Source organism: Coloeus monedula (genome assembly GCF_965178545.1).
Source record: "Coloeus monedula genome assembly, chromosome: 33".
Lineage (NCBI taxonomy): Eukaryota > Metazoa > Chordata > Aves > Passeriformes > Corvidae > Coloeus > Coloeus monedula.
In genome coordinates this window covers 875,225-934,842 of record NC_138813.1, presented here as the reverse complement: position 1 = coordinate 934,842, position 59,618 = coordinate 875,225, and the positions used below count along the sequence as shown (strand labels likewise).

Genomic DNA, 59,618 nt, shown 5'->3' with positions numbered 1-59,618 from the left:
TGCAGAACGGAGCGCGGCGGGTGGGGGCGGTTGGTGGGCAGCGAGTCCCGGACAGTGGGCGAGATCCGGCTCCACAGCTGCCAGGCCCCGCTAAGGCTTAATGCCGCCTCCTCGGCAACAGGAAAGGCCTTCAGCCTCGTCCATGCCCAGAGGGGCAGCGCTGGCCTGGCTGCACAGCTCGTTTTCCCCACAGGTCACAGGAGATGAGATCACAACGCTTGCAAACACCGAGTGCGAGCCACAGCTCTGGGTGCTCACCATGAACCTCAGCTCTGCGAGCGCTGTCTGCCCCAGGCTCCAGGGGATGCAGTGGGAGCCCGGCTGGGCTCTGCCCTGGGACCATCCTCCAGGGACAGCTGCACACAGGGAGCATTTGGTTGCCACAAAGAGCCAGGCCATGGCTGCAGGGAGCTGCTCTGGGTGCAGCCTGCACTGCTGTGTGCTGCGCTCTGGGGCTGATGCTCCCCGCAGAGGGGACTGCACTGGGGTGCCAGAGGAGACAAAGAAGCTCCAGCTTAAGCCTCACTGGGCTGGGTGGCTGGGCTGGGAAGAGTGGTGAGGGTCAAGGGCATTCACAGAGCTCATCCTGCTCTGTGAAGAACGAGGAAAAGGGAGTGGGAAGCCAGCAGTGAGCAGAGCTGAGGCCTGGAGAGCAGCTCTGAATGACACCCAAATCTCACCAGACCTCTGAGACATTGCTGTTCTTCAGCCAGTGACAACATGAGTCCCTAAACCTGGGGCTCACTCTTCCTCGTGGCCAGGGGCATCAAGGAACGCTACAGTGCAATGGGGACTGTGGTGAGCTGGGAACTCACTGGGGGAAAGAGGGAGCACTTGTGGAGCAAAAGGCAGGTGGGGGAGAGAACTGTTCAGAGAAGGGCTGAGCTTCAGCTTGAGCAAGCTGAAAAATGTCATTGAGGGTCTTCCCAGACTGATTTCATTTCAGAAGTTACTGAACAAGTTTGTTATTGGGGGGTGTCATATTTTCCCCTGCAGGTGCACGCTCTGCAAACTTGAGCTGCACTGCCGAGCTGCTCAAGCACGTCTCTGCTGCAGGTCACGGCGTTTCTTCTTTGGCTTCTCGTGGTCCCGGGGCTGAGCCGCAGCAGAGCCCTGGCGGAGCCCAGAGCAGCCTTGGCATCCACAGAGCCCGGCTGCAAGGAGAGAGAGCAGAAAGCGCCTGTCAGCTGAAGGCTCCCGTCCCCCTTGTCCCAGCCGCCCACGGTGCCCAGGCCGTGCTGGCCATGCTCAGAGCGCTGCCCAAAGCTGCCCAGCATTGCTGCCTCTGGCAGGAGAGCAGGAGGGCAGGACACGTGCCCAGCCTGCAGCCGGCCGTGGCACAGCCACCTCCTCAGCAGCTGCCCAGAGCGGGATGCTGCTGCGCTCGCTGCCGTCTCCCAAAAGCCCTTATCCCAGCCGTGCCAAGAGGACGGGCACCCACCTCACGCCTCCCGCCGCCAGAAGAAAAGCTGCTCCCAAACGCTGTCCTCAGCCTTCTCCAAGGGCACGTCCCACCCACGCCGCAGCTGCTCCCAAGCACTTCCCCATCCAGACCAGACACCACCTAGAACGCTTCCCTTGGAAAAACAAACCATAAATCAATGAAAAGAGATTACAGACTGTTGGGGTTTTAGTTTGGTCTTAGGGGTTTTTTTTGGTTTTTTTTTTTTTTTCTGTTAAAGGAATTTTCTCCCATATGCATGTTGCTAGGGGACAAATAGCTGTACTTAAGAAAGACAAAAAGGGAGTGGGGCGGGCCTGGCTACTTTCTTGTCTACACCTGGGTGTGGGGGCAGTTCGCTCTGAGCGTCCGGAGAGAGAGGCTGCAGAGAAAGGAGCTGCTGCTTCTTTCTTTTTTGGCCGTTCTTCTCTTCCTGCTGGAAACAACGCCGGGACCCCAAAAGCCGCTTTCCCTGCCCTGCTGGAGGCCGAGCTGTGGCTGCCCTGCCCCGCTGCTGCTGCTTCGAGCTTTTGCTACGCTGTAGCCCTGCTCACCCTGCCTGCCTGGGCATCCGTGGGGTTCTCCCATCTGGATACATCTCGCCTGCCACCCGGGATTTGCGTTCGTCCCTGCCGCTCTAGCCTGCCGCTCTAGCCTGCCGCTCCTGCCTGCCGTTCCCAGCCTGCTGCTCCTGAGAGTCCGGGATCGGCTGCCCAGGGGTTTGTGAAGCCTTTGTTCCATCCCTTCCCGGGATCCCAGGGCACCGGTGCCGCGTGTTTCCTGAGCTCGCTCCGGAGCGCCCCCTGCAGCCGCGGGGGAACCATCGCACCTGCCCTGCTCACCGGGAGCCGCCAGCGCCCCTGCCGGCTGCGAGCGGAACTGCACCCGAGGGGAAATAGCCTGACAGCCGAGAAGGCTGGCACTGGGTTTGTGTGTGCTGTTACTGTCATAGTTGTTGTTGTTTTGTTTGACTGGTTATATACATATACATATATATATATATATATATATATAGTAAAGAACTGTTATTCCTATTTCCCACATCTCTGCCTAAAGGCCCTTGATTTCAAAATATAATAACTTGGAGGGAAAAAGGGTTATATCTGCCACTTCAAGGGGGGCTTCTGCCTTCCTTAGCAGACACCTGTCTTTCAAAACCGAGACAGATCTTGGTGCCCAACGTGGGGCCTGAGGGCATTAAGAGAGAGAGGTGAAAAAAAGGAATAACAGTTCTTGGAACTTTATTTTGTGTGCCAGATATAGGAACCTTGTTAGGCTGCACTATGTGGTCTAGTTTACCCTGGTTCGGGTGGCATGTGGCCGTAGCTATATTCTTCCCCTTTGCAGCTCCTTACTTGAATATGGGTCCTCTGACTAAGGCTACCATTGCTGTTATCCAGCTTGCATTATGGGTCGAGAAGGTGAGGAATTCATGGGTTTTTAGCTTCCTCCGGAATGTGGGCACATGGATAAACGGCTATCACACACTGAGCACATGTTTTTGGGGTTATGTTAACAATGGTACCTTCTGTGAGGAAATGACGCCAGGGGAAGTTTTCCCCCAACCCCTCAACCAGTTCTTCGGGCCCACCCCATCAATTTTCGAAGGGTTTAAATTCCCTCTGAATATTAACCATCTGCTGCTGATAGGCCTACTCTATTTAGCACTCAAGGATAAGTTGAGATTGGCTTGGATATCTACCCGGACACCAGCCCCAGAGACTAGAGATCCTGCCCCAGAACCTGACATGGCCCCAGAGAGTAGAGTTCCTACCCCAGAGCCTGATCCTGCCCCAGAACCTGACATGGCCCCAGACACAAGAGATCCTACCGCAGAGCCCTATCCTGCCCCAGAACCTGGCACGGCCCCAGACACTAGAGATCCTACCCCAGAGACTGACGCAGCCCCAGACACTAGAGACCCCGCCCCACAGACTGATACCGCCCAACAGTCCACCTCAGAAATGGACTACCCAAACTGGGTGGGGGTACTGGCAAAAGGGATGCAAGAGATGTGCCAAGAGATGGGTCAGGTGCGCCAGGGGATATGCCAGGAGATGGGCCAGGTGCGCCAGGAGATGTGCCAGGAGATGGGCCAGGTGCGCAAGGAGATGTGCCAGGAGATGGGCCAGGTGCGCCAGGAGATATGCCAATTGCTAAGGGAATACACCTCCTCAGCTAGTGAAAAGCCCTCTCCCTGCCCCAAAGAGGGTGAGTCCGATGGTGCAGCAGTAGAACCCACGGATGTTACAACCGTCCAGGCTTCAGCTGAACCACAAGGACAACCACAGCCAGCAGCAGTCGCCCCTGTGCAAAGGAGGAAGTGTAAGACCAAATCAGTACGACCAGTTAATGATGATGGGCAACCAGGGCCCTCACAACCAGCAGGAGAGCCAGAGCCAGAAATCATCACTGAGTCCCTGTCGCACGACAGTCTCTGTGCTATGCGAAACGACATTGCGCGAAGGGGGCGTGAGCCTTATACCACCTGGCTGCTTCGGGTTTGGGACCTTATGGGCACAAGTGTGCAACTGGATAGTGGTGAGGCAAGGTATCTGGGATCATTGACCCAGGACCCAGGTGTGGACCAGGTATTTGTGAGGGAGCCAGGGCCCCTTTCTCTCTGGGAGCGGCTCTTAATGAGTGTGAGAGAAAGGTTCATTCACAAAGAAAGAATGCAGGAGTATCATCATAGAATGCAGTGGAAGACACTCGAGCAAGGGATTCAACAGCTAAGAGAGGTGGCAATATTAGAGGTACTCTTTGGGAGGGATGGACAGCATGATAATGACCCCGATAAGGTCAGGTGCACAGGACAGATGATGTGGAACCTGGCAAGGCTAGGGCCATCGCAATACACCACCTTCATTGCAACGATTGATGCTGACAATACCCGAGAAACCGTGGGCTCTGTTGCCAGCAAGCTCAGGCATTATGACAGCATGATCAATGGCCCGCTGAAAGCTCATGTCTCTGCTGTGGTCCAGGACCTCAAAGAGGAGATGAAGGAGATGAGGAAGGAAATGAGGGAGGAGATGAGGGAGGAGATGAGGGAGGAGATGAGGAGGGTCAGTGTGGCACCAGTGCAAGTCACAGGCCCCCAAGTCAGAGCCCGTCGTCCCCCTGCTAGAGAGAGAGGGTACACCCCACGAGCTGAGCTGTGGTTTTTCCTGTGTGAGCATGGGGAAGACATGAGGAGGTGGGATGGGAAACCCACCTCTGTCCTGGCAGCGCGGGTGCGTGAACTCAAGGAGGGAGGCACTAACTGAGGGGGTTCCGCTAAGGTGAAGGTAGCCTCAGCCTCCCGCGATCGAGCTGCCAGGTATTTCAGAAGGGAGGATGATATGTCGGATCCCCTTGAAGGTACCTCGAGCATGTACACCCAGGGAAAGAATGATAACCAGGGCTAGAGGGGCCCTGCCTCTAGCCAGGAAGAGGCACGGGAGAACCGAGTTTTCTGGACGGTGTGGATCCGATGGCCTGGCACATCAGAGCCACAAAAATATGATGCATTGGTTGATACTGGGGCACAGTGTACTTTAATGCCATCGGGACATGTGGGGGCAGAACCTGTATCCATCGCTGGGGTGACCGGGGGATCACAGCAGTTGACCCTTTTGGAAGCTGAGGTGAGCCTGACTGGGAAGGAGTGGCAAAAGCATCCGATTGTGACCGGCCCAGAGGCCCCGTGTATTCTGGGCATAGACTTCCTCCAGAATGGCTATTACAAAGACCCAAAAGGACTCAGGTGGGCATTTGGTATTGCTGCTGTGGAGGCAGAGGGCATTAGGCAATTGAACACCCTGCCTGGACTATCTGAGAATCCTTCTGCAGTTGGGCTCCTGAAAGTGGAAGAGCAACGAGTGCCAATTGCCACCTCGACAGTGCACCGCCGGCAGTATCGGACAAATCGAGATGCTGTGATCCCCATCCACAAGATGATCCGCGAGCTGGAGAGCCAAGGGGTGGTCAGCAAGACCCACTCACCCTTCAACAGCCCCATCTGGCCTGTGCGCAAGTCTGATGGGGAATGGAGACTGACTGTGGACTATCGTGCCCTGAATGAAGTGACTCCACCGCTGAGTGCTGCCGTGCCGGACATGTTGGAGCTCCAGTACGAGCTGGAGTCCAAAGCAGCAAAGTGGTACGCCACTATTGACATTGCCAATGCATTCTTCTCCATTCCTCTGGCAGCAGAGTGCAGGCCTCAGTTTGCCTTCACATGGAGGGGCGTGCAGTACACCTGGAACCGACTGCCCCAGGGGTGGAAGCACAGTCCCACCATCTGTCATGGACTGATCCAGACTGCACTAGAAAAGGGTGGGGCTCCAGAACATCTGCAGTACATTGATGACATCATTGTGTGGGGGAACACCGCGACCGAAGTGTTTGAGAAAGGAGAGAGAATAATTCAAATTCTCCTGCAAGCTGGTTTTGCCATCAAGAAGAGCAAGGTCAAGGGACCTGCCCGAGAGATCCAGTTCCTGGGAGTAAAGTGGCAAGATGGACGGCGTCAGATTCCCACTGAGGTCATCAATAAGATCACAGCAATGTCTCCACCGACCAACAAGAAGGAAACACAAGCTTTCCTAGGCGCTATAGGTTTCTGGAGGATGCACATTCCCGAGTACAGCCAGATCGTGAGTCCTCTCTACCTGGTTACCCGCAAGAAGAACGATTTCCACTGGGGCCCTGAACAGCAGCAAGCCTTTGCCCAGATCAAGCAGGAAATTGCTCACGCCGTAGCCCTTGGCCCAGTCAGGACAGGACCAGAGGTGAAGAACGTGCTCTACTCTGCAGCCGGGAACAATGGTCTGTCCTGGAGCCTCTGGCAGAAGGTGCCTGGTGAGACTCGGGGCCGACCACTGGGATTCTGGAGCCGAAGCTACAGAGGGTCTGAAGCCAACTACACTCCCACAGAGAAGGAAATCCTGGCAGCTTATGAAGGAGTCCAGGCTGCCTCAGAAGTAATTGGCACAGAGGCACAACTCCTCCTGGCACCCCGACTACCGGTGCTGGGGTGGATGTTCAGAGGAAAGGTTCCCCCCACGCATCACGCCACCGACGCTACTTGGAGCAAATGGATTGCCCTCATCACGCAGCGCGCCCGAATTGGAAACCCAAGTCGCCCTGGGATCTTGGAAATAATTACGAACTGGCCGGAAGGTGAGACTTTTGGGTTATCTTCTGAAGAAGAAGAGGAGCAGGTGACACGTGCTGAAGAAGCCCCACCATATAACGAGCTACCAGAGAGTGAAAGACAATACGCCCTCTTCACTGATGCTTCCTGCCGAATTGTAGGCGCTAGCCAGAAATGGAAAGCCGCTGTATGGAGCCCCACACGACGAGTTGCACAGGCTACTGAAGGAGAAGGTGGATCGAGCCAATTTGCTGAGCTCAAAGCTGTCCAATTAGCTCTGGACATAGCTGAAAGAGAGAAGTGGCCAAAGCTCTACCTCTACACTGATTCATGGATGGTAGCCAATGCTCTGTGGGGTTGGCTGGAAAGGTGGAATAAGGCAAACTGGCAGCGCAGAGGAAAACCAATCTGGGCTGCTGAAGAGTGGAAAGACATTGCCACTCGGGTAGAGAAGCTATCCGTGAAGGTCCGTCATGTAGATGCTCACATTCCCAAGAGCCGGGCTAATGAAGAACATCGTAACAACAAACAGGTAGATCAGGCTGCGAAAATAGAGGTGTCCCAGATAGACTTAGATTGGCAACATAAAGGAGAACTGTTCCTAGCTCAATGGGCCCATGATGCCTCAGGTCATAAGGGCAGAGATGCCACCTATAAGTGGGCACGAGACCGAGGGGTGGATCTAACCATGGACAGTATCTCCCAGGTTATCCATGATTGTGAGACATGCGCTGCGATCAAGCAGGCCAAGCGGGTGAAGCCTCTGTGGTACGGTGGGCGATGGTTCAAATACAAGTATGGGGAGGCCTGGCAGATTGATTACATCACACTGCCTCAAACCCGCCAAGGCAAGCGCTATGTGCTCACAATGGTAGAAGCCACCACTGGATGGCTGGAGACCTACCCTGTGCCTCACGCTACTGCCCGGAACACCATCCTGGGCCTGGAAAAGCAAGTCCTTTGGAGGCATGGCACCCCTGAGAGAATCGAGTCTGACAATGGGACTCATTTCAAGAACAGCCTTATAAACACCTGGGCTAGAGAACATGGCATAGAGTGGGTGTACCACATCCCTTACCATGCACCAGCAGCTGGGAAGGTTGAGCGGTGTAATGGATTGCTTAAAACCACTTTGAAGGCACTGGGTGGGGGGACTTTAAAAAACTGGGAGATGCATTTAGCAAGAGCCACCTGGTTAGTTAACACCCGAGGCTCCACCAGCCGAGCAGGCCCTGCCCAATCCGAACCCCTACAAACAACAGACGGAGATAAGGTTCCAGTGGTGCACATGAGAGGTATGCTTGAAAAAACTGTTTGGGTAAAGTCTGCCTTGAGCAAAGACAAACCCATCCGTGGGGTCGTTTTTGCTCAGGGACCAGGTTGCACCTGGTGGGTGATGCAAAAGGATGGAGAGACCCGATGCTTACCTCAAGGGGACATTGTTTTAGGGTGAACTACCCATGGCTCTGTACTTGTATCACTATCAGCATGTATATTTGTATATAATTTGGGTAATGCATAGATTTATATGGTTAAGAAAAAAGTTAAGTTTCATGTAACATGTTAGTATGGGAAAAAATTCGGGGTGGATAATGTTGGGGTTTTAGTTTAGTCTTAGGGGGGTTTTTTTTGTTTTTTTTTTTCTGTTAAAGGAATTTTCTCCCATATGCATGTTGCTAGGGGACAAATAGCTGTACTTAAGAAAGACAAAAAGGGAGTGGGGCAGGCCTGGCTACTTTCTTGTCTACACCTGGGTGTGGGGGCAGTTCGCTCTGAGCGTCCGGAGAGAGAGGCTGCAGAGAAAGGAGCTGCTGCTTCTTTCTTTTTTGGCCGTTCTTCTCTTCCTGCTGGAAACAACGCCGGGACCCCAAAAGCCGCTTTCCCTGCCCTGCTGGAGGCCGAGCTGTGGCTGCCCTGCCCCGCTGCTGCTGCTTCGAGCTTTTGCTACGCTGTAGCCCTGCTCACCCTGCCTGCCTGGGCATCCGTGGGGTTCTCCCATCTGGATACATCTCGCCTGCCACCCGGGATTTGCGTTCGTCCCTGCCGCTCTAGCCTGCCGCTCTAGCCTGCCGCTCCTGCCTGCCGTTCCCAGCCTGCTGCTCCTGAGAGTCCGGGATCGGCTGCCCAGGGGTTTGTGAAGCTCCTTTGTTCCTTCCCTTCCCGGGATCCCAGGGCACCGGTGCCGCGTGTTTCCCGAGCTCGCTCCGGAGCGCCCCCTGCAGCCGCGGGGGAACCATCGCACCTGCCCTGCTCACCGGGAGCCGCCAGCGCCCCTGCCGGCTGCGAGCGGAACTGCACCCGAGGGGAAATAGCCTGACAGCCAAGAAGGCTGGGACTGGGTTTGTGTGTGCTGTTACTGTCATAGTTGTTGTTGTTTTGTTTGACTGGTTATATACATATACATATATATATATATATATATATATATATAGTAAAGGACTGTTATTCCTATTTCCCACATCTCTGCCTAAAGGCCCTTGATTTCAAAATATAATAACTTGGAGGGAAAAAGGGTTATATCTGCCACTTCAAGGGGGGCTTCTGCCTTCCTTAGCAGACACCTGTCTTTCAAAACCGAGACACAGACAAAAAGGGGAAACAAGGAAAAAGGTAAAAAATCTTCTCTCTGCTGGGGCCTTGAGGAAGGCCCAAGCCCACCATGCGAGGGAAAAACCCACCCACGGGCCAGGGCAGCCCACGCTTTCTCCCTTCCCCCTGCACTGCCCCCAAAAGTCATGCTGAGCCCAAAGCCAACAAGGGCAGTGGAGCAGCCCAAGCCCTTCCTTGCCTGCAGAGCAAAGCAGCCCATGCACAGCTTCTGGTGTCCAACCTCTGCTCCCACCATGGGGCTTTGTTTGTGTCGCGCTGGCTGCCCCAGCCCCAGCCCAAGCGCGGGCCACGGTGGGTGCTGGGGGCTGTTGGCAGGGCCAGGAGCAGACTCCCAGTTCAAAACCAGCCCAGCCTATCCCCCCAGCCCTGCCAAAAAGCAGCTTGGCAGCCGACTGAAGAGTTGGTTGCATCCACCCCAGCAAAGGGGGGAACCTTTGCTTCCCGGCCAGGCTGTGCAATGCCCAAATCTGGGAGCATCCCCCTGGGTGTGGACTCATCTGCAAATTCGCTGTGGAGCCTGGCTTTGGAGAAGGTGCCACAATTGAAGTCCATCATCTTCATCTTGCCAGGTGGAGGAAGAGCTTGTCATCCTTGATGTCACCCTCCATGTCTCCAGCAGCAGCAGCCGCACCTGGCACAGCTTCTCCAGGGCCTCCTTCTTCCCTGGGGCTGGAGCAGGCTGTCAGTGCTCTGCCCAGGGCCCCGGCTGTCGCTGAAGCAGGACAAGCAAAAGCAGCTGGCATGGGGGCCACCAGTGCTGGGAAGAGCAGCTCAGCTCCAGCAGCAGGGCTGTGCGTGCCCAGCTGAGGAGCCCTGCGCAGCGATTCAGGCAGGACAAAAACTGCCTTTCTTTGCTGCTTCTTGCCAAGGCACGTGTGCAGCTGGAACTTACCGGCTCCCTGGCTCAAAGCGTGCGTGTGGCTCTCTCCCTTCTCCTATGGCACGTGAATATCCTGCATCCAAGGATCACAGGACAGGTCTTCTAATGAGGGCCTTTCCGAGGAGAGCACGGATAAACACCATCGGATGAGATTCTGGCACTCTGCGCAGAGAAAGCAGAAAGCACCAGTCAGTTGCAGAAGGCTCCTGTCCGCTTTGCCCCACTCTTGCCATGGCCAGGCCATGCTGCGTGTGCTCAGGGCTGTGGCTAAACTTTGCCATCAATTCTTTCTTTTGGAGGAGAGCAGGACATTGCCACCTCCTCAGCAGCTGCCAGTGTGGGATGCTCCTGAGCCCACTGCTGTCTCCCAGCACTGCTATTCCCCCCGTGCTGCAGAGACGAGGATCCACCTGGAGAGAGCCGTCGTGGGAGCGAGAGCCGGCCCCAGGTGCTGTTCCAGCCCCTCCTGAAAGGGTGCTCCCCGCAGACCATCTGGTGCAGCACGATGCCCAGGGACCAGACGGTCGCTGCCTCGCCGTGGTACCAGCCCAGGTGCGTCCATTCCGGGGGGCTGTAGGACGGTGTTCCTATGGAATAGAGATGGAGTTCTTCAGGGGGACGCTGCCTGCTCCCAGAGCCTCGCCCCAGCATCCCCGGGCATGCGGGGGCCGCACCAGCGGCACACAGCGTGACCCGCTGCCCTCTCGCCAGCACCTGGGGCTTGTGTACAGACTGGGGGTTGGAAAAGAAGCCGCTGGCGTCCCAAGAGGGCAGCGGAAGCCCTGGCAAGGCCCGAGCATTCCATGCAAAGGAAAAACCCACTTGGTGCTGGGGAAAAACCACGCTTTCATCCTCCCTGCCTGCACTGCCCCAGAAACCATTCTTAAGCCAAGGCAAGCACGGGCAGCACAGCAGTCCGAGCCCTGTCTCGCCTGCACACCAAACGGGCTGGAGCACAGGTTCTGGCCCGCCCTCTCTGCTACCCCCACCCACGGGTGTTTCTGTGGCGCTGGCTGCCCCAGCCCCAGCACCAGTCCTGGGCAGAGTGGCTGGCAAAGGCTGCCAGCAGGGCTGGAAGATGGCCCCTCAGCCAGCGCCGCTCAAAAGCAGCAAGGCTGAAGACTCCGGCTGCCATGACTGGCAGCAAAAAGGGAGAATCCCCCCTGCCACAGCCGGCTTGGGCTGTGAGATGTTGGGCCGTGAGATGTTGGGCTGTGAGATGCCGCTACCAGGAGCCTCCCCCTGCCTGGGCTCACCTGCAAAGCTGGCGTAGGCTGCGGCTTGCAGGTAGGTGCCACAGCCAAAGTCGATGAGTTTGGCCTGCCCGGTGGCCAGGTCAACCAGGATGTTCTCTGGTTTGATGTCCCGGTGCAGGACCCCGCAGCTGGTGCAGTGCCGCACGGCCTCCAGCACCTGGCGGAACAGGTGCCGTGCCACCTCCTCGCACAGGAAGCCCCGTGCCCGAATGAAGTGAAGGAGGTCCTGAGATCGCTCCGGGCGCTCCAGCACCATCACCACGTTGTTGGGGAGCTCCAGCCACTCGTGGAGCTGGACGATGCCAGGGAAGCCAGCGGACACCTTGTCCAGCAGCACGATCTCCAGCGGTGCTCGGGTGCCGTCGGGCTGTGGGAGGAGCACGATGCCGTCAGCGGGGCCGATGCCGTGCCGGGGCTCGGCAAGCCCTCAGCCAGCCGGGGACACTCTGCGCGCTCCGCTGGCCCCACGGCCGCTCTCCCTCGAGGCGTTCTGGCGGCTTCCACCCTGCCGGGCCTCGGCTCATCCCCGCCCGTCGCGCCCCGGCTTCTCCCGCTGCCCCTCGCTCACTCACCAGCTGGCCCCAATGGTGGATGCGGTTCCGTGGCACCCGTTTGATGGCCACCTGCAAGGCAAGGGGAGCAGCGGGCTGAGCTCGCCGCCCGCCGTGCCGAGCCTCATGCTCCTTCTCCTCCTCCTTTGTCCCCCGCCTCCCGCGCCCGCCGCCGGCCCCGCCACTCACCGGGGCGCCGTCCGAGAGCCGCGTCGCCGCCAAGACGCTGCCGAAGCCGCCGCGCCCCAGCAGCGAACCCAGCCGGTAGCGCTCCTTCAGGCCCTGCTGCGCTTTCCGTGCCGGCGAGACGCGGCCGTCAGCGCTCGGCCTGGGGCCAGGAACGGCCCCCGAGCGCCGCTCAACCGCCCCGGGCCGGCCATCCCCACATGTTGGCTCTTTTGAAGTGGACACCGGCGGCTCGGGGCCGGCGGCCGCGCTCAAGAGCGGCGGAGTTCGGAGCGGGGAAGACGCTGCGGAGGCGGCGGGAGCGGCCGCGCCGCCTGTGTCCCCGGCGGGCCCCGGGAGGAGCCGAGGCCGGGGCCGTGGTCGGGGTCGGGGTCGGGGTCGGAGTCGGGCCAGCCGGAGCCAGGGGCTGGCGATGGTGCCCAGGAGCCAGGCACTGATGCCCGCCCAGCAGCGCCACAGCCAGGACGGCGAGAGCCGGGCGGAGGCGGGACCGCGGCGGGACGCCCGGGGGCGGGGAGGGGGCAGCCCCGCCCGGGGCCGGGGGCGGGCCGGGGGCATGGCCCGGCCGGGCACGGGGAGAGGGAGGCCGCGGGAGGGGGGGTTGGGGAACGAAAGGGAGAGCGGGAGAGGGTGCAAGACCCTGGGAGAGGGAGAGGAGGAGCAGGAGAAGGGACGCAGAGGGTTCGTGGACTCGCTGCTCTTGTGCTGCTCTTGTGCTGCTGCCGCTGCTGCCGCTGCTGCCGCTGCCGCTGAAGCGCTGGGAGCGTTTGTCCGCGTGTCCGTGTGTCCGGTGCCCGTGTGTCCGTTTCCCCCCGCGCGCCCCACGGCCGAGCCCCGCGCGCCCCGGGGCAGCACGGGCCGCTCCGCTCCGGGGCCGAGGCGGAGTCCCGGAGCATCTCTTCCTCCCGCAGCCACACCAAACCCGCTCGGCCATTGGGAGCGTTTTTGCACACGTTTCCCTTTGAAGGGCTCCTCTCTACTCCCATTTCCAAGGAGTCTCCCTGGGGTTTTGGCACCTGCAGCGACAGGGCAGCGATTGGGCTTCAAACTGCAAGAAAGACATGGAGGGGCTGGAGCACGTCCAGAGATGGGAATGGAGCTGGGGAAGGCTCTGGAGGACTTCTGAGGGGCAGCTGAGGGATCTGAGGGGGCTGAGCCTGGAGGAAAGGAGGCTCAGGGGGGACCTGGCTCTCTCCAAGTCCCTGACAGGAGGGGGCAGCCAGGAGGGCTGGGGCTCTGCTCCCAAGGGAAAGCACGAGAGGAAATGGCCTCGGGGGAACCTTTGGGGTGGATGGTGGGGAAATTCTCATCCTCCGTGTCTCGACAAAGGGGGAGGGGGTGAGGGGTGGGGCACGACCTGGGGACACGGGGGTGGTGACGCTGGGCTGGGGACACGGGAAAGGGCACGGGAAGCCAAAGCCCCGCTGAGCGCTGGCGCTGGGCTGGCACGGGGTGAGCCGGCAGCAGGGCCCCACAGCCCTGAGGGACTCGCCCCGACGCCCGGGGAGAATTGATCCTGGTCTCTAAAAAATGAGACTCAATAAAATATCATTAAAAGATGCCTCCTTCTCCTCCTCCCCCACCCCTTCTCCTGCTCCCCCCGGGCCCAGCGCCCACCCTTGGTCCCCCGTTTTCCCAGCGCGGTCGCATCCGGCGGGAGGAGCCGGGATGGAGCCGGGACAGGTCGGGCTGGGGCAGGGCTGGGCTCTGGGCCCGGCCGGGCGCCCCCCACGCGCCCCCTCCCCAAATTCCCCTGGCGGGGGGCGCTGGGGGCGAGGGGGGGCGCAGGTGGGGTCCGGGTGGGGAGCGCTGGGCACTGCGGGTCTGCCTGGCAACTGGTGAGTCACCAGCGCCGCGCGCTCTGATTGGCTGAAGGTTGTTCAGCGCCTTCTCTGATTCTCTGATACTCGCGGGGAATTTTGGTTGGTCCTTGGGGGCTGTGGGGCGGCTTAGGGGGGGGGTCTCTGCGCCTTTGGGGTTCGCTGGCTGCCGATTTGGGGTTGAGGTGCCTCCCAAGGACCCCCCGGGGGGGGCGACACAGGGGTCACACACGGGGGTCCCCATTCCCGATCCATCCTGGGGCCGGTTCTGCCCCCTCCACTCTCGGTCCCCCCGCGGGATCCCCCAAAGTCCCTTCCCACTGTTCCCCAATAAACGGGACCGGGGCGAACTGGGAAGCCTTCCTGGGAACACAGGGAGCAGCCGGGCAGGGGCAGAGTGACAGCGGGGCTGGGGGGGACACACGACCCCCCAAAATCAGCGCGGGGACGGAGCGGGGGGTCCCGGCCGGGCCCGAGGCCACGGGGAGGGGCTGCGGCCGCCGGCGGCTCAGGAGCTCTGTGGGCAGAGCAAAGGGGGTGACACCGGGCTGGGGGGCCCCGGGGGAGCACAGAGCTCCGGGGGAGGGGGGACACGACCCCCGGGCCCCTCCCGTCACCTGCTTGCACAGGTAGAAGCCGAGCCCCAGCGCCAGGAAGACGAAGCCCAACACGAATCCCCCGATCCCCGTCAGCATCTTGGGGGGCGGGGGGGCAGCTTGGGGGTGGGGGGGGGAGGATCTGGGAAACAGCAGCGGCTGCTGGGAAGGGACCGGAATGGACTGGGACAGAATGGGATGGACTAGGACAGAATGGGACACCAGGATACACTGGGACCAGGACCGGGACTGGGCAGGACCAGATTTGGAGCACCAGGGATTAAACTGGGATACATTGGGACCACACTGAGGGCTACTGGGAACATGCTGAGGGCCAATGGGTGCTACTGGGATATACTGGGAGTGATTTGCATCGTACTGGGAGTGACTGGAACCACAATGGTGGTGAAAGGGAGCAATTGGAAAAATGCAGCGGGCAACTGGGATCATCCTGGGAGCAGCTGGCCCATGCTGGGGTCATACTGGGATCATACTTGGAGTGACAGGGTCATGTTGGAGTGACTGGCATAGTTCTGGGAGGATCTGGGATCATACTGGGGGTGTCAGGAATCAAACCAGACTCATACTGGGAAGTTACTGGGAATCATACTGTGGGTGACTGGACTCATACTGGGATCATGCTTAGAGCAACTGGGACCATGATGGGACAAAAGGCATCACAGAGGGACTGACTGGGAGTGGCTGGGTTCATACTGGAAGTGACTGGGGCCCTACCTGACTCTACTGGGAGGGACTGAGAGTGAAAGGAACCATACAGGGCATGACTGGGAACAACTGGGACCATGTTGGAGGTAACTGGGATCTTATTGGGAGTGACTGGGAACATAAAAGCTTGAGTGGAGTTTTTATCCCGTGGCATTCCCGGCGAGCAGCGGCAGCTCCGCGCCCCCAGCCCGGGGGGTGGGAGCAGGGGAACCGCTGGCAGCACCTTCGGGGCACAGCCGAGGGCTGGGGGGCTCCTCCCCCACTTCATTTTCTCTGCCCAATTCAAATCATCCCCTCCCATTCAAATCCCCTCCGTTCACATCTTCTCCCCACCATTAAAGTTTCCTTGCCCCAATTCAACTTTTCTCCCCAATTAAGCCCTGAGGCCCCTCCCCGCCCCCGGCTCCTCCCGGCTGGACCCGGCCGGGACCTTCTGGAAACAGCAGCGGAAAGAGTTCCAAAATTCCTCATTACTTCCATCGATTTCCTTGGTTTCCGGGGCATTTTCCTGCGGCTGCTCCGGGCCATGGCTGAGGGGTCCCCTCGGGCTCCAGCCCCTTCCCAGTCCCTTTTTCCAGCTCTTTTCCTCAGCTGACGCAAAGCTGCGGATTTTGGGGGGTGGGAAGAGTCGCTCTGCTCGGGGGTCCCCGCGGTGCCCCAGGGAGGCCCCCGAGGCCGCAGCGCGGTTCCCTCCGGCCCCTTGGAGCGTTTGCAATCTCCAACTCTCAGCAATCGCTGTCCGTGGCATTCAATCCCCCCTGCAGGGTTTTCCCCCAGACCGGCTTTCTTTCCAGAGGGTTTTGTGGTTTCGCTTCGAGCCGGGGCCTGAGGGCACCGGAGCGGCCGCGGGTGCCGGGGCAGGAAGGGCTGAGGGACAGCACCGCCCCACAAACCTCCGGGAGGGGGACAAGGGCTGGAGGAGGCAAAGAGAGAATAAACACGAGATTTCAGAAAAAGAAAAAAAATCCAGTAAAATATAGATGATATCCAAAATATAATAAAAAGAACTCTGAAAAAAAGGAAGTAACAGCAGAGCTTCTTCTCCTGGGACTTTGGGTTTCTTGTCCAAGCTCCGAGCTGGGTCTGAGCCAGAAACCAGTGGCTGGGAGAGTTGCATAGGCTGCTGAAGGGCTTCCTATGGCCAGAACTAAAGTGCCGAGTATCATGGAACAGCTTGAGGTTACAGAAGCGCCAGCGCTCCCGCTGGATTCCCTCGTTTGAAGCTGAAAGCGGAGCTCCGTCTGTGTCTCTGCTTTGTAAGGATTGAATGTGAAACTCCAGAGCAATCCCCGTTTCCCTCCCTCCTCCGGCCAGCGGCGCACGGAGAAGGGATGGGAGTTTCGGTGAGTTCGTGCTTCCCCCCGAGGGACAGGAATCCTTGCCGTGTCCAGCGGGGGTCCCTCCCCAGCCGTGCGGTCACTGCCCGGCCCGGCCCTGAGGCGCGGGGCAGTCGCGGGGCAGCCGCGCTCCGGCCCCGTCAGCGGCACCGCCGCTTCGTGCCGGGCAGGAGCGGCAGAAAGAGCCGGGCGGCGGCGGGGGCTGAGTCCCGGCAGGAGGAGGAGGAGGAAGAAGAAGAAGGGGCCGGGTCGGCCTGCGGTGTCCGATGGCTGGGGAGCAGCGGGGAGGCCTCGGGGAGCGGCGGCGGGCGGGGCTCTGCTGGAGCCGCCCCGAGGGGTTTCTGCCGCGCCGGGTCCCTGAAGGAGTCTCTCCGCGGGACGGGCGAGCTGGGAACGAAAGGAAATACAGAGAAGAGAATAAAATACAATCGAAGAGCCGCACCGAGAGGCATCTCCCTCGCCTGCGTCTGAAGGAGCTGCACCGAGGGACGGGCGGAGGGTGAGTAGAATAAAATACAGAGAATGGAGTAAAATAGAATAAAAAACTGCACCGGGATGTCTGCGGGGCCCGGTGTCACTGAAGAGCCGCACCGCGGGACGGGAGCTGTCGGGTGTGTCCAGAAGGGCAGCGCCGAGGAGGAAGAGAGGTGTGAACAGAAAAACAAAAAAATAGAGAGGATGGAATAAAATACAAGAAAAGAGCCTCACCAGGGGATCTCCGCAGCCCCGTGTCACTGAAGAGCTGCACCGAGAGAGCGGCGAGAGGTGACGGTGGTGAAAAAGCCGCACTGGAGGGGCTTGGGATGGGAGGCTGGAATGGACTAAACTCCAGAGAATAGAATAAAAAAATAACACAAACCCCGCACCGGGAGTGGCCGCTGCCCGTGACTGAAAGAGCCGCACCGAGGGACCGTCGGGGCAGCACCGGGGGCTCTCGGCCGCCCCGTGTCACCGAAAGAGCCGCAGCCAGGGGCAGTTCTGGGGTCTTCTGGAGCCGCCCCGAGGACTCTCGGCCGCCCCGCGTCACTGAAGGAGCCGCAGCGAGGGACGGGCGGGGCGCGGCCCGGATCGAGCCCCTCCAGCTGCGCCTCGAGCGGCGGCCCCGCGGGACCGCGCCGGGGCCGGGCGGCGGCGGCAGCCGGAGCCGGGAAAGCGGCTTGGAGCGGCGGAGACGAGCGGGGCGTTCCCGACCAGCTCCGCTCAGCCCTCGGGCACCGGGGGGTTCCGGGGGTTGTTCCCGACCAGCTCCGCTCAGCCCTCGGGCACCGCGCTGGGGCACCGCGCACTTTTCACCCCCGGCCGCCCCCACGGGCCGGGCCCCGCGGCTCCCGCTGCCGCCGCCTCGGCCTTATGAACTCCCCTCCCCTCAGACCCTCCCGGGCACCGCCGGGCATTAGCGCAGCTCCCGGGGCCGTGTCCCGGCCACACTTGGGTATTAAATCCGACACATTTGAGGAGCGGGCACAGCCCTAGAAACCAGGGCTTTGCCCTCGGCAGCTTGGAGCGGCACGAGGGGGATAAAGGATCCCCTGCACTCACCGATGCCTCCTGAAGCAGCTCTGCCCTTCTAAGAACGAGGCTGTATTTGGGAGAGGGAGGATGGCTGGGATGGGATCTGGAATGAGACAGACACATGTTGGCATGAAGAGGTTTGAAGGGGTCCCGTCACTGAGGAGGTTTTGGGGCACCCTCCTGCAGGAGCTCAAGATTTTCAATCACGGCACCATCTATACGCCTTTCCCAACCCGCTTGCCATAGCAGACTCTGTGTGGGTTTCAAAAAGATTTCTGCCAGCTTTCTACAGTCAAACGGAGTCATTAAACCACCAGTAAAAATATGGTGCAACAAAGTTTGCACGTCCGGGTTGGTTAATCCATACTGCATCCCAGCTTTTTGTCCTTCTCGGACGAGCTTCCAATTGAGCCCCGCCCACTGGCGTTGGTTCGGATTACCGGGGGCAGCAATTCCCGGGAACGCTTGTGCAATAAATTCACCCTCAATCAAAGCCTCCCGTATGATTCCCTGCCACCGCCGAGCAGGACTGTCGGAAGCAGGGCGGCTTGGGGAGCCGCGGGCAGGACTTTCTTTTTTCCGCTGCGGCCTTTGAGCCGGGGGATCAGTCGTTCTCCGGATTCCCCGGCTCCGCTCCAGCTTTTGCCCCGGTTGGAATTTCCCTGCACCCCCTTCTCGCTCCCGCGGTTTTCCCCCCTTCTCTGTTCGCCAACTGTTTCCTCGGCAGGAGTCACAGGGCGGACGGACCCCGACCGGGGCCACCCCCCCGGGAGCCGGGCCCGCGATCCCCGCGGCCAACGCCGGCCGAAAACTCGGCACCGCGACACACATTCAGCAGCTGATTCAGGATTCTTTCTCCCCTCCGCCACCAGTAGCGGTTTCTGGTTTTCTCTTTCTTTCTCCTGCCGCTTGTGTTCTCAAAGCGGCTCAATCGCTCTGCCTTTGAACACCCGCCGTTCGCATTGCAATCCCCGCTCTGGCTAAGCCGCGGTGAGTCAGACGGCGATGGGGGCAGCGGGGGACACACACGCCCCCCCAGTGCTAAAGTTAACTCTTCGGGGGACACCACGGGACACCTCCGAGGCAGTTCTGGTGCTTGCGGAGAGGGGAGCTCATCCACTCCCATTTTCTCTGGTTCCGGTGCGGGCTGCGGAGCCTGTAACTCCGTCTCTGCGGGTGCAGAAGGCAGGGACGGTATAACTGGGTCTACTCCCCCAAAGAATTCTCGTGCTTACATCGGAAAGGCAGCAGCGGGACGGCCTGGCTCTAGACAGGCTGCTGCCCCTACCGCAGCTGTTTTTTCTGCCTCTATTTGCCTCAGCGCCGTTATTATTAACTTCCATAACGTACTAAGCCCCTTAGTCTCTTTTAATCCATCGCTTATGGTGTCCCAAAGAGTGATTCCCAGCCTTTCCCACTCAAGAGTGCTGAGAATGCTCCCATGGGTGGCAAAAAATCCTCTCTCCTGACCCCATCTTAACAGTCTTTTCAAGACCTCCGGGTCATGCTTCTCTCAAAGAGAATGTGCTGGAGGACCCTGAACGTGGCCCGCTCCTCTTTTGACAGACCCTTCCCCATCCTCCAGCCCCCGGCCTCTCACCTCTTCGGGTGCACCCGCTGCAGCGTACGTTTTCCGGAGTTCTTTCCCCAGGAGCTTTCTTCGGTTCCCCCAACTCCAACGGAGCCGTCCTCCGACTCTCCCCTCCACGGTCCAGCCGCGGCAGGCTCCGACCGGGGCCTCCTGCCTTTTCACTCCACAGACCCCCGACAGAATCCAAAGGGTCTGGTCTGCTTCATTATCGCAGCGTTTATCACATCGCGAAGTCACCAGCATGCGGGAGCTCAGGACTTCTGAACAACAAACCAATATGATTCCACAGAAGACATTTTATTGTTTACATTGCACTCTACTTATGCATTTTGCAACTGCTGTGCACACGATCACGCACTTCTTGATTGGTCCCTCGATTTTGTCCACGCGTTCTGCACACACTTTTCAGAAAACAGGATTGGTTCTAGTCCAGTGCAGCACAGTCCTTCTTTATCCATTTCTCACTGCCTTGGTATTCTGCTTCTCAGCTTCTTCTTTCCCAATTGAGCGCTGCTTACATTTCAGTTACCTTGATGCATTCCTGGTGGCTCTGATAAGAATCACTAAAGATGGTTTGGCTGGGGCACACTAACAGGGTTCACACACATTACAACACCCTCCAGTCCTGAGGGATGTGTTACTGGGAGGGGGGACACACCTGGCTTTTGCACTTGCCCCCACGGGGAAGGACATGGGGAGCCCATTTTAGGGTAGATCCTGCTGCTTTCCACCAATTTTGGCAGGGGATATAAACGGCTGTGGGAGATTTCCCAGTCATTTTAGGAGGCGGAGGTGATCCCTTTTTTGGGAGGATCCTGATGCTTTCCACCACTTTTGGGGGGTTCTAAATGGCTTGTGGTGTGTCATAGGTTAGCAAGCATAGTCCCGGAAGGGATGTCCTTGCTAAGGGGTGCTTACAGCTTCCTCTGGGACCTGATAGAATCTAACAGCTGGCCAGTTTGAATATGGACGATTCTTTAAGCCACTTAAATTTGTGACCGCCTCTGTGATCCACACTTAAGAATAGACAAACTCCCCCCCAAGCCCTCTCTTGTTTCCGGTGCTGGGACAGGTGGCTGCGGGCCCCGTGTGGGGGCCAGCGGGCCCGGCCAGGCCCTGCTCAGGCCAGGCCGGGCTGGGCCATGGCCATCCTGGAGTCGATGGACCTGTTCCAGTCCCTGGAACCGCCCCCCCACTGCCTTGCCGTGGGCAGCTGGATCGGCTCAGCTCTCCCCCCTCTCCACTTCGATAAGAAGCATTCAACATTCCAGCTGCAAAGCTGCAAGGCCGAGGTGAGATTAACCCTTTTATTGCTGTGAAGAGCTGAAAACCTGAGGGAAGAGAAAGAGGAGATGCTTAAAGCTGAAATTCTGTTGTGAAGCTATGATATATCAGAGTATCCCGTTGTAATTTCATGAAGATATGGGGGGTGGAGTGTTCAACTCGTAGGCAAAAGCACCTGCGTTGAGATAGGCAGATGCTGACACAGCTGTAATTTCATGAGAAGTTTGGACAGAGAGAGATGGACCAGATGAGGACTTTGGCTCCAAATGGGAAAGGAGAAAACCTCAGTCCCTACAGATGCTCCCAGAGATAGTCCTAGAGATGAAGATGAGGAAGACCCTTTGCTCCCAGGGAAGGAGAAGGGCCTCTGTTTTTTGTTTCTGAACGGCTCAACCTTAAAATTGTACCCCAAAAAACTTCAAGAGTGGACCCTCGAAAGCAGTTGCAGGAAAAGCTGCAAGTTGGGGGAAGGGACTCACATGCGAGCAGAGAGACTCCTCTTCCTAAATGGACCGAACAATACTTGGAAGTGGGCGGCTGGCTCGTTGTGATAATGTTTTCATAGCACGAGCAAGAAGAGACTTCTCTTTCTAAATGGACGGAACAAGGTTATTATGGAAGTGGTAACAGACTGAACATCTCAAGGGTTGTCTTTTTCCATTGTCAATGGGAGAAGGGAGGAAGGTGGGGGGAGGAGGAGAGTTCTGAAGGTGGTATAATTTTTTTTTCCTTCTTTTAGGTCTGTTAATAAACTTCTTTATATTCTTTCAAGTTTGGTGCCTGGTTTGCGTTTCTCCTCATTCTTATCTCACAGAAGATAAACAGTAATGAGTATTTTGGGCCAAACCACTACATGGTGGAACCACTTTTGTGGGTTCTGATGCTGCCCACCCATGCTCTGCACTGGTCCAGACTGGTGCTCCCAGTGCCACATGGGGCAGGGCCATGGGGACCCCTCCACAGCACAGCGTGGCTGCTTTGGGGCTGGCGGCACTTGCCCGGCGCTGGCCATGGGGCGTGTGCTGGCAGCTGGGCCGTACTGGTGGTACTGGTGGTGCTGGGAGCTCCCGTGTCTGGGGGCAGTGGGACTCAGGTGAATGTGGGTGTCTCAGGGGTGTGGTGGGGACGACGGGAAAATATTGAGAGAGGTGGGAAAAAGGGAGGAAGAGAGCAGAAAATGGGAGCTGGAATGCCCAGACCAGCAGTCCAGCCCAGGAGTCGCTGGCCTGACTGCCCCCAGCAAGTGGCTCGCACAACCCCTCACCCTGTCCCCAAAATCCCTTGGCATCCCACACCCATCTCTGTATTCCCCCTCCAAAATCTCCAGGCTCCTGCGGTGTGTCCAAAGGGGTCCAAGTCCCCATCTAGTGTGACCACAAGCCCCAAACTTTTTTCTCCACACAACAATCTTCCCTCTTTTTCCCTTCCCAGCTTCCCCCACGGCGGGTGGGAGCAGCCAAGAGCCCAGCGCTGCCCCAGCCCGACCGGCCCCGGCTCCATCCCTGCTCCTCCCGCGGGATGCGATGGATTTGGGGGGAGGGGGCTAAGGGTGGGCGCTGGGTCTGGGGGGAGGAGGAGCAGGGGTGGAGGAGGAGGGATGAAGGAGAAGGGGGAGAAGGGATGGAAGGAGGAGAAGTGGAGGAGGAGCGGGAGGAAGAGGAGGGATAGAGGAGGAGCGGGAGCAGGAACAGGAGGAGGAAGAGGAGGCAGCACGTGCGTCCATCGCTCCCCGTATCTGCAGCCCCCCTGCCCTGGGAGCATCACCCCCCCCGCATTCTGCAGGGGACCGTGAGGGGAAGCTTGCCCCAAGTATCTTGGGTGGTCCCTGGGAGGGATTTTTGGGGGGGTTCCCGCTGGTGGCTCACAGCAGAGCCCTGGCTGTGGGTGGGGGATGCAGGGTCTCCCCCCACGTGTGGGTTGGTCTCCCTGGGTCAGGCTCTGGTACCACATGGCGATCGCCCGGTGCCGGTGCGGCGTGAGAGGGACACCGGTTTCAGGGACACCGGGTTCGGGGACTGCCTGGGAGAGCCAGGTTTGGGGGAAGCCTGAGAGCCATGGAGTGGGAAGAGTGGAGAGGGGCAATCCTGGAGCTGGGGGACTCCTGGCAGCCTGAAGGGAGGGGGAAGATGGAGAGTGGGGGAACCAGGGACCCCTGGGATTCCCTGGACCCCTGATAGCCCAGAGAAGGTGGGAACCCCAGATATGGGGGAACCTCAAAATACACAGGACCCCCAGAAACCCAGAGAGAGGGAACTCCTGAGAGGTTATTTTTGCTCAGTCTTGGAGTTTTCTCTTTGAATTTGGATCTCTTGGGCTGAATCTTGATATTTTCTAAATTTTTGGGGTGAGAGAGGGAATCATGTTGTTTCTGAGCTTTATTGGTCTAAATGTTGGTGGTTTGGTTTTTTGAAGGGCAGAATTTTCCTATTGTGGAGGAGTTTTTCCTGTATATCAAGATTTTGGGAGTTTTGGGGCTGTGTCTCTGTGTTTAGGGCTTTTGTGGCTGGATCTTAATATTTTGAAGGGTTTTATGAACACAAATGCTTGGTGACTTCTAGAGATGGACTTGGGCTGGAGGAACCCTCAACCTAACACACTCACCCCTTGGTTTTGCCCTGAAAACAGGATTTGTCATTCCAAAGCTATGGCCAGATGGAGAAGGAGGCTGCGAGGAAGAGGAAGATGCCCCGGGACACCCAGGCAGGTGAGGAGGAAGTCACCGCCCCTTTCCCCCTCTCTCCTGCTCCATCTCCCAGCCCAGCATCGCCCCCGGCTGCAGGACAACCCCGCTGCCGACGCCGTCCTGCCGGGGACGGACTGGGGGGATCTCCTTGCCCTTCCCTGTGGCATGGAGGCAAATCCCATCCTCTCCTTCACTCTCCTTCCTCTCCTCGTTCTGTCCTTATTCCTTCCACTTTCCTTCCTCCTCTCCTTCTTCCCTGGTTTCTTCTTCTTGTTCCTTCCTCTCCTTTGACCTTTTCCTTTTCCCTTCTCCCTGTCCCTTCCTCTCCTTCTCCTTCCTGCCCCAGGCACTGAGCTGCAGATGGAGACCAGGGGGAACAAATGCCTGCGGCAGAACCTCGTGGAAGAGGCCGCTTTGAGCAGCTCCTCGGTGCAGGAATCCAGCGGGGAGGAAAAACTGAAGAGATCCACGAGGAGGGGCTGCAAACCCAGCCCAGGGAGCTGCGAGGAGGAAAGACCCCCCGTGAGACAGAAAGGCAGCCGGAGATCCAGCCACAGCTCAGAGCTGATGGAGAAGCCTCAGGGTGGAGAGAAGCCCCACAAGGGCTTGGAATGTGGAAGAGATTTGGAAATCCACGGGGATGCAGAGATACCCCGCAGCCCCTGGAGGAGCCCCCACCGGAGCAGGGGGATGCCTGAGGAGAGGCTGTGAGCCCGTGGGAGACCCGTGGACAGAGGGGCCCTGATGGAGCAGCCTGTCCTTGCAGGACTGACCCCAGGGCACAGTGACCCCCGGGGCTGCAGCAGTGTGAGGGGACTGCTGCCCGTGGGACGGACTCAGGCTGGAGAAGTTCCTGGAGAACTGTCTGGTGGGAGGGAGCCCAGAGTGCAGCAGGGGAACGACTCCTGTCCCTGAGCAGCGGGAGAAGGCACCGGGGATGAACTGAGCATGGCCCCCATTCCCTGTGTCCTGCACTGCCGGGGTGGGAGGTGGAGCTGGAAGGAGGGAGGGGTGGGAGGAAGAAGTTTTGAAGGGCCTTCTTTTAATTCTCCTTATCCTGCTCTGAGTTTGTTAGCGATAAATTCAATTCATATCTCCAGTTTCAAGCCTGTTCTACCTGTGACAGTGTTTGATAAGGGAAATCTGTTGGTCCTCAGCTCAGCTCATGAGCCCTCGGTTAAATTTTCTGTCCCCTCTCCGGCTGTGGAGGGCAGGGAGAGAGCGGCTGTGGTGGGTGCCTGGCATCGGGCCAGCGTCCCCCCACTCCAACGGGACATGTTCCTCTGTGGCCCTGGGCTATGGTGCCACGGTTGCTGTTGCTTTTGTCTTCCTTATGATTTTATCTTTTGCATTAAACGCTTGTGAAGTGCCCCCGCTGTCCCTTGTGCCCCCTGAACACCGACAGCCCCGGCCCTTGCCCTGCTCCCCCTCCCACGTTCCATCCCGGCTGGCGGAGCCTTGGAGCTGCCGTGGGGCTGCCCCGGGGGCTGCGCCCCGAGCCGGGGCCCCTTCCCAGTGCTCCCAGTCTGCCCATCCAGCCTGGAGCAGCCAGCGAGGGCTTCAGCTGGGGCGGCAGAGAGGCGCTCCTGGGGGGTCCCACTTCTGCTTGGCTTGGGTTGTTCTTCCCAAGCTGGGGAAAAATGACTTTTCTGAAATTTTCTGCCACAAATCTCTCCCCTCGTGCACGCAGCCAAAGGGGTTTGGGGCGGTTTTCCCTTTCTCGGGGAAATCAAAGCCATGCACTGATGCTCCGAATTAGGGGCGGGAGTAGCGAGGCTGCAGGGCTTCCCAAGGAGCCGGTGCCACCCCACACGCAGGGCTGGGCAGGTCGGGCCGGGAGCAGCGGAGAGCTTTGTTTCTCTTCTCAGCTGAACGGCGGCTCGGGCCGGGCCCGTTCCAGGGCTGTTCCTCAGCTGCGGCTTTCCCCTCACGCAGCCCGGGGGGCGCTGGGAGCGCGGGGCGGGGCTGGGCCGTGTGCAGAGCCCGCCCCTCGCTCCGATTGGGCGCTGCTGCCGTCAGTCGTGGTTCTGGCGCGCTGATTGGTCGGAGCGGGGAGCAGCCCGGGCCCGGAGCCGCCGGCAGGGCGGCCGTGGCGCAGCAGAGGCGCCGTTGGCGGAGCGTCGGTGCGGGTCCGGGAGCGGCGGCGGCGGCCGGAGCCCGCTGAGGCGGCGGCGGAGCTCGGAGGCGGCCCCAGCGCAGGTGGGAGCCGCGCTCGGTTCTGGCGGGGCTCGGGGCTGGCTGCGGGCGGAGGGGGCGGCAGGGGGCTGTGGCGGGTTCGTTGTGCCGTGTGGGCGCCGTGTTGGCCCTGGCGTGAGGGCGCTGCGGGAGCGGCTGCCCGCGGTCTCCTTCCCGCTGCTGCCTCGGCAGGAGCCGGTGCCGGAGCAGCGCCGGCTCGTCCCGGCTGCTGTGGGTAGGACAGAGGTGGCTGCCCCGTGGCCGGGAGTATGCGGGAAAGTTCCCGTGGCCAGAGGTTTGTGTGCCCAGAGGAGCCGGAGGAGTCCTGTAAAAGTAACTATTCCTGGGCAAAGGGAGAGGCCACGGGGCATTTCCCGTGGGGTCTGTCCAAGTGTTGGAGGACGCAGCCTCCTTTTTGTCCCGATTTGCCCGGCCGCATCTCCGTGTCCTTTTCCCCAGTGGCTGAGGTCCTTGGAAGGTACAGACTTCCCGATCCGCCTGCTGCATGTGCCCCTTAATGTGCACCCCCACTTTGTATAACATCCGCTATTCATGGCTCTGTGAAGGCTTTGTTCTTCTTCGGGAAGTTCAGGAATTTAGCAGGACCTTGGCTGAGCAGCAGTTCGTGTCAATTAGTAACATTTTCTAAAACTGATGTTTTCTCCGGTGACTTCCTTATCTCCAAGTCCCTGGCCCTATCTTCAATGGGATTCACACCATCTGTTTGTACAGACACGTTCATTTTTTTCCTTTTAATTCCCCACTTCTTATTATCTCAGTACTTCTCTTTACAAACTTTAAAAATGCCTTAATCTGTTCTTCCTGGGCCTTCTTTGGTTTTGGGATTATTCTCAGTGACCTCATTCTGTGTCCTTCTGTAGCCGTTTCTGGGTCAGAAGGCCTGGCTGCCACCTGCATGCCCTTGATCCCCTGCTGAATGAGCTGCACTGAGCAAGGTGTGGTGCATGGTAAAAAGATGAGCGTTGCTGCAGCACCTGAGAGGAGAAACAGCATTGGTTTAGCGCATGGTCTGCCAGGGAACCACGAAAACGTGTCCCATTCCCATCCTTTCCACATTTGAACAGGGATATGAGCTGCTTTCTTATTTTGTTTGTTCTCTGTTTCCCCACTTTTCCTTGGCCATCTCTTTGCCAAGAGCACTTTGAGTCATTTAATTTTCCACAGCCTCCTGGTCCTTCTGCTGGAAGAGAATCTGATGCCATCCCAGGGTGAAATGTGGCGTTGCTCATGGGAGTGGATTGGTGGGTGAGAAGGTCAGGAGCTGGAGCTGTGTGCTTGGTTATGATTTGGAGGACAGCTTGTGATCTAATGATGCATTGAAATGATCAGTGGGTTCTCTGGCACCTGGTATGAATTCGTTCGGGTTCCCAGGGGCTGCTCCATGGTGTTGTAGGATTTGTTCTGGTGGCCGTTCATCTTTTCCCCATTTTTGGGCGCTCCCAGACATGCCAGGGATGCATCAATTGACCGCTTTTCTCTGATTAAATCATCACATCCTGGGATTCCCAAGTGATTTCGCTGAACTTGTGGCAGCAAAAGCAGCCCAGTGGTCAAACCCGCCCTGTATAACACAGATAGTGCCAGCAGATGTTGGAGTGGGGAGAGGGATGATTCCCCCCCGCTTTTGTGAGTGAAGTTCTCCCAACATTCTCCGTTTGCTGTTTTCCTTTGCAGCTTCAGGGATTTCTGTTGCAGGGTCAGAGATGCTCAGTGTGGGCTCTGCCTTTAGCGATGCAAATTCCGTCTGTGCAGGGAGGCAGAGCTTGGGGTGAGGGGCAGAGGGAATCAGCCCAATTCCTGTGGCAGGCAAGGAGAGCCTGGGACATTGTGCACACTTCCCCCAGCAGAGTTAATTTGCATTTCTAAAGCTCCTCTGCTGGCTGCCTGGAAGGAAGCTTCTCTTCCAGGGCAGCCATCAGGTGACTCACAAGTGGCCCCCCCAAAAGCAGCTTTCTTTTTTTCTTTAGTATTTTTTAACTGTTTATGAGGAAAAGGGTCAGTTTTAAAGCTCTTCCAGTTTTGCAAAATGCAACCTACAGGTGAACATCGAAAAACTCATTCCAAAATTCTGCCATCACTAACAGACACACATACGCATAGACGAAAAATGCCCCAAAGCAATAAAGATTTTTGCTACTTCTCCTCGGACTAAAAATTGACTCTCACACCTTTGGCCCAAACCCAACTGACAATATCAAAGTAGGATTATTAAGAAAAAACATTCTAATGGTGTCATCTTGTCACAGAAACTGCAGGAAGAACAAAAACTCTCCAACGACCTTTTTAGTGTTAGAGGATCAAGGCATTACTTTATTCTGGCCAGGATGTGCAACAGAAACCATTTCATGCACACATAGCCCGGGTGTGCAGAGAAAATCATTCCAAGGCACACGAGTTTTACTCAATTTTTCCTCAACTTTATGCAGTCTAAACCCATAGAAATCCATAGGTTTAATGTTCATTGGTTCCACGTTGGGTAGTTCTTAGTATTTGGTTTCCTATTGGCCCCGGATTGCTTGGCCTCTGATGTTAATTAGGTCCACACTTCTTGATTTTTTCTCGGCCTTTTCCAGAGCAGGGGTCTCCAGCTGTGCCGGGGGCAGTGTCTGGGGTAGCTGTTCCTTGATGTTTGCTGATGGGCGTTGATGTTTTGTTGATGGGCGTTATCTTTTGGGTATCTTTTGGGCTATTCCCAGTCTGTTGAGATGTTAAGCTCATCTCTGTTGAGTGGTGTAACATCCCTTAACAAACACTTTCAAATTCCTTTCCCCAAGGCAGAGGCAAACGAAGCCTGAGTAGCGAAATAAAATTTTAAAACAATTCTGAACTTAGTATATTTTCCAGCAATCGAATCCCGCCCAGCCCAGAGTGTGAGTGTAACTGAGAGCCAGAGTGGAATTCTCCCGCTGTCTCGCAGCACCTGTGGCGAGTGCAGGCACAGAAAGCTCTGAAGCTCGCCCGGTGCCAGCGAGGATTGGTCCCCAGTGCCTGGAGATGCCAGAGGAGGTGCTCAGCCAGACTATTTCGGGTTCGGGAACGGGGCAGGAGGACGAGGAGGGGGAGGTGGGATTGGGACGGGGCGGGAGGAGGAAAAGGAGCAAGAGGAGGGAGGAAGAGGCGGAGCGGCAGCGGGAAGCTGGAAGAGAGGAGGAGAGGCGGAATCACGCGGCTCCAGCGCTCGCTGAACTCGCAGCCCCCCGGGCCCATCGCCCCCCATCCCGCAGGTGGCGCTCGGGGGGACATGGGGGGTCCCCGGGAGGTGTTTGTGGGGGTCCCGGTGGCGGTGCCGGCAGAGCCCCGGCGGGGGCGGGGGGATGCGGGTCCCCCCGCGGTGGGGGTTGGGCTTCCCGGGCCGGGCCCTCCGAGCTCTGCCGGGGCCCCGTGGGGAGCGCGCGGGGTCGGCGGGGGCGGGGGGACACCGGTTTGGGGAGCCCCGGGAGCCCCGGCTTCCGTAAGCGGGACCCCAGAGAGAGGAGAGCCCCAGGAGCCCAAAGCGGGGAGCCCGAGAGGGGGGAGCCCTGGGATGGGCGGGACCCCGGCGGGGGGGTCTGGGGGCTGCAGGGGCGGCATGGCCGGGAAAGGGGCTCAGGGGTCCCGGGGCCCGGAGGTGGCTGCTCCCAGTAGGAGCCCAGTCAGTCCCAGTATGATCGTGGTCACTTCCCCTCCCTCCCTGCATGGTCCCTGTTGCTCCCAGTAGGAGCCCAGGCAGTCCCAGTCATTCCCTATTGTGATACCATTTTCCCCCAGCACGCTCCCAGTTGCTTCCAGTTCCTCCTCCAGCTTTTGTCCAGTGTGTTCCCAGTTCTCCCAGTTGCCCCTAGTATAGTCCCAGTCATTCCCAGTATGATGCCAATCTTTTCCAGCAAGGCCCCAGTCACTTACACTTGCCCCAGTTGCCCCCAGCTTGGTCCCAGTTCCCCCCAGCACATTCCCAGTTGCTCCCAGTTTGTTCCCAGTCCCCACTCAAATGGTCTCAGGCACTCCCAGTATATCCCAGTTATTCTGAACATTCTTGTAGTCATTCCCAGGCACTCCAAGTTACCTCAGCATGGTTCAGTTGCCCCCAGTATTATCCTAGTCACTCCCAGTACATCCCAGTTGTCACCAGCATGCACCCTGTCATTCCCAGTTGTTCCCAGTTCCTCCCAGTGTGTGCACAGGTGGCTCCCAGCATGGGCCTGGCAGCTCCCAGTAACCCCCAGTCAGGGTCCAATCACACCCACCATTATCCCAGTGTGATTGTAGCCACTCCCAGTATGATCCCAGTCACTCCCAGTACGATGCCAGTGGTCCCCAGTGTGATCCCAGTCACTCCCTGTCAATGGCAGCATGACCCCAGGAGCCTCCAGTATGATCCCTGTGACTCCCTGTCTCTCCCAGTATATCCCAGTCACCCTTAGCATGCTCCCAGTCACTCCCGCCTCCTCCCAGTTGCTTTGAGCATGATTCCAGTTGCTCACAGCCACTCCCAGTCAATGCCAGTATGATTCCAGTCACCCTCAGTGCGATCCCAGTCTCACCCAGGATGGATCCAGCTGCTCCCACTGTGGTCCCAGTATGAACCCAGTTGCCTCCAGAACAGTTCCAGTTGTTCCCAGTTCCTCCCAGTATGATCCCGTTTGCCCCTAGGATAGTCCCAGTCCCTCTCAGCATGGTCCCAGTCACACCCAGTTGCCCCCAGTGTAGATCCAGTCACTCCCAGTGTCCCCCAGCGTGGTCCCAGAGTTTGCCAGCATGGTCCCAGCTGTTTCCAGCGTTGTTTCCAGTCACTCCAGTATGGTTACAGACAGAGCCAGTATATCCCAGTTGCCCTCAGCATACTCCTAGTCATTCCCAGGCACTCCCAGTTGCCCCAGTAAGGTTCTCAGAATGATCCCAGTCTTTCCCAGTTTCTCCCAGTTACCTCCAGGATGATCACAGTTTCTGTCAGTGTCCCAAAGTGTGGTCCCAGCTGCTCCCAGTATGGTCCCAATTGTGGTCTCAGTCCCCTCAGCATGGTTCCAGTACTTTCTAGTTGATCCCGTCTGCTCCCAATGTGTCCCCATTTTCCTCCCAACATGGGCCCAGTAGCTCCCAGTAACCCCCAGTCAGGTTCCATTCATACCCATTGTAATCCCAGTGGCTCCCAGCATGATCCAATAGGACCCGGAGTCACTCCCAGTATGGTTCCAGTCACTTCCAGGATGATCCCAGTCACCCCCAGTACGATGCCAGTTTTCCCAAACTCCCTCTCAACCCCATTATGATCCCAGTAGCCTCCAGTATGATCCCAGTCACTTCCTGCCACTTCCAGTATGACCCCAGTTGCACCCAGTCATCCCCAGTATGATCGCAGTCATTCCCAGATACTCCCAGTATTATTCCAGTCATGCCCAGAGTGACTCCCTGTCACTCCCAGTCTGGGCCCAGTTTCTCCCAGTCACTTCCAGCATGGTTCCAGTCACGGCCAGCACCTTTCCAGTCAGTCCCAGTCTGGTTCCAGTAGGATCCCAGTCACTCTCAGATATTGCCAGTAATATTGCAGTCACTCCCAGTATGATCCCAGTCAGTTCCAGTAGGATCCCAGTTTGACCCCAGCATGGGCACAGCTGCTCCCATTATCATCCAGTGTGATCCCAGTTGCTCCGTGTCAATGCCAGCATGACCCCAGGAGCCTCCTTCCAGTTCCAGTTGCTCCCACTTACCCCCACTGTGGTTTCAGTCTCTCCCAGTGCATCCCAGTTGCTCCCAGCATGTTCCCAGTCACTCCCAGTTTCCCTGAGTTGCTTCCAGTGTGATCCCAGTGTCTCACAGCCACTCCCAGTCACCCTCAGTGCAGTGCCAGTTGCAGCGGTACCTTCCTGAGCTAGCACATTGTCCTGGTACAGAGCAAACTGCTGCCTGCCCCGAGCGAGGACAGGTGGAGTCCCATCCTGGCCCAGGGAGGTGGGCGAACCACCGGCACGGGTTCGCCCCGGCTCCCGATGGCTGATGTGTGCAAAGGAGGTAGGATAAAACGGAGGGCCTCTCGTGGGAGAAGGAGGTTTATTGCAGGGTGAGAACCCACGAGGAGAGACCACCAGGTGGCTCGCTGAGCTATTTTTGTACCCCGACAAACAGGCGTGGAAAACACACAGTAACTAATGATACCTTGTCGCGACGGAGAGAAGACCCGGATGCTCAATGTGAGTGATCAGCAAGCTTCCGTTTATTGATCATTCGTGTATTACATATATAGCGTGGTTAATGAGGCTTATGCATATTCCAAAAGGCGCAAGCTGAGTGGTCCACGGCATTGCTGCAGACTCCTCCCTCTAGTTCCTCCTTTGTGGTCAGAAAGTTCCTCTTTTCTCATGCCTGAGTTCCTCTTTTCCCATGCCTCCCCGACCACAAGCTTTCTATTGTTAACTGCAGTGCTCCCCAAGGCCAGCATGTCCTTGCTGTATCAGCAGAAGGCCCTATGCAGCTGCAGAGGGTCTATGTGTCCTTTGTCACGTAGCTCAGCTATTACACAAGATGAGTGCCGTATTCTGCAAGATCTTGCTCTGTGAGCTGCAAAGGGTCTACGTGCCCCTTGTCACGTAGCCAGTTCTCCACAATACCTCAGCTAGGGGGTGTTACTGGGGCGGGGAGAGGGGGCTACGGCAATTGGGAACAGGGGTGGGTGGGGAGGAGCAACAGAGACCAATCAGCTGCCGAATAACTCAGAGAAGAGCCTAGATCCCTCTGGGAAAGCAGCCGGATATGGGGAAGGGAGATACACAGCTGAAAGGTAAGGCACGGATTTATGTATTTTTCGCAGCCTTATGAATACTCAAGGCTTTTGGGGCTGGCTCTGGGGTTGGTCATGGTTCACTGCAACATCTCCCCCTTTTTTATTATTTCGAAGCAAATGGAGGTAGGTGTGGGAAGTTAGGGAGTAGGGGAAAAGGGAAAACATTCAGGGAAAGGGAACAGCAGGAAGAGGGCCGCAAGTTCTTCCTCAGATGGCATCTGGTGTGGGCACCTCTTCCAGGTGGTGGCTTTGGGGTCGTCGCTGTTCAGTGAGGTCAGGTGCAGTTTGACGAACTTTGCCAGCACCCACTTTGGTCCAGCTGGGGTCAACACGGCGGCATATCCCCTCCCCCAAGCTAGTAACTTGAACGGGCCCTCAACTTTGTGAGTCTCAGGGTCTTTGACCAGCACGGATGGATTTTCTTTTAGTTTACTTGTGGTCCAATTTTTAATGTGCCATAATACGGGGGGGGGGCGGGCTCTTTGAAGGAACAATTTAAAAAGTTAATGGTGAAGAGAGCCCTTCAGAGTCTCTCAATGGGCGAATTAGTCTCTGCTCCTCCTCACTGCTGGGCAAGGACTCTTTTGAGCGTCTGATGGGTATGCTCAACTGTAGATTGGCCCGTGGGAGAATAAGGGATACCAGTAGTGTGCTTAATTCCCCACGTGTCGAAGAACTGGTGGAGGTTCTTCGAGACGTATGCTGGTCTGTTGTCTGTCTTGATTTCTGCTGGCACCCCCAGAGTGGCGAATGCCAACAGAAAGTGTTTGATGACATCTTTTGCCTTCTCCCCACAATGAGAAGAGGCAAAAACTGCTCTTGAGAAGGTGTCTACTGAGATGTGGACATACTTAGACCTCCTGAATTCGGGGATGTGAGTCACGTCGGTCTGCCACAGCTGGCAGCTATTGAGACCACGTGGACACACACCAGACCCTAGCGATGGGATCTGATATTTCTGACAGTCAGGACAAGTCGCCACAATGGCCTTAGCTCGGTTGTGCGAGAGATGGAACATGCGGACCAAAGCCGGGAAGTTTTGATGGTAGAATCGATGGCTCAACTTAGCTTGTTGGAACATTCCCGGTAGTGATGCCAGTTGTACTGGGGCTGCCAAGGCGTCAGCATTCTGGTTCCCTTCAACAATAGGTCGGTGTGCAACCTCACGTGCATGACATAATAGGGTTGCTCTCAGTGGGACAGCAAAAAGACGAGCTGCGAGAGCACGTGATATAATTTAGGATTTGAAACTTCTTTGAGCATTGAGTGCTCTGCTCTCTCTACCACTCCAGCCACATCGGCTGAATCAGTGACAATGTTTATTGGTTCCTTTTGGAATCGCTCAAAGGCTCTGACTACTGTGGCTAACTCTGCAATTGAAGGAGATCCCTCAACTACTTCAATGTCTTTTTCCCACTCAGATGTTTGGGGGTTCCTCCAAGTCAGAACAGATCTGTGAGAAGCCCCTGACCCATCTTTGAAAACTGTCAGGGCTCAAAGCGATTTGTTGCTTCAAAACAATTTTGGGACTAATTTGAAATTCACATTAAACAATTGGTGTGGCAGATGGTGGCTAGAGAGTTTCCCTGAGTAACTATCTAGGGCAAACTGCAGGCACTCGCTGCTCTGTAGAGCAAAATCAACATCATCTAATTTGAATGGCATGTAAATGCACGAGAATTTGCACCCTGCGAGAACGCAGAGGCGAGAGCTGGCCTTCCTTATCAGTAGCTCCATCAATTCTTGTGGTGTGGTAATGCTTTTGGACGGCCGGTGAGGCAAGAACACCCACTCTGTGATTAAGAGGGGGTCCTTGATCCTCTCGTCCCACTGAAAAGTAAGGCCTTGCAAGTGTGGTAGCTGGCCCATAATTATGAATTTGAACTGCAGGCCTGGTTCCATCCAGTGTGCCTGCTTGGTGGAAAGAGCTTTCTGGACCTTACCAATGGCCTCCTGCGCCTCTGGGGTTAGGGATCGGGGAGAGTCCAACGCACCATCGCCTCGCAGCAGGTTAAAGAGGGGGCTGAGGCTTTCTGTGGAGATCCCTAACAGGGGCCAGACCCAGTTCACTGTACCACACAGTTGCTGCAGGTCGCGAAGGGTCCGGGGCTCGTCAGCTATGGCAAGCTGTTGGGGAGCGATGGTTGTCTCACGGATCCGGAGGCCAAGGTAGGTCAGGGGGCACAAGCGCTGGACCTTGTCAGGATGGACTACAAAACCTGCAGCTTCAATTGCTCAGATTGTTAGATCTAGGGTTAGGTCTAAGCATGTTTCGTCTGGGGCACATGCAAGGACGTCATCCATGTAATGGAGGATGATTGCCTCTGGAGCCTGTTTCTGGACAGGGGACAGGACCCGCACAACATACCAATGGCAAATGCTGGGGCTGTTTTTCATGCCCTGAGGCAGCACTGTCCAGTGATATCTGCACATGGGGACTTGCCGATTAACAGACGGCACTGAGAAGGCAAATCTAGGAGCATTGCTGGGGTGCAGAGATATGTGTGTACTAGTTTGAAAACAAACTAGTGGGAGACACCAAGTCAGAATAACAATTTAATAGGGAAATAAAAAGAGGGGGGGGAAAAAAAAATAAAGGCAGATAACACTGGGTTAAACTGACAGTCAGGATACAACCAGACACCCTGTTAATCAGGGTGGTGGTAGCAGTGCAGTAGAATGGTGGCTGCAGTCCTCCTGAAGTGGTGATCCTGTAGAAAGAGGGTCTGCTCTTCCTCAGAAGGTCCAGTGGTGGCTCTGTAGCTCCTGTCCTCTGGAAATCCAGTGGAAAGGTTGTCTCTGGTGTTCAGAATCTCAAATTATATCCAGGATGGAATGCTTGGTTCCTCCCTCTGGGTGGAGCATCTTACAATGGGGTAATGGGTCATGAGGCCAAGTGTTGATTAGGCTCATTAACAGAAAGATAGTCTGGGGGGAGGAGGCAAGGAAACACTGCCCCACCTGATTTCAACGGCTCATGAGGATGGTAATAGAATATACTGCAACCCAGGACAATGTGGAAGAAGCAGTCTTTGATGTCTATGACAGCTAGCTTCCACATACGAGGGAGCATTGACAGTGAGGGCATGCATGGTTGCAGGGGTCCCATATCCTCCATTAATTTTACACAGATCATGTAAAAGCCTCCGCCCGTTTTGTTTCAGTTTTGGGCAAATGAACACGGGGGAATTCCAAGGGCTATTAGTTGGGACTGTGTGGCCCTTGGCAAGTTGCTTTTCCACAAGGGACTCGAGAGCGTGAAGTTTCTCGATGGATACTGGCCACTGTTCCTCCCATACGGGCATGTTAGGTAGCCAATTACTGCGTGGGTGGTCGCACTCAACAGTGGCCCGCCCTAAAAACCCTGGGCTGCTGGAACGACAGCTCGAGTTCCCCACTGGGACAAGGTATCTCCACCCCACAGGGTAAACTCTGCGTCAATAACAAAAGGCCGGATGGTAGGCAAATTTCCTTCCGGGCCTTGGATGGTCACATTTTGGGTGCTCCTTAAAGCTGTAGCTTTACCCCCAATCCCAGCAGTGTTCCCAGCCACTTCAAGTGGGTTCAAGTTCCCATGCCTGGGGCAACTCTCTGCAAGAGATCACAGTGATGTCTGCCCCCGTATTCACCATACATGGCATGCGAACTCGCTCACCCCCTTGGCTCAACTCACACTCAAGGGTTGGCCAGTTGGGTCCCATCACTTCTGCCCAGAACGCTTGTGCCTCTTGCTGGTTTGTTAGGCAACCTTTCGGGATGACTCGTCCTTGTGCGATCGTAGCACCTTCTGGAATAAAAAGAGGAGCATGATGACACTCAACCAGGAACACAAGCACAGCCCCCCACCATTGGTGGTAAGGATGGATGGGAAGACTTGAACTCCCGGGTGCTCCAGTGCTGCAAGTCCTGTAATAAACATGTCTGACTCCAGCGGGATGGGTATTGCCGCTTGGGCCAGAGCAAGTCTATCACCAGTTTGTTTAACGAGGAGGCTGGAGGTCAGGGTGATGGGCACTGTCTTCCCCAGCTTCCAGGTGTAAAACTGAACTGCTGCATCAACTAGCTCAGCTTCTGTCCAGTCCTGTAAATTGTCCTTTTTTGATGGTACAGCAGCTCCATTTACGTCCTCACGCGGAGCTGTATCGCGCTGCTTGCTCAGTTTCCCAAGGGTGGTGCTTGGGTGTTTGGTCAGTGGCTGCAGCAACATCCCTGCCCCAGGTGGCCCGAACCTGGAATGAAAGGCTCAGGCACAGGTGTTACTGCCCGGGGTTCTTTGCATCCCTTTGCCCAGTGCCCCAGCTTCCCACAGCGATGACACCTGCTCTGGGATGGAGGCTTCCCTCATTGACTCACCACCCCCACTACCCCTCTGCTTTTATTATTTTGAATTTCGGAGGTGATTGACACCAACTTCACACAGGTTTCTACCATGAGATCTAAGGTGGGAGGAGGATCTAAAGGTAGGGCTCTTGAGAACTGCCTTGCAGGCTTCGTTTGTGTTACAGTGGGCCAACTCCGTCAGCAGCTGCTGTTGGAATTCACGCCCCTCTGTCTGTGAGCGAACGGCCTGTGTGAGGTGCTCTACAAACTCTACAAAGGGTTCTGATCGCCCTTGCAGGACTTGGGTGAAGTGGGTTTTCGGGGCAGCAGTGCTGGGAGTAAGGGACAGAGCTCTCTGAGCAGCCTGCTTGAGGTCTTGCAGGACTGATTCATTAGCAGCCTGATCTTGGGGCTTAGTCCAATCCTTTTCCCTGCAAAGGTGGTCTAAAGTAAGCACTGCAAGTTGGGCATTGCTTTGGTAGGAAGCAAGAAGATCTCGCAGTGCCTTTTTCCACGTTCTTTCCCAGAGAAGATATTCAGTTTGGCGTGCACTGCGGGTGGCTCCAGACGGGGGTGGAATATACTCGCAGTTCTTTTTCTTCTTTTGTTTTACACCGGTGAGGGGAGGATACGAGCCATGGGAAATAAACTGTTGCATGCTCAGCAGAGTTTTTATGTCTCGGTGGTGGGTATTCTTCTAAGTTATGATTTAAGTTTTCTAAGGGACTTCCAAAGCGCTTTATAAGGTGGATCTCATACTACTTCCCTGCCGCTGCTGCTGAACATGTGCAGGACACTGGATTTTGGGCACGTGTTGTGCAATGGCTCAGGGAAGCAGCTGCCACGGGAGAAAAAGCAGTCTACCGGTACATGTCCCTATGTGCAGCTATTATAAATGCACTTAAGAAGCCCTGGGTGGAAGAGGAGGGACAAAAGAGGATCAAGAAAAGGAGAAGAAAGCACAAGGTTGAGCACTCCCTGAATTCACAGCCCCCCACCCGTGGGATCATTGCCCCCCATCCCACAGGTGGCCGAGGAGGGGGAGCCTGGCCCAGAAATCCTGGGTTGGGGTTTTTTTTGCAGGATGTTTGGAGAATGAAGAACTCCAAAACTGAGTGGAAAATGCCCCTTGTGGGGGACATTGGGGGGTCCCAGTGGTGGCTGCTGGCAGAGGCATTCTGGAGGAGCAGAGCCCTGTGACCCCCAGGACCCGAAAGTGGGGAGCCCAGAGAGGGGGGAGCGCCGTGATTTGCGGGACCCTCAACAGCCTGGAGAGGGGCAGGAGGGACTCCTTGGAGCCCATCACCTCCAGCATTCCTAAGTGGGGAGACAGAAGAAGGGGGAGCATTTCAGATTCCTGGGACTCCCAGCAGCCTGGGGAGGGCGGGGACCAAGTAGAGAGGGGGACCCCCAATTCAAGCGTGACCCCCAGCAGCTGGGACAGGGGGAACCCCAAACACCAAACGGGAGGGACCAGAGACAGGGAACTCCTGGGAGGCATTTTCAGAGTAGATTTTTTTGGACACAGGATGCCTGGTGTCTTCTAGAGATGGACTTGGGCAGAGGGACCTTCAAACTCAAGGTGCTCATCCCTTGTTTTCCCCCCAGACCAGGATTTCCCATTCCCAAACCTTGGCCAGATATAGGAGGAGGCTGCGAGGAAGAGGAAGATGCCCCGGGACCCCCAGGCAGGTGAGGAGGAAGTCAGTGCCCCTTTCCCCCTCTCTCCTGCTCCATCTCCCAGCCCAGCATCGCCCCTGGCTGCAGGACAACCCTGCTGCCAACACCGTCCTGCCGGGGATGGACTGGGGGGATCTCCTTGCCCTTCCCTGTGGCATGGAGGCAAATCCCATCCTCTCCTTGTCCTTCCTCCCCAGACAAGGAGCTGAGGACGGAGCCCAGGGAGGACAAATCCCCACAGCAGAACCTGGTGGAAGAGGCCGTTCTGAGCGGCTCCATGGCACAGGAATCCAGTGGGGAGGAAAATGCCCGGAGATCCTGCAGGAGGAGGGGCTGCAAACACAGCCCAGGGTGCTCTGAGGAGGAAAGACCAACCCTGTGCCGGGAAGGTGGCCGGAGATCGAGCCAGAGCTCAGACCTGGTGGTCTATGAGCGGCTTCACACTGGGGAGAAGCCCTACAAGTGTGGGGAATGCCAGAAGAGCTTCAGACAGAGCTCCAACCTCATCCGCCACCAGATGATCCACACTGGGGAACGGCCCTATGAGTGTAGGGAATGTGGGAAGAGCTTCAGACAAAGCTCCAACCTGATCCGCCACCAGATGATCCACACTGGGGAACGGCCCTACGAGTGTGGGGAATGTGGGAAGAGCTTCAGCCAGAGCTCCACCCTGCTCCGCCACCAGATGATCCACACTGGGGAACGGCCCTATGAGTGTGGGGAATGTGGGAAGAACTTCGGAGAGAGCTCCACCCTGCTCCGCCACCAGATGATCCACACCGGAGAGAGGCCCTATGAGTGTTCCAAGTGTGGGAAGAGGTTTCAGACCAGTTCCAGTCTCCTCCTGCACCAGCGGATTCACACAGAGGAGAGGCCCTTCCGCTGCCCCGACTGCGAGAAGGGCTTCACACAAAACTCCCACCTTGTCAGACACCGGCGCATCCACACTGGGGAGAGGCCCTACAAGTGTGAGGAATGTGGGAAGAGCTTCAGCCGGAGCTCCCACCTAATCCGCCACCAGATGATCCACACTGGGGAACGCCCCTACGAGTGTGAGGAATGTGGGAAGAGCTTCAGCCAGAGCATCAACCTGATCTTCCACCAGAACATCCACACTGGGGAAAGGCCATACAAGTGCTTGGAATGTGGGAAGAGCTTCAGACAGCGCAGCAACCTGACTGTCCATAAAAAGATCCACACTGGGGAGAAGCCCTATGAGTGTTCCGAGTGTGGGAAGAGGTTTCAGACCCCCTCCAGTCTCTTTCTGCACCACCAGATTCACACAGAGGAGAGGCCCTTCTGCTGCCCCGACTGTGGGAAGGGCTTCAAGCAAAACTCCAGCCTCATCATCCATCGGCGCATCCACACCAAGGAGAAGCCCTACAAGTGTGAGGAATGTGGGAAGAGCTTCACCCACTCCTCTACCTTGACCAGACACCAACGGAGGCACCAGTAAGGGAAGCCCTGCAAGTGCCCCGACTGTGGGAAGAGCTTCATGCCCTGCTCCAACCCCATCCCCCTTTGGAGGAGCCACACTGGGAAAAGCCCTGGTGGCCCACATTCCCTGTGATCCATATTGGGAAGACCTCTGGCTGGTTATCCTTTTACTTTGGCCCTAATTGTCTTCTGATTCATCTTCATCACTTAAAAACACCCAAAATAGGACTAAAAACAAAGAAATTGATCACAGATGTTTGAAGTCCCACCATTTCACAGGAATTTGAGGGGGAATTTAGGGTTTGGGGACATATTCTGGAGTATTTGTGGGTTCTTGGGGGATTTTGGGCAGTGTTCTCCATCTCTTTGCACTCCAAAAGCCAAGAGGGATCACCTCAAAACGACTCAATCCCACTGAAAACAACTCAATCCTACCCCAAAAGGGCTCAATCCCACCTCAAAATGGCTTAAGGTTCCCACCTCAAAAAAACTCAGTCCCATGCCAAAATTACTCGATTCTACAGCCTCCAGGGTGAGATGGGGTTGAAAGGAGACTGGGATCCAGATTTGGAGGGGTGGGATGGGGATTGTGTAGGGCTAGCTCTGTGGGTTGTGTTTTGATAGTAAATAAAACTTTCAGAATGACTGACTTCTGTCCCATTCATTTTCAGTCCGTTGCAGTTCTGTTTTCAGAGTGCCACCTTCTCAGCTGACTGTGTTTGTGTCCTCCTTTCTCTTCTGCCTTTCTTTGCCCGCTCTGTTTCTCTCACAGTGTCTCTCTTTAGCCAGGGCAGCTCCCAGCCAAAGACCCTCCCCTGATTTTGTTCCCAATCCATGAGCTACAACAACCATGGGTGAAGTTACGATGGCTGGCAGTGAAATGTCACTGTAAGATCTTGCTCCGCTTGGCTTTCAACTCCTTCTCAAGAGCTTTGCCTTCAAGGGCAGGAACATCTTTTCCTTGCTGGAACCTGGAACTCCAGACCCTTGGAGTGTGTGCCACGGATCCCAGAGGGGCATTCCTGAGGTTCCCAGGTTGCTGGTTCTGCTGTGCCTCCCGCAGGCAGGTGACAGGTGACAAGGTCCAGCAGCTCTGCTGGTTGTGCAGTGTCACAATGGCCTCTCTGGTTCCATGAGGCTCCTCTGAAACAATGGGCCCTGTTGGGGAAGATGAAACAGGAAAACCTTATAAATATGATTGCCTGACAAAAGATTTTGGGAATATGAAAACTATAAGCGACATCGAAATGAAAGCCACCTTTGAGATACCAAGTCTTAGTTACTGAACAACTGGAAAACAATGGTATGGCCAACTGAAGGTAATCCCCTCTTGATTGAACAATACCCTCTGCTTGCAGGCAGGTCCAAGGGTCAGAGCAGACCCTACTAGCTCAGCAGAAGGGGTCCAAAGAGTAGTTTTTAGAAGTTAAGATGTAACACTCTATGGTAATATAAGAACTCTTATAGGCTGTATGTAAATGCTATAGGATTTGTATCTTGTATTAGATTGGTTAGTGACAATTAGAATATTCAGTACAGAAGATGATTTATTGTATTGTAACCAGGACTTCAGACACTTTTTACTACACTCATGCTCTCTCTTACTATACACTCTTACTATACACTCTTACTGTAGACTCTTACTATTCTCTCTTTGCTTACCCGCTTACTCTCTTGCTTTCTTGGGCCTGCTCAGAGCTGCCAGCTGCAGCTCTAAGCAGTGCCCCTGTACCCACGCCCTTTGCAATAAACCGCATGTTCCAAGATCTGACTACAGAGATCTCTCGTCTCCATCCGTCTCCATCCATCCGTCCCGACTGTCCGAACCCGCACCGAGCACCCCCCCCAGACAGAGTACCTTCAGTCTGGCGCCCAACGTGATTGCCGAACCCCCCAAGAACCCTACAGGGCCCTTGGTTCCAGGAGGTTCCACGCTGTCACAAAGATCTCCTTGGTTCCGTGAGGAGCACAATAGCTTTGCATAAACACTGAGCAACCCCTGCCTGATACACCTGGGCACATCTGTCTGCATCCCAAGGAGGGGTTAAAGGTGAGAACGGCACCAGCAGCTTCCACCTGCAGCAGAGATCAAGGCAAAGGATGGGAACAGAGAATTCTGCTGCAAGACTCAGAGAATTCTGCTCACAGAGATCATGTCTGGTCACGCTGTCCCTCGTAGAAAGGTGACATCATTCCAGGCAGCCTGTACTGAGCATGTGGTTCCGAGCGGGGTTTGTTGTTCAGGAAACCTGCTCAGGCTTTTCCATTCTTTCCTTACAATCAGGAAAACTTCTCTGGGGCCTGTGTGCAGGCAGAGCCCTGAGGAGAGCAGGTGGGACATGGTGCAGTGGGCTGGGACACCCAGCTGCAGAGCTCAGGGACAAGGTTCTGATGCAGGGAGCAGAGATGTCAGTGCTAGGTGGGCGATGTCAGACATGGTGAGGTTGGGGGTGAGGAGCAGGTTGTCCAAACAGGATCAGCCTTCAAAGGGCCCATTCTGCTACATGCCCAGACCTCCTAAGGAGACATTCAGCATCCAAATTAATTGGAGAATGCTTCTATCACCTCTACTCTGAACTGAAAAAAAAAAAAAAAAAAAAAAAAAATCCTTTATTAAGTCACAAGGTGCACTTTGAAATCTTCCTCCTTAACAGAACTCCAAACTGACTCCAGTGAGCTGTAGAAGCCCTGAATACTTGAAGACAATTGAAGGAAGAGAAAGAGCTCCTTCAGGCTTTCTGTATTTTAATGAGCCCCACAGTGGATTTGGGGCTGAGTCCAGGACCCTCAGGGACTGAGAGAAGGCTGAAGAAGCTGCTCAAGTGCCTCTGCATCCCCTTGGAGCGGATCCCACTCAGCCCGGTCAGCTCAGGACGCAGTTGGCTGCGGGGGCCAGCCTCCGGACTCCGGGAGACCAGAGGTCTGGCTCGTGGGTCCTTCCACAGGACCGCTGCGATGGAGGCAGGTGGTGGAGGGAGGAGGCAGACTCAGATCTGGGTATAATCTGGGAAGTTTATTATGCCCTCGAACACAAGGTTCCACCTCCCAGGGGTGCCCAGCTCTGAGCGAGCTCAGAAGGCACTTGCAGGAGGTTTTATGGGAGGGTGGTAACAAGGGAGGGATCATAGGAACAACCAATCAGAGGATGGAAGGGTGTGGTGAACAGGATGAAGGGCGCATAAGGGAACCAATCATGGGAGAAGAAGGGAGGAACCTTTTTCCCTTGACCAATCACACGATGCCCCAGCCAGAGCTTTCTAGAAGCCTGGGAGGGGTACCAGCACGATTGGCAAGGGCCAGGGAGGAGACAAAGGAGGGAAGTAGGGTAATTGACAGAGAACTGGGAGGGTACAAACTGGGTAAATACAAAAGTACAAAACCTGAGGGGAGACCCGGACTAAACCAAACGAAAACACACTCCCACACTCAAGGAGTCAGAAGCAAAACTCCAAGTCCCTTGGAGCACCAATGGGTCCCACTGAGGGCAGGGACTGCCAAAGCCTCCCCAGGGACTTGTGAGAGCAGATCCTTGAGCTCTGCCAGGATTGCAGGGAGCTGCAATGCTGAGAAAGCCCTGGGCTGGTTGGAGGAAGCAGAAAGGCCCAGCCCTTAGCCCAGGCCTGGCCCAGCAGGGCCTGTCCCTCCCGGGTGGCTCAGGGCTGTTTTGGGGCAGTGGGATGTGAGGGGGAGGAAGGACAAATGTCATAAAACTGCAACCCCTGCCAGCCTTTTCAGGGAGGGTGAGGAAGAACCAAAGTGCAGCCCCTCAATGGAAAGTTCCTTCTGTGGGGCTTCCAGAGGCAGTCCCAGAGCCCAGGGGACAAAGCCCTGGGTGCCTCTGGCCCTGCCAGCCCTGCCCAGCCCTTGGCCATCTGTCCTGCAGGCTGCTGCTCCTCTGCCCTGGCTGGCTGCACACGCCCATCTCGCTGTCCCCCCAGCATTTGTCACCCCGGCATTTCTGTGCCCTCCCTGGGGTCCCTGCACCCAGCGCTGCTGGTCCCTGGCACACAGAGCCGTGGCAGGAGCCGGGCCCTGCCAAGGGGCTTTGGAGCAGGGTGGTGGCTGCAATTGCTTCTGACCTCAGCAACTGCTCCTTCGATAGTTCCATGGAAACGGAGCACATCAACACTGCTGTGCATTGTCCCTGCTGAGGGTCAGACACTGTCAGAGCACATTCCCTGCCTGTAGAATTTGTGCCCAACCCAAGCACTGCACTTATGTCTCCAGCATTGCTTTCCAATAAAAACAGGGGAAGGCAAACTGTGCGCAGCTCATGGTATTTCACAGTGTCTAAAACTGGCTAAGCCATAGATCTTAGAGGTGAGATCCATTTGGAATTCATGGGATGGAGAAGCAGTGCAACATGGAAAAGCGGAGCACAGAAATAAAGAGAGGAAACATCTTGGATTGTTCCTTTCTGTTTTCATTTCACTTCTGGAAAGCTGTTTCAGTTATCCAGGAATCTTCTCCACAGTCCAGTCTGCTGTTTCCAAGAACCTTTCCTGGAGAACGAGGTGCAGCTCCTGTCACAAGATGTGCCACCAACTGCAGTTTCTCTTGGCTTCCCACACTGTGAGTGCAGCAGGACTTTTGCAGCAAAGCAGGACGAATGTTTGGAGAACTGTACAACTTGTCCTTTCTTTTACTTGTGGGCTGGGCAGTTGTGCCACTGGTGAGGTTTTCATTGTGGCTGTTGTAACCTAAGAAACCAGGAGGTGGCACCAGGACTTGTTTAGGGAATGTGACCCTGACTGAACTCAGAGAAAGAATCTCCAGGACACTGTGGGAGCTCCCCGGGCTGGGCTCAGGTTCCCGCTGGGACTCTGCAGCAGGCTGGGCTCCAACTGGCATCAGCAGCAGCTGCAAACACCTCTGGGCATCTCCATTTTCTGCTGCTCAGAGGGAGCCATGAAGCGAGTCAAGCAGTTCTGGGGGATTTTTTAGTTGTATTTGACACTCCAGAGGAGATTTCTGTGATGGGCTCTGTAAGTTGATTCTATTTCAACAGCACCAGCAACAGGGCTGTGATTGAGTGCTGTGAATCAGGCCTGTGTGGCTTTAATTCTCCTCAGGTGGTGCCCAGGCACTTGTGAGCATTTCAAGATCTCCTAATCATGATGCCTGCAACAAAAATACTGAGTTCACTGTCACAAAATCACCGTGAGTAGCACCGATCGAAAGAGGCAATTGCAGTTTTACGGATAAAATTCCTGTGGCAACCAGAAGAGGGGTACGAGCAGCCGCGATCTCCAATTCCCAAGGCAAAGGCAACAACAGCCCCGTGCTGTCAGCTCAGGGGGAGTAAAACCGTGCTGAGAGCAGCGCTGGAAGCCGATCCTTCCTTTTTTCTCTGAAGGCTGGCTCAGGGCAGCACAGCCGGGCCCTGAGGAATCGGGGCTGTTTGGGGGTGATGGCTGCTCTGCTCCAGAATTCACCTGGAGAAAGCCCTTGGGAAGCCGAGGCGGGAGCGGGCGGGAAGGGCCGGCGCTGCTGCTGCTCGTGCCCGGCAGCCCCGGCCGGGCCGGGCCGGCGCCCGCTGCGCTGCGGCTCCTGCTGCTGCCAGAGCCGGGCGGGACTCGGGGACAGGGAACGGGCCCGGGGGACAGCAAAGGCTCGGGGGCTGCAGGGATGTTCGCGCTCGGGCCAGCGCCGGCACAGAGCTTCGGCCTCGGCATTAACCCCGAGGGAAACGCTGGGGAAAGGCTCCGGTTCAGCCTTTCTTTGCTCGTCGCTGTGAAGTGCCCGAAATAAAAGGAGAACAAGCAGGGCCCGACCCCTTCTCCTTTGAGAGGAGCCCGTGCCTGGGGCCGTGAGGGGCCATGAGGGGCCGTGAGGGGCAGTGAGGGGCCATGAGGGGTGTGGATACAAATATGCGTCTAGCAAGAATTTCTCTTGCTTCTTTCCAGTCCCGTGAGATATTTTTCTCTCTCACAGAAGATATTAGTAGAGTTCTATAAACTATGAACACCTGCGACCTTGCAAAGCTTTGTTTATAGTACAGTAGAAAAATATTTTGACAATGGATGTTTTAGGATTTTAGTCAATCACCCCAAGGGGTGGCTGATCCTTTGTCCCATTAGACTATGAAGAAAAAAGTCTCTTAAGAGAGTTGTAAAATCATTAAATAAAGGAATCTTGCTGCACAATTCCTGCCTGCTGGATCTTCTCCTCCCTACCACTGCGGGATACCGTGATAGAGGGGCTGTGAGGGGCATTGAGGGGCTGTGAGGGGCTGTGAGGAGTCTCAGCCCTGGCAGAAGGGGGTCCCGCCATGTCTCTGGGGCAGGGCAGCCGTGAAGGCAGCCGTGGCAGCAGAGTGGGCTTGGGGCGCCTCTGGGAGCGGATGAGACCCTTCCCCAGCTCCAAACCACACCAAAACACCCATAAATGGGACTTTCCATCTTTAGATGGAAACTTGGAAGGCAACTTGGAAGTGACTGTACAGCTCAATCCCACTGTGAGAAGGAAGGGAATCTTCCCAGTGAAGTGACATCCAGCCATTATTAATAATGTGTAAGATTTAAAAGTATAACACTAATAAATAATACTAATAAATAATACTAACCACAATAACAATAAATAAATCTCCAAATCCCAACACACCCAGCACTGCAGCAAAAGAATGAACCTCATTTTCCTTTACTGCCTCAAGGCTCATGAGAAATAATCCCATGAACTTTCTCTTCCTCCTCCAGATAAACGAGGCCGTTTTTGGTGTTTAATACAAGCTACAACTGAGGGCAGAGTGAAGAACAGGGAGCCATCTCCACTTGCCTTGTCAAACCCCACAGGTCATAGACAGCTGTTGTGGCACAATCCCTTATCACCAATAGGCACAACACTGTCAAGTTCTGTCCGTGTGATGCTTTGCTTCTACAAAAGAAAGCTCCTGGTTCAGAGTCACTTTCACTGCTCAACCAGACACCTTGAGATCTAAAAAAGTGCTTTGCCTAATGCCAGAGTGTAAGAAATCAAGTTTAGTCTTTTCTGCTGCACTCACAAGCTACTCATTAAATAGCTGGTGTCTGCAAAACATCCCAACCAATGCACTGATCAGGGTTCTGAGTGCACATTGCCCTGAACAGGCTCATCAGGGAATGAAAATGATTTTACAATTAATTCATTGTACACAAGAGTGGCTCAGGATCATGTTCTTTGGGCACTTTTCCCTCATATTCTTTGGGCACTTTTCCCACTCCTGCCATTATTGCTACCTACGCTCACTGCATCTGCAAAGTAACAAAAACTCCTTAGTTTGTGTATTTAATGATACTGTGTTAGTAATAAACCTCACAGCCAAACATGGAGAATTATTGAATATCAATACCTGTTTCATTGTATATTGAAAACACATTCATATCAAGCAAGTCGGTGTGAAGCCATGTGGTGAGGATAATTCTGGCAAGAACAGCCATTTTTACACACCTGTGTTCTGTCAGAAGCACAAACTTACAATTCCTCCTGCACCTGGATCAGAGGGAAGAGCCTGATTCTCCGGGACACATTCCATGGGGCCTGGAGCAGCAGTCCAGTGCCAGCGATCCAGGGACCCCAGGGTACAGTGGTGGCAAAGGGCGTTTTGCAGCAGCTCTGAAGGGCCTGGGAAAGCAGAACTCCTGCAAAATGATCTGGGCTGGTCTGTAAAATATCGTTCTGATTCACAGAGGTCGACTGAACAGCGGGACACTGCTAAGAAAGCATTCCTTTATCACAGGGTGATCCGCCTTGCACGCGACCGCCTCAGCAGTTTTCTCACAAGTTCCTGTATCCTTTACACCACGAGACTCCCTGAATTCCCCCCAAAGTCCTGCCCACTCCGTACCTCATCCACACGCACTGTCCACTGTCCGGACCCACAGCTCCTTTCGGGGGTCGGTTCCATGTGAGCAGTTCTTGATACCAGGAACCCACCAAAGCTGCTCACTCACTCCCCTCTGCAGCTGGACAGAGGAGAGAAAATTTTAGAGAGGGTTCATGGGTTGAGATAAGGACCAGAAGAGATCACTCATCAAAGACCTTCAAGGGTAAAACAGGCTCAACTTATAAAGTGAGTTTATTACTAACAGAATCAGAGCAGGATAATGAGAAGTAAAATAAGCCCTTAAAAAAAACACCTTCTCTCCTTCCCAGCTCTACCTCCTCCCCCAGCAGTGCAAGGAGATGGGAATGGGGGTTATGGTCAGTTCATCAGCCGTGGCTTTTCCTGCTGCTCAGGGAGAGGAGTCAGTCCCCTGCTGCACCATGGGCTCCCTCCCACAGAACACTGTTCTCCGTGAACTTCTCCAATGTGAGTCCATCTCACGAGCAACAGTCGCCCTCAAACTGCTGCAGCGTGGGTCACTCTGCCACAGGGTCAGTCCTCCAAGGACAGGCTGCTCCAGCCTGGGAGCAGGGCCCTTCTCTTCTTGGGTCTCCCACAGGGTCACAGCCTCATCCCAGGCATCCCCCTGCTCCGGTGGGGGTTCCTCCTCCAGGGGCTGTGGGTGGATCTCTGCATCCCCCATGTATGGCAGCTGGTGTGGGGTCAGTAGCTCCGACCGAGGAAGCTGTGACCAGTCCGGAGAGATGGTCCCAAAAGAGATCGTCCTCCCGAGGCCCAGTGTCTTCCCTCAGCTGCTAGCTGGAGGGCCTGTGCAGAGGCTGTCAGCTCTTTAGTGATTGTCAGCTTGTGATTTGAGCTCAGCTCTGCAGGGCAGCCTCCAATCCAGACCAGGGAGAGAGAGACGAGAGGCCCATATAGGTGTTCTGCACAAGGTAGCTTTATTAGTCTGGCGAAGGGGAGGCCAGGGACAAGCTCGCTCTGCCCTCACAGGGGCAGGGGGCTAGCTCTTATAGGGATACAGGGGGTGGGTGTCAGAAGGTAAGGGCCAAGGGGTTACAAAGGATCTGCGTAGGGTCTCCCAGAGGATTCTGGGTTTGTCTTCTTCTTGCCGTAACTGCAAAGTAGCTGCCTTTCCAACGGAGTTCTGCTGGGAGGTTAAGCACTCTCCTTATCTCAGCAAATGTCCTTCCAGGGCGGGGGCTGGGCATACCCCACAACTCCCCCTTCTGTATTTATTAAAAAGGCATTTCCAGCAGCCTTTCTGCAGCAATGTAGGAGGCATGAGAACATAAGTAACACGATAATAATTACAATGAATACCCACAAAACTCCCTTAATCAAAGATGCAATCCATCCCGTTATTCCCCATTGTCCAAAAAGGTCATTGACCCAGTCTAGGCTCGTATCTACTTTTAGGTCTTTTACTAGTCCTTGTAGTTTCTGGATGTTCGCCTGGATGGATATTGAGTGTGAAGAAAGATTGAAGCAGCACATCCCTTCAAAGTCTTGGCAGCCATGTCCGTGGGCAAGCAGTAGGTGGTCTGTTGCTGCTCGATTCTGTAGGGTTGCGTGTCTGGTAGTCTCCTCATCTTTCGCTCAAGGTGGCAGATGTCGCATTGGCCTGTTTGCTTAGCCAGCACCCTAGGTGATTGATATCCCCAAGGGCTTTGAGTGCAGCTAACCAAGGGGTGAACACTGAAACTGCGACCTGTTCAGCCTTATTCCAATTGTAAATGCGGCTGTCTGTCACAGCTTTCGTCAAACTCAGCAAAGGATCTCTTTTGACGTGTTGATATGTTTGTTTGTCTCCAATTATGTAATAATTGGAGATTTGGGGTGAGGGTAGAAAGCTTGCCAAGGCTACAGGGGCCTCCTTGGAGATGTGAGGGAATCCCAGCCCATACTCTGTCACCACAGACAAGAAACACTCCCTGGGTTAACACTTTGGGGTGGAGAGTGGACACAGAGAGTACGTGACTGGTGTAATTGCACCAATCCTGACTATTATAGGCTTTGTTAATTGGTGATATGTCTTTTCTGTATGTGTTTTTTGCCTGGTCAATTCCTGGCCAGCGTTGGCTTTGCAGTCTAAAATAAAATTTGACCCAGTATGTTGCTTTGGAGGACCCCAGCAGGTGTAATTCTTGGGGTTCATCTTGAGCATTTGGCAGAATCTTTGTCCACTCATCCCAAGTGTCTACTGGGTTGGGCCTCTTACCTGTGGTGCAGAGGAGCTCTGAGTTAGTGATGGGCCAGTCATCTGCTACTAGAGGAATTCCTGCCAGGCACGTAGAGAGTGGGTTGTCTGCACTGCCCATGGATAGGCACAGATTGTCTTGATTGAGTGTCTTTGCTAGGGTCACCCAAACATTATGGCTAGGCTGTGGGACAAGCCAGCTGAAGGCATGTGGTACGGCGAAGAGCGTCCAGGCAGCGATGAGGACAGCATCAACATAGATAAATTTCATCTTCGGACAGGGATGGGGCTTCTGAGAGGGAATATAAGCGAGATTTATTAGCTTTGTGGTGAGAGGGGAGGTTTTAGGTTTTAAGGAGGTTTGATGCGGGAGGTAAACGAACATTAACAAACCACCCCTGGTGCGGTTGGAGACACCTGGTCTGGGAAAAGATTGATGAGAGACTCAAAGAATGAGGACCTAATTAACATCAAAGGCAAAGGGATCAATAACCAATAGGAGATTGAATACTAAGAATTATGTCATTTAAGATCAATGAACATGAATTTCTTTGGATTTTGTCTGTATAAAGGTGTGAAAAAGAACCATGTGTGATGGAATGCTTTTCACTGCACAACCCCGGCATGAGTGTATGGAATGATTTCTGTTGCACATACTGGCCAGAATAACATCCTGGCCAGAATAAATTAATGCCTAAATTCTCTGACACTGAAGAGATGTTGTTGGAGAGTTTCTGTTTTTCATGCAGTTTCAGTGACAGTCCCACTGAAGTCAATCACCAACACAGGCTCCTCATGGACTCCTTGGAGGAGAGAATTGGAGGCCATGATTGCAGAAACTGCTCAAACACTCAGTGTGGAAAGGAGAAAGTTCTTTAAAAAAAGTGAAGTAACTCGAAGCATTAATGAGCCCCAGTGAGTGTTGTTACTGACAAAGGCTCTCCATGGACTCATTACAGCAGATAATTGGGGGCCAGGATTGCACAAAGCTCTCAGAGACTCCCAGGCAAAAGCCAAAGCCAAAGTCCTTTGAAAAACCTGCATTCCCTGGGAGCATTCAGGAGCCCCCCAGGGCCATTCCTGACCAAGGCTCCCCAGGGACTCGTTGCAGCAGATCCCTGAGGCCAGGAGTGCAGGGAGGCAGAGGCTCTGTGCAGGCAGCTCAGATGCTGAGCAAAGCCTGGGCTGGGTGGGGGCAGCAGAAAGGCCAAGGCCTGAGCCCCAGCCGCGGGGAAGGCAGATCCTGTCCCTCACCTGCACCTTGCTCAGGGCTCTGCTGGGGGCACTGGGATGTGGGGGGATGCTGAGGGCAGGACAAGGGGCTGACAGTGCCCAGCCTTGCTGGGGCTGTGCCATGAGGCCCCAGGGCCTCAGGACAGGGTGTGTCCTCCCAGCCCTTGGTGGCACAGACGCTGCTGTGCCCCAGGGCAGCAAGATTTGGCTTCTTTTGGGCACTGCCAGCCCTGCCAGGGCCCTTGGCCATGTCCAGCACAGCTTGTTCTGCGCTGTCCCACAGCTGCTGCTGTGTCCCTGCAGGTTGCACACTCGCATCTCGCTGCCCCGCCAGCTCTGCCCTGCCACTGCCGGCCCTGGCCTGAGCTGTGCCCACCCTCACCCTCTGTGCCTTGGGCACACACATGCCCTGAGCTCATCCTCCCTCTGGATGCTTCTCCTGCCCCAGCGCTGCCCTGGGAAGGACATTTCCTCCTCCTCATGCCCAGTGTTGCCCCGCTCAGCTGCTCTGTGGGGCAGTGCGTGTCTCTCCTGCTGTTCCCTCCCTCCCAGGAAAGCTGCACCATGTGGGGCACGGCCCTTCCAGCAGCCTCCCAACCCCTCAGCCTTGTTGGGCCCTTTCACCTGAGCAGACAGCAGCAGTATCTCCATGCTCTGCCCAGCATGCTCCTTTCGTCACCAAACTACGGGAAAATAGGAACTGTCCAACGCCATCTTTGAAGTGTTAGAGAATCAGGCCCTGTGGAACCAACGAGCCCTTGTGACACAGGAGGATCTCGTGTAACCAAGGGTCAGTTCTGACACTGCAGATCCAGAGAGATCCTTGTGACGCTGTGGGGCCTTGTGGAACCCTTCTGCCCTGGTGTCTCGGTTTTGAAAGACAGGTGTCTGCTAAGGAAGGCAGAAGCCCCCCTTGAAGTGGCAGATATAACCCTTTTTCCCTCCAAGTTATTATATTTTGAAATCAAGGGCCTTTAGGCAAAGATGTGGGAAATAGGAATAACAGTTCTTTACTATATATATATATGTATTTATATATATGTATATGTATATAACCAGTCAAACAAAACAACAACAACTATGGCAGTAACAGCAAACAATCCCAAACCCAGTGCCAGCCTTCTCGGCTGTCAGGCCCTTTCCCCTCGGGTGCAGTTCCGCTCGCAGCCGGCAGGGGCGCTGGCGGCTCCCGGTGAGCAGGGCAGGTGCGATGGTTCCCCCGCGGCTGCAGGGGGCGCTCCGGAGCGAGCTCAGGAAACACGCGGCACCGGTGCCCTGGGATCCCGGGAAGGGATGGAACAAAGGCTTCACAAACCCCTGGGCAGCCGATCCCGGGCTCTCAGGAACAGCAGGCTGGAAACGGCAGGCGGGAACAGCAGGCTAAAGCGGCAGGCTAGAGCGGCAGGGACGAACGCAAATCCCGGGTGGCAGGCGAGATGTATCCAGATGGGAGAACCCCACGGATGCCCAGGCAGGCAGGGCGAGCAGGGCTACAGCGTAGCGAAAACTCGAAGCAGAAGCAGCGGGGCAGGGCAGCCACAGCTCGGCCTCCAGCAGGGCAGGGAAAGCGGCTTTTGGGGTCCCGGCGTTGTTTCCAGCAGGAAGAGAAGAACGGCCAAAAAGAAGAAACAGCAGCTCCTTTCTCTGCAGCTTCTCTCTCCGGACGCTCAGAGCGAACTGCCCCCACACCCAGGTGTAGACAAAAAAGTAGCCAGGCCCGCCCCACTCCCTTTTTTGTCTTTCTTAAGTACAGCTATTTGTCCCCTAGCAACATGCATATGGGAGAAAATTCCTTTAACAGAAAAAAAACCCTAAGACTAAACTAAAACCCCAACACCTGGTCTCTGAACCATGGAGAATCTTGTGACACTGTGGGGCTTTATGCAGCCAAGGAGAATCTTGTGACACTGTGGGGCCTTATGCAGCCATGGAGACCATTGTGACACTGTGGGCCCCATGGAACCATGGAGATCATTGTGAAACTGTGGGGCCTCATGGACTCAAGGGACCATTGCGACACTGTGGGGCCACATGTAATGAAGGGTCCATTCTGACACTACAGAACCAAGGACACCACGGTTACACTGCAGGGCCCCATGAAACCATGGGACCATTGGGACACCCTGTGGCCTCATTCTCTTGAATTTCAACAGATCTGAGGGATGGCAGGACCTGCAGGCAGCACTGAAGGATTCTGGGGCGAACCTTTGATCCCTGGTCCAGAGAAAATCAGAGAAAGAGCTCTGGTAAGATAAAGGCACTCTTTACTTTCCTTTGCTTTTCTTTACTTTCCTTTACTTTAATTTAAAGGTGTAAACTGCTAACCTGCCTGTAAGTGGTAGTGACGATTGTTGCCTGTAAGGTGCAGCAAAAGCTTTGCAGGGTTTGGTTCAAGGTACCCAAGGTTGGAACTGGGAAGTGTTCGAGTCCCTTCTAAGAGAAGGGGTTGAGTCTTTGTGCCATGACTGCCTGGTATCCATGGCACAAGCGTGTTCTGGTGATGCCTGAGAGAGCCACCTAAAACACAGAGACTAGACAAAATAAGAGAATAAAGGTAGGTATTTATTTGAAGGGCCTTCAAAGTTACACCCTGGGCAGTCAAAAGGCTACACCCAAGATTGACCCTGGGTCAGGGGTGCTTCAGACTTTAATGAGTTTGGTTCATTTGCGTATTAGGGTTAATTCTCCAAATATAACCTCAGTTCATGATGTAATTACCCCAAGTTTGCCCCCGCTTCAGAGGCTTTTCGTTTACACATTTTGTGGCCTGGTGTCCTTGATGTGGAAACCTAGAGAGGTTTGTTATGTCTAACCAGCATGAGCGAACAGCAGCTAACAGGCCACAAGAAACTTCAGTTACACACTAGGCAGTGCAGGGTTTGAAAAATATAGAAGTTAAAACCTAAGGCATCACTGGCAGATTCTGGGATCTCGAGAGCAATCCCATCCAGGAGCCAGCACTGGACCTGCACCCTGGTGGGAGCAGCGTGGTACGGATGGAACACGGGCAGCTGGGTGTGCAGTGGGAACCTCGACCCACATCATAGAAGCCCAGGCTTTGCCTTTGAACGCATCAGCACAAAAAGCAGAATGAATGATCATCCTAGAAATCACGGAAGGAAAAAGGGTGAACATATGGACTGATTTGAACTATGGGTTTGGAATAATACATGCCCAGGGAGCCATATGGAAGGAAAGGGCACAGAGGTCTCCACTGAGTACAAAACGAAATCAGTCACTGTCACGTGTTAGCAAAAGCATAGTCTCGGAAGTGATGTTCTTGCAAAGGGGTGCTTACAGCTTCCTCTGTGACCTGATAGAGCCTATCAGCTGGCCAGTTTGAATATGGACAATTCTTTAAGTCACTTAAAATTGTGACCGCCTCTGTGATCCACACTTAAGAATAGACAAACTCCGGGCAGAGCTCTCTCCTGTTTCTGGCACTGGTACAGGTGGCTGTGGGCCCTGTGCGGGGCCGGCAGGCCCGGCCCAGGCCCTGCTCAGGCCAGGCCAGGCCGGGCCACGGCCATCCTGGAGCCGAAGGGCCCTGTTCCACCCGCGGAAGCCCCCCCACAACCCTGCTATGTGCAGATGGAGCGGCCCAGCTCCCCCTCTCCAGTGCGGCCAAGATTCAGCTAAAGCTGCCCAGCTGTCCGGCAAAAGATCATGTGACCAACAGCGATAAGCGAAATTCCAGCTGAAAGGCCGAGGTGAGATTAACCCTTTTAGTGCTATGAAGAGCTGAAAACCTGAGGGAAGAGAAAGAGGAGATGCTTAAAGCTGAAATTCTGTTGTGAAGCTATGATATATCAGAGTACCCATTGTAATTTCACGAAGGCATGGGGGGTGGAGCGTTCAACTCGTACTTGTGAGTAAAAGCATCTGCGCTGAGATAGGCAGATGCTGAAGCACCTGTAATTTAATGAGAAGTTTGAACAGGGAGAGATGGAAGCGATGAGGACTTTTGCTCCAAATGGAAAAGGAGAAACCCTCAGTTCCTAGAGATGCTCCCAGAGATAGTCCTAGAGATGAAGATGAGGAGGACTCTTTGCTCCCAGGGAAGGAGAAGGGCCTCTGTTCTTAGAGATGAAATGCTCCCAGAGATGGGTGAAGAGAACTTTTGTTTCTGAATGGCTCAACCTTAAATTTGTACCCCAGTAATTCAAGAGTGGACCCTCGAAAGCAGTTGTGGGGAAAGCTGCAAGTCAGGGGAAGGGACTCACATGCGAGCAGAGAACCAACCTGGGCGGCTGTCTCGTTGTGATGATGTTTTCATAGCATGGACAAGAGAGACTTCTCTTTCTAAGTGGACTGAACAAGGTTATTATGGAAGTGGTAACAGACTGAACATCTCAAGGATTGTCTTTTTACACTGTAGTGGGAGAAGGGAGAAATGTGGGGCAGGAGGAGAAGTGTTCTGAAGGAGTGGTATGATTTTTTTTCTTCTTTTAGGTCTGTTAATAAACTTCTTTATATTCTTTCAAGTTTGCTGCCTGCTTTGCGTTTCTCCTAATTCTTCTCTCACAGAAGGTAAACAGTAATGAGTATTTTGGACCAAACCACTACAGTCACCTACTGCAGAGTGTGCCAAAGCCAAAAGAAGTGGCCCTGATGCCCTTGTAAAGCCCATGGGTTTGGAGACTCCCCAGTTAATCCAGGGAATCCATTGGCTGACCAAACAGCTCAAGAGGTTGCAAAAAAAGCTCTCCTTGCACTAATGCCTAGCAAAAACTTGAATGTTCTGCAACAAAACCCAAATTCTAGTGATCAGGACAGGCAGTCAGCCCCATCAGCAGCAGCTACGGAAAATCCCAGCAGGTGATTGGTAACCCCGTGTGGGCAGGTAATTGTAGCTCCACATTTAATGTATAATGGAACTAAAGCATCAGGAAACACATGAGGAAATGGAGAATATGGTGGCCAGTTTACAAAGGCATCTAGTAAGCACAAAAATGGCAAAAAATAATAGATCAGTTGTTGAGAAAGAAGTGATTGAAGGAAGAAGGCTGCCTCCAGGACTCGTTAAATGGGAATAATCACCAGGTGATTTTGGCCAACTGATTTTGCAGAAGTGCCCAGGCAGAAGGGAGACTGGCCCATTTTGGCATTGGTGGATCCTTTTTCTGGATGGCCAGAAGCTTTCCCATGTGGCACCAACAAGACAAGGGAAGTCTCAGAAGTTTTGCTGAAATGAATATTTAACAGCAGTGGGACTAACTCTTGTAAGCCTTAAAAGGTGCATGGTTCTCAACAGATCATTGGGGCTGGACTCGCCTGTATATCCTTTCCAACCAGGAGATGCGGTGTGCATCAGAACCTGGAATTTTGGAACAATCCAGCAGAAGTGGAAGGGACCACATCAAGTCCTCCTGGTAACCTACCCTGCACTCAAGGTAGAAGGAATCAATCTCAGAGTTCATCATGTGGGTAAAACCAGTGAGCACACATTAAACACAGCAGAAACAAGACTGACTGACACCGTGGAGTTTGGGATTTTTACATAAATCCTGTTGGTTTAGGTATCAAATATGATTTTCTAAGGGGATACTATTTATTGGATTGAGATGAAGATGATCAATAATTGTGTATCTATAATAATAATAGAAACAATGCTCCTAACTTCTGGGAAGGGAAATGTGGTTTTCAAAGTCACTGCAAGATTTTGGCAGATTACAGAATGTAACCCTTATAACAGCTTGTTTGCCAACACCAACCTCTGCAGAAAATCCAGTTCCATGGGGAGCTTCAGTCAGCAATTTGACAAAAATCTGGGAATGCGTGTGGGAAAGAAATAGCACCCAGGGCAACTGGACAGGGATGGAAGAATATTCCTTACCATGGACACATCAGAACAATACTGCTGAGAATTGTAACATTTCCAAACCGGATCTGGAAATTCCCTCAGGAAATATTTCTCAGCTGACAGATTGCACTGATATCCCCTGGGGCTGTCAAATTCCAGCAGTATGGAATGGCCCTCAGACAGGACACTGGGAATATTTCCAGCCAGTTCAGGGGTGTCTGGGCTGGGAAGGGAGCCCAGGCCTCCCACAGGACCCCTTACAGGTGGGTATCAAATATCCTGATTTAATAGGGTAAAGGCCAAAGGATCCCAGGACAAAGGAAAAGTGGGATTGCCCTTGGACAGACACTTGAGCTGTTTGGAATCCTGAGGTGGCTTCTGGCTGTGGCCCAGGCTCTAAGGCTGGGATGTGTTTGTAGAAATGATTCTGCCTTTCTCAATGACACCTGGGCTCAGCCAGAAAACAGCGAAGAGTTGGAGAGACACGGACTGTCAGCAGGACACGGTCAGATCCTTAGGAGGCACAGGATGGGTGGGAAGTGATGGAATTTGGAGCACACGTTTGCGCCTGGGAGAATCAGGGGCTTCACAGCCCTCCAAGGGGGGGAAATTTGCCAGATGAAAAATGTTTGGCACCTGCTGGGTTCATACAATGCTTATTCTCCAAAAGCCACTGGCCATGGAAGCGCACAACGCTGATTCTGTAGGCAGCAACCAGCCCAGGTGTGCCAACTTCCACCAGTTCACTGGGCAGTCAGGGCTGGCTTTGGGGTCAGACCCCCAAAGAGACCCCCAGGGCAGAAGAATGGATGTGCAAAGGGGTGGGGGAAATATGCAATGATTTTGGGGAAATGATTATCATGTGTGTGTTTATTGTGGGACAATCTGGGAATGTGTCTGTGAAACACAGTCTGCAAACAGGAACATTCCTGAACTCAGCACACACGACTTTGGGAGGGGCTCTCCCCTCGTGCATCCGGCCCAATAAAGAATGCTGCTGCTTTGTGCTGCACTGGTGCTAAGGAGGTTTTGTTCAACTGAAGTTTTGGTAACACCTCTGTGCCTGTGTCATAGAAGCACAGAGCAGCTGTGATGTCAGAAAGGGGCTGTGTGACATCACAGAGTGGGCTGTGACATCACAGGATATTGGTGGGATGTCACAGAGAGGGCTGGGCCATCCCAAAACAGGCTGTGACATCAGAGAGTGGGTTTGACATCATAGGGTTGCTGTATGACATCATAGAGTCTACTGTGACATCATGGAGCAGCTCTGTGACATGACAGAATGGTGCTGTGACATCATAGAACGGGCAGTGATATCACAGAACAGGGTCTGTCATCACGGGGCAGATGACATGCAGACATCATCGAGCAGATTATGACATCACAGAGCAATTGTGACATCCCAGGGTGGCTGTGTGACATCCCAGGGGGTTGGATGCCACGGCAACCCTCAGCAGTTCCCGTTCCCTTGGAAACCCCCCCAGGGCCCATTGCTGCAGTCAGGGTCCGTGGCCCCTTGAACGCAGACCTGTGGCTGCCCTTGGCTGCCATGGCAGCCCTCAGGACAGAGCGGTGCCGGCATCAGCGAGTGTCACTGCAATGGTAGCTGGCACCAGCCCCGGCACCGCTCTGTCCTGAGGGCTGCCATGGCATCCAACCCCCTGGGATGGCACACAGCCACCCTGTGATGTCACATTCCATTCTGTGATGTCACAGCCTGCTCTGTGATGTCACAAATGCTCAGTGATGTCACAGTCCACTCTATGATGTCAGACCTCTGCCCTGGGATATCACAGCCATATCTGCGATGTCACAGCTGATTCTGTGATGTTACCCAGCCACCCTGTGATGTAATAGCCACTCTGTGATGTCACAGCACCCATCTGTGATGTCACAGTCCTCTCTGTGATATCACACAGCTGCTCTGTGCTGACACAGCCCACTCTATGATGTCATACAGCCAACCTGTGATGTCACAACTCACTCTGTGATGTCACAGCATGTTCTGGGATGTCACATGACCATTCTGTAATGTCACACCAGCACCCTGTGATGTCACACCAGCACCCTGTGATGTCACAACCTGCTCTGTGATGTCACTATTGCTCTGTGATGTCATAGTCTGCTCTATGATGTCAGACCTCTGCCCTGTGATGTCAGACCCCGTTCTATGATGTCATAGCACCACTCTATGATGTCACAGAGCTGCTTCATGATGTCACAGCTGACTCTATGATGTCATACAGCCACCCTTGATGTCACAGCTCACTCTGTGACATCACACAGCCCCTGTCTGACATCACAGCTGCTCTGTGCTTCTATGACACAGGCACAGAGGTGTTACCAAACTTCAGTGAAACAAAACCTCCTTAGCACCAGTGCAGCACAAAGCAGCAGCATTCTTTATTCAGCGGGATGCACGAGGGGAGAGCCCCTCCCGAAGTCGTGTGTGCTGAGTTCAGGAATGTTCCTGTTTGCAGATTTGTTTCACAGACACATTTCCAGATTGTCCCACAATAAACACACACACGATCATCATTGCCCCAAAATCATTGCATAT

At 55.0% G+C, this 59,618-nt stretch overlaps 1 protein-coding gene across 1 annotated transcript; it reads left to right on the top strand.

Annotated features, from left to right (window-relative positions):
• Window positions 1-25,714: 25,714 nt before the first annotated feature.
• Window positions 25,715-40,547, top strand: LOC309583781 (uncharacterized protein). Its single transcript, XM_082299582.1, has 3 exons — window positions 25,715-25,812; window positions 38,492-38,575; window positions 38,761-40,547. The coding sequence occupies exons 2-3, from the start codon at window positions 38,554-38,556 to the stop codon at window positions 40,017-40,019; spliced, it is 1,281 nt and encodes a 426-aa protein (XP_082155708.1). The 5' UTR covers window positions 25,715-25,812; window positions 38,492-38,553; the 3' UTR covers window positions 40,020-40,547.
• Window positions 40,548-59,618: the final 19,071 nt, after the last annotated feature.

Coding starts and splice junctions, on each gene's coding strand:
- LOC309583781 (XM_082299582.1), top strand. CDS start 38,554: ATGCCCCGGGACCCCCAGGCAG. Junction 38,576..38,760: donor GCCCCGGGACCCCCAGGCAG/GTGAGGAGGAAG, acceptor CTTCCTCCCCAG/ACAAGGAGCTGAGGACGGAG.